The 60,948-nt window shown below is 44.4% G+C and overlaps 1 long non-coding RNA gene and 2 pseudogenes across 1 annotated transcript in view; 1 reads left to right on the forward strand and 2 right to left on the reverse strand.

Annotated features, from left to right (window-relative positions):
- LOC134478889 (uncharacterized) overlaps positions 1-10,934 on the reverse strand; it is a 15,321-nt gene extending 4,387 nt beyond the window's left edge. Inside the window, exons 1-2 of the long non-coding RNA XR_015646166.1 lie at positions 10,838-10,934; positions 8,801-8,923 (exon numbers count right to left, since the gene is read on the reverse strand). This is a non-coding gene — a long non-coding RNA (uncharacterized LOC134478889). The remainder of the gene's footprint in view (positions 1-8,800; positions 8,924-10,837) is intronic.
- A 17,067-nt stretch (positions 10,935-28,001) lies between these two features.
- On the forward strand, positions 28,002-42,896 carry LOC134484870 (sperm motility kinase Y-like; annotated as a pseudogene).
- A 1,233-nt stretch (positions 42,897-44,129) lies between these two features.
- On the reverse strand, positions 44,130-60,067 carry LOC148007072 (afadin-like; annotated as a pseudogene).
- Between the last annotated feature and the right edge of the window lie 881 nt (positions 60,068-60,948).

The raw sequence follows: 60,948 nt of genomic DNA on the forward strand, positions 1-60,948 counted from the left end.
TCTCAAATCTGCCCTAATTCGCATAAATCGGTCAAAACTGTTGGCTTTGTAAATACTTCTATCTTGTCCCAATAGTCACATGCTGGTCATACCAACAACAAGATACTTGTCAAGGTGGGAATCAATCAACATGGGATCCTTGTTCCAACTGGGCATGCAGACCTTGAGCTCACCTTCAGTTTGTCACACACACACACACACACACACACACACACACACACACACACACGCACACACAGAGAGAGAGAGAGACAGACAGACAGACAGACACAGATTCATAAACACATGCACACACACACAGAGACACACACACCCATGAGAGAGTGAGAGATCGAAAGTGAGGTAGAGAGAGAGAGAGAGAGAGAGAGAGAGAGAGAGAGAGAGAGAGAGAGAGAAAGAAAGAGAGTTCTTATCATCTACTTTCTAATGCATATTGTGTGCTCTTGGAGCTGAGCACAGAGACATGCACATGTAAACCAGTCATGTACACCTAGGAACATTTTCTGATCAGTATTTTCTCTTCTTTATGCAGTTCTTAAATTATCTTTAAGAGAAAGTAGGGCATTGACCTACCATGAAATCTTGGACCTAAAGGTACATTTTAATACAAAGCTTATATATCACTTACAGATGACTCCAGTAGGAAATACATTAAGTTCAGAATCATTCAATCAGAAACCCTTAATGTATATACACCATTCTCACTGCCTTCACTTAACTTCATGTTTGGACCACTGTTCCTAGCTGGAGACTCCTGTTTATCTCCCAGAATAAAAGGGAGGCTCCATGCTCAATTGGAACAGCAGATTCAAGGTGGGACTGTTGGGTGACATTACAGTGAACACCAGGGACTGCCCCACAGAGGCAGGTAGTGGCCATTTCTTTCCTCCTGGCGAAGCAGTATCTACATTGTCCTGAGCAGAGAAGGATCCTCTCATTCTAGCAGATGTTCTGGATGATACAAGGAATGTGAATAGATTATGAGATCACTTTACCACATTTCTTTCTGAGGCAGAGACCCTTGAGACCCTTGGCTCAGTAGTAACTGTTCCAGATAGCAAGGTGAGGTCAGTGTGGGCCCTGTGTTGACCTATTAATAGTTATTTATGTTAATCACGAAATCTTTAAAACTTACAGCATGTGGGAGAAAAGTCTCCCAGGAGTCTCAGCTAAAACTAATCAGTTAGTTTTTAAGAACAAGAACAAGTAGGAAATTTAAATTCATGTGATTGCTACAAACAAAGCAAGACACTGTCACTAGATCACCTTTGTGTAAGGGCCCTGACAACATAAACAACTTAAGATGTGAAGTGCTCAGCTAGCATGCTTCGTGGCATGAACCCAAGACACAGTTTCTCTGTGTCTCATCACCTCTGAAGCATGGTCCACAAACAACGGCAACAAACCTTCTCTTCCTCAGACTTCAAAGTTACCTTTACTGTTAGTGATAGTTTCCACAGTTAACTAACCTCTACTGGATAGACAGGTTTGACTAACCTTCTCTGAGCTTCGCCCAACCATGTACAGATGGGACATCCCTCTGCACATGAGGCCTGTTCCTCTCAGGCCTGCTGTTCTCCTTCCCAGATTAGAAACTGGATACTTTCAAGCCTACATTCTTAAGTCATCTAACAGATGATGATGTAGAACACCCAGCTCCTCCTGTACCATGTCTGCCTAGATGCTGCCATGCTCCCACCTTGATGATAATGAACCAAACTGCTGAACTTGTAAGCCAAACCCAAAGCAGTGTTCTTCTTATAAGATTTGCAATGGTCATGGTGTCTGTTAATAGTAGGAAAACCCTAAGTAAGTCACTGTCTACCACAGATTACGAGGTTAATTGAGTGATGTCATCACCTGAGGAGACATGGCCTTATATTAAGGTTCTAATCTCCTAAGTAATTGCAGGCTCTCTTCTGGCCTAGGCATTGGCTATAATATTAATCTTCCCAGTGTCCTTTTCTCTGTAAACTATACATTTTGCATTTCTATTTGCCCCATTTGCTCTTTTTCATTGAAGTCCTATAACCTCAGTATAACAGAGGCCATACTGGGCTCTCTTCAAATTTTCATCGAAGAAATTTGTTTATTACTTTTTAATTTAGCCTCAGGTTGGTTTTTACGAAGTGGGCGGAAAGAAGCCACATTTTGTAAAACCATCATACAAATTATCCCAGACCAGTTACAAATATTATTGCCTTCTGAATCCCCTTGTCGTGGGCTTCCACATTCTGGATAGGTCTTGGCACTCCTGACTCCCAAGCTCCTGCCAGTATACCCCATTAAACTCTTCTTAGAGCACTGGGCCACTTCTAGATCAAAGTTCTGAATTCTTGCATATTTTCCAAAACAAATAATAAGGACAAACTGGCATGGTCAGGTATCACAGAGCAAGAGTCCGCTCTATTACATCCCCTTCTGCATTAGTTACCTTAGTATTTCTGTGACAGAAATGCCATGAGCACAGCAAACTATAAAACATGTAGGCGATTAGTGATCCTATTTCACAGACCACCTGTTACCATAGGTTAAGTTCCATGACTACAGGGCACAGTGGAAGGAGCAGGAAGCAGAGGACTCACATCTGGAATCACAAGTACAAAGCAGAGAGTGCACAGGGAGTGGTGCAGAGCACTAAAACCTCAAAGTCCAGCCCCACTGGCATTCTTTCTCCAGCAAGGGCACACCTCCTGAGTCTTCCCAAACAGAGTCACCAACTGGGAAAGGAGTACTCAAATGCCCGAGACAGTGGAGGATAGCTCATGCAAAATGTCATGATGATTCAGGAATTTGAATCAGTAACAGAGAGAACCTTCACTCTGGGTCAATGTGTGTTGCTGCAAAGCCAGCAAGCTGCTCTCCCTCCTCTTGAACATAAGATGTGGATTAAGTAAAAATGTAAACAAGCATCTCCATGGAAAATCAACAGCCCTGTTAATCTGGTCATACTTATAGGATAAGTTCAGAGGTGCTGGATACTGAAATCACAGAAGAAGCCAACACAAACTCAAACCGTTTAGTCTATAGGAATAAAAATACCACAGAAGCCAAAATGGGTAACGATATGGAGCAAACATTCACTCACTCAGCAGATAAAATTACACCTAGCCCTTACTCACAGACCTACTTCATAAACAGTGTACATTCTGCTGGTACCTACTCAACACAATCCTAAATGCTGCAATCAAACCAAATGGTTTCTTACTTTGTGGAGTATGACTTAAAAACACTGAAGTACTCTGAAGGAGGTTAATGGAAACTTCTCAGGGCCTGGGGAAGATGGCTAAGGGAGTACAGATTAACAAAGCAACACAACCCAATTTCCCCACCAGCAAGCAGAAACCGGCCTGATGTCAGTTGCCAATTCCTGAGGGTTTAAGAGAAGCCTACAGACTGGAAGGACTGAGGTAGGTGAGATTAAAGTACAGTTACACTTATTGCTCACTTGAGGAATGGGAAGGGTAGAAACTGGAAAGTGCTCTGTGTGTGTGTGTGTGTGTGTGTGTGTGTGTGTGTGTGTGTGTGTTCCATGCATGTGTTTCTGTGTGAGTGTGGTTGGGTTGTTGCTGTTGTGTGCTTAATTTGAGACAGAGTGTTACCACAAACTGAAGCTGTCCTAAAACTCACCCTGTACACAAGGGTGGTTTGACAGTAAAGAGACCTTCTCTCTCATGAAAGGGGGATTAATGATGTGTAGCACAAGCTATGTGTGAATGTAAATTTCAAAATCTGAAGATTTTATAAATCTCCTTTGGCTTGCTTTAACAATACTGGTGATTATAGCAATACATGGTACACTGAGGACAGAACGGAATATATAGTGTGAGCTTTTGAGATGGTTCAGAGGTAAAAGGAATAGCTGATGATCTGAGTTTATTTCCAGAGGCACTGTTAATAATCAAACACAAATGTAGCCGACTTTTATCCTGTGTAAAAATCATTCAGGGCATCCAGTCAGAGATTTAAGTATTTTTGGTGTTGTGATGCTACACAATCATAAGTCTGATTCCTGTGGAACAGACTAGTGGAGCAGACAGTAATCAACAGGACACGAGAAAACCTACAGAGCAGGAACTAGAGAGAAAGCTCAGGATTTCAGAGCACTGGCTGCCTTTGCAGAGGACCTTCACTTGTTTTCAACATTTCCAAGTCAGCTCACAGTCATGTGCAACTCAAGATCTAGAATATCTTACCCTCTTCAGGTTTTGTGGGCACTACATAATATACACAGTGCAGGTATACTCATGTACACCCTTGTTGGATGACCATAATCCAACCACAGCAGGGACAGAGCTTGCCACCCTCAAGCTTGCCAATTTGAAGGAGGAAGCCTTCTTGTTAAACGCACTGGAGAACAGCAGGCACAAGGACACCTGACTCACACATTCGACCCGAGGTCTTGAGATGGAAGCCACACATAACTCTGGCCTTCTCACTGAAGAGAGGTCATCCTTGGGTAAGGAGCTTTCATCTGATCCTGTTTTCCTCTTGGATCCCATTACAGAAAAGCATTTGTGTTTGTCCAAGTCTGCACAGGTTCCCAGCACCCTTCCTAGTCATGTCTGACAAATCCATATGGAAACCACTGTGTAACTGAAGTCCTAGTCTATAGCATCTCTCTCCTTCATGCTACCCTCCTTTTATACTGCAGATTTCATAGGAAATCATAATCTTTGTGTACTTACAAATCCCATGTTGTTTACATGTGGCTAATGTTTCGTCCTCAGCATGCTTGCCTTGAGACAGGGCTGGATGCAGGTATTCTGTAGACAAGGCAAGATGCAGCTCCTCTGGAAGCCATAGGACACCAGCGTCACAGCTGTAGTTCAGTGCATGCATGACATGCATTCACAAAGAAGACTGTAGCCCCAAGGTCAGGTACATCCACAGGGTACTAAGGAGAGGGACCTGACTGCTACTGTTGATGCTGCATTTCCTCTTTGTTCTGACTGTTTTAACTGGAATTGCCCCCACACGCAAAATTCCTAAGATATCTGACAGCCACACACAGATGCACATGCAGGTAAAACACAAATGCATGTGAAATAAAAATAAATAATTTTAAACTGGAGAGAGAGAGAGAGAGAGAGAGAGAGAGAGAGAGAGAGAGAGAGAGAGAGAGAGAGAGAGAAAATGGTGTTTATAAAAGAGAAACTTACCCTCAAAACCTATTTACTGTCCTGAAACTTCTTTCTCATGGGCAGAGGAACATAGACATGAAATTCTTTCTCTCTACACTTCTCAGTGTGTGCTGGGGTACTCTAGAATACCGGTTATTTGGTGAAATGTTGAGGGGTTTAGAAAGATGAACATCATGTTGCAAGTCAGTGGTCTTTAGTCCGTCGTGAGTTCCGTGATTTCAGCTGAGGATCTCTTGCAATGGGTTCTGTATCCAGAGTTATAATCATGAGCTGTGGAACTTCATTTGCTACATGGATACAGGGGCCCCAGTGTAGTCATCTGTTACTTCCCCAACCCATGAGCATGACCCAGGCCCAGTCACAAGTCAGAATTGGGTCCTCAGAGACGCCACTAGGAATGTATGTAGACAAAAGAAAGAAGTCTGGGGAGGGTAAGGAAGAAGAGTGTTAGGTTGAAGCCTGTTTCAAATTCAGAATAGCAGTGTATGTATTTTAGTTAACTGCTTTCATAATTCCCTCATCTGTGAAATCTTAAGACTTGTTAGATTAGATCTTATAGCCAGAGAGCTAACACCACTGAAGCCAAAACTTTATACAGATAGGCTATCAGGAGTGTCACCCATGTTTACTATCTCTGCTTCCAGAAGAGGTGCAGACAAATATTTCCTCACTCATGGTGAGTACAACACAAAGGAAACCAGTGCATGCTCCTTACACCCCTGAGGACTTCCCAGGGTAGGGGTTCCCAGCACACTGGGATCTGACAGTGAAAGTGTCTGTGATTTGACTAGGGCACTAGGTACTACTTACATCACTTTTCCAGTGATGGCACTGCAGAGATCAGACAGTAGTTAATCTTGAAAGCTCATCACATTCAACTTCTTCCTGTGCTCCTAACACACCTGATCCCCACACCCTAAGAACTGGCAGCCCCTTTAAGATGCTGCTGTACTTTCACACCCTGCCTCCCTGGACTCTGGACTCTTCCTCATGATTCTCTGCTCCCATCTGCCTTGCACCCAGCTTTTTACTCCTTTATTTTTATTTCTTGTTCCCACCTCCTGCATGTGTTCTGAGTGGGTCAGCTATGGGTAGGATCATGAAATATGTGGCTGTACACACACACACACACACACACACACACACACACACACACACACACAGACACACACACACACAGGTACCAATTTAAGACAAGGCAGACTGTTTATCTTCAGGGGATGCAATGCCTTCAAGAATTGGGACCCTGAAAAAAGAGCACTACACTTCAAAACAAAAATCCAAGGAAAATAAACAACTGGAGTGTCAGTGGAGGTTGTGTCAGAAGAGTGTCAGAAGAGCCTGTGAGAAGGTGAAGGGTACACTGAACACTCAGCCAAACAGGAAACGTCTGCATCTGAACTGTGCAGCATCCACCCTGCAGTGTGGCATGCTGTGGGGGTGTCTGAGAAACCATATCTCATCACCTGAGTTTGCATGTATTTAGACCAAGTCTTTGGGTGTAGGAGGTGACTACTATATCTATAGATTAATTAAAATTAATATGGATGAATTTATCATGCATAAACAGTACAACAAAGTTGTCCAGACCCAACTGATGGATGTATCATTAATATCCTTAAATACATCTGATCACGAGGATGAAAAATTTAGGATTAATCTCTGTTCCACTAGTGGATGACTCACCAAATGTGCACCACACTGGAGCGGACCAACCATCAAAGGAAAGCTACGGTTCTTTTAATCCTTTGCAACTGCAGTAGACTATGCAAAGCAAACACTCACATGTGTCTCATCAGTCAATCAGTCTACAGGACAGAGATTACCTATGCCAGTCTCAGGGACAGAACAGCATTTTCTGTTTCCAATTCAACTACCTTTTTTTCTTTAACCTGCAGCCAGGCTCTGTGGGAGAAGCTGAGATGGTGGGCAATGAAAGGTGGATGTTGGAAGGAAGCTAGAGCATGGTGGGATTTTATAAGCCAAAGAAGTGAAATTCGTATTTAATTCCCTTAGACAACTGGTCCAGGTGCAGTGTTCCTGATGGTGGCTTGGTGCTCCAGCTGTAGATTCAGGGAACTCAGAACATCATACTGAAAATAATCTCTCAGACTACAGAGTCAAATTCCTGCTGGTGCTCCAGTCACATCAGAGAAGAAATTAAGTCCCTCCTTCTATGGATCCTCTCATTTTTGTCATTCTCTCCTGCAGGAGATTCAGTCCTTCCTCTGAGGGGGCTACTCATACCTGCAAGTGATTTAGACCCTCTTGAAGGGAATTCTGTCTCCAGATTGGGATGCGGACCCTCCTGTTAGAGAATTAACTCTCTGAATCTTCTCACAGAGTATGTGTGACTACCTGGAGACAGCATTATCTCACTTCTAAACTCTGATTGGTAAAGAAAACCCACGGTATGAGTTTGAAAACCTGTGAGTTATATACTGAGTAATGAAAACCTATGAGTTCTATACTGTTGATTTCTAAATGTATTCAGTTAATTATGAATTATTCTGCAATATTTTGATGAAATTTACTTACTTCCTAGATTTCAAACAAAAATAGAAGCTATAGTTAAAAGTTTAGTGTGTGTTTGGCCAAATTATTTACAAAATATTTTTGATTTTTATAAAAGTTGGTGTACGACATAGAAATTTTCCCCTATTTTGTTTTGTTTACTGCTAGGATATAGAAATGCTTTATTTCTGCTGACAGAGCTTATATTCATTGGTCTTGTATAACTCACTGTTGAGTGCTCAACTTTAGCAGATTCCTTAGGGTCTCTGCCATTTATAACAGGATTCCATCTAAAAGTCGACTGCCTTGTTCTTCCTTTCTGAGGAGATGCCTTTTGTTCAGTTTTCCCCCGTAAATGACAGAGCTATACTGTGAGAACAATGATGGACAGCAGTGCCAGAAAGACCTGGGACACATTTACAAAGTCTGGTCCAATTAGAATGGGGCATGGTGAGATAGTTCTGTCAGATATGCTCTGACCCTATGAGTCTCTCTTCACTACCTTCACTTGGACAAGTTGTAACGCAATTAATATGGTGAAGGATGAAGTCCCTGGCACTTAGTAGGTGACACTTAAAGACAATGCCTTCCACGTGATCCATTCAAGGAAACCTGAAAGTTGGTCTCTCTTGTAATGACATTGGTGTCCTTATGAAAGGGACCCTAAAGTCACAGACACTTGAAGAGGCAGAGAGTCCACAGGGCACCAAGAGGAACCAGCTACCTACAAACGGAGGAGAACTGGAGCCAACTCTTGGACCCCAGTCCTCCAAACGGAAGCCAACAGAAACCTCTACTCAGTTCTGCCTGCAGCCCACAAACACTGGAGTGTGCATTCTTGGTGTGCTCCAGAGCCTGAAAGACTCTGCTCTAACCCCAGCTCTGTCGTGGGGTGGATGGAAGTCTTGTCTATCTTGGGGTGGATGGAAGTCTATCTCTCAAGGTGAGGTAAAGTGGTCCTGAGTTAGGTGCCAAGGTCCAGTCCCAGGGGGAAGCTTCCCGATAGCTAAGCTTGAGCTTAAGCAGGCAGAGCTGTGCTCTCCCTAAGGAATGTAGCACTAGTTGCCAGAATAGAGGTTTCTTCTTTCAATGTACACTTAGGCAAGTTTGCAAAGATCCAAAATGCTGGCTGTGGTTCTCACCAGATTCCTTGGAGTATGCCCAGAGAGTTCCTTGTCTGCTCCTGGGAATCCAAGCCTTGTCCTTGAAGGGGCTGCTCATGCACTCATCTGACTTCTTTGGTCAGGAAGCACACCTGCTAAAAACTGAATTTTAAGAGGCAGATAAGATCAGAGAAAGGAGTAAAAGAGCTCGAAGGGGCTCGAGACCCCATGTGAACAACAATGCCAAGCAACCAGAGCTTCCAGGGACTAAGCCACTTCCCAAAGACTATACATGGACTGACCCTGGGCTCCAACCTCATAGGTAGCAATGAATAGCCTAGTAAGAGCACCAGTGGAAAGGGAAGCCCTTGGTGCTGCCAAGACTGAACCCCCCAGTGAATGTGATTGTTGGGGGGAGGGCGGTAATGGTGGAGGATGGGGAGGGGAACACCCATAGAGAAGGGGAGTGGGAGGGGTTAGGGGGATGTTGGCTCAGAAACCGGTAAAGGGAATAACAATCGAAATGTAAATAAGAAATACTTAAGTTAATAAAAAAAAAAGACATAGAGACAGGAGGAACTGCATCCTGAACTTTTGTGTAGGAAGTTTGGCTTGGACTGATCAAGTATCAGAAGGACCATGAATTCCCTATGGCCAAATTAGCTAGGGCTAAGTTTATACCAAGAGGACTCCTTGAAATACCTGATCTGCAGTTTGCGCTCCCTTCTACAAGCAACTACTCAGTGAATATAAGTGACTACATCCAGGTTACTTAGTTGGCTGCTAAGTGTAAATCTCCTTTTACCTGTATTTAAACATACGGTTCACATAACCATTAAATGGAAAAGCCCCAGTGGTATTAGTTATAAAGGTGCTCACATAATAAGTTTTTGCCAAGAAATTTTCAGTAATTCATGTAAAAATCTATATGGAGAATGCAGTATAGTACAGTCAAATCACAGGCTTTATAATCCTATATTTAAAGTTTGATATGATTACAAATATTAAAGCAGGACTATTTTAAATAGTCTAATATATTTAATTTAGAATTAATCTGTTTTTCGATGCACCAATCAGCCATAATGTAGGTTAGCTTGTTTCCTAAGTCATGTGTTTTAAGAGGAGTATCAGTCTACCAGCTAAATTTGAAACACCTTTTACAAGATTGTATTATTTAGGTACCAGGAATATTAAAGAAGATGAAAAGAATAGGAAAGTTAAAATGATTTAGTAAGCATTAAGTTTTATGGATGCATAACAGCTTAAATCTTGATGATATATGTGTGAGAAAACTAGTAGGGGGAGCATAAGTAAAGGAATGATCCTATCAGTGCCTCTAAACCATAAAATGCATTCCTACAGTTATCTGAACTCCATTGACTACGGAAGTCAAGGTAAAACACACACACACACACACACACACACACACACACACACACACACAAACAAAAGAGGCAGATAAGATCATCTTTCTGATTATGTTCACAGCATAGACCTCTTTGTCTTTTTTTGTTTTTTAATTTTTTATTATATACATTTCTTTACTTACACTTCAAATGTCATTCCCCTTCCGGGTTTCCTGTTCATAAATCTTAGGTGGGGCTGCTGTAAGGTTCAGATTCTTTGCTTGGGAGCCATTACCACACATGATGTTTATATTTTTCTTCACTTTTATCAATCTATTTTTCTGCGGCGTGCTCTAAGAGGGCATCGACTAGGGTTACATAATTATTGGTATTAACAGCTGTACTCCCAAATCCTACTCAGTATGGAGTCTGCTGATGTTCAGCATAAGGAGGTGCCAAGTCAGGGAACCTTCATGTGCTGATGCAGCAAATGAGAGTCCACAGAGGCCCCAAGCGGGAGATGGAGGAAGGAGCCATAAGGACAGTTGGGAGAAAACGGGTCAACTTCGCTAAGATTCGGAAAGAAGCAGTTGGTCTCCATTCGGAGGGAACTCAAGCTAAGACTCACAAAATAGTGCTACTAAGCCAACCCAAATTCTCTTATTTTTTCTCACCTCCCTGAGAGAAGAAAGGAGTCATTTCAAACTCCATGGGCTCCCCTCATACTCACTGGAATTGGATAGTGAAACTGCCATAACCTCTGTTCTGAAAAATCCCCTCAGGAACTAATGAAGGGCGTGGCTAAGTCCGAGAGAGGAGGGGCGGGTATCGTTCATTGGCCACTCATGCGTGCGCATGAGCTCTATGCCCATACACTGAAGTTTTCCAGGCTACCTCTCAATATCCTTCGCATTTACAGTGCTTGTAAAATACAAATCAATTTACTGTGGCATTGAATACCCATCTCAGCTTTTTAAACCCTCAAACATGCTTCCCCTTTCTTAAAGTTCCTTTGCATTATTTATAGGACACTGCTGAGTGTCCTAGGCTACAGGTAACAGTACTCAAAGTCATTCCCTGTTCATCTGAACTTTACATCCTTTGACCAGCAACTTCCCAACTCCATCCTTACATTTCACCCAAACCCTGAGATTTGGACACTGTCCTGCTCCCCGTGCTAAAGCACAGTAGTCATGAGGGTGAGGGAACACAACATCCCACTGACCCTTCAGCCAGCTGGAACGAATCAGTGTATCTTGTGCCATGATAATAAAACATACCTTCCTTCCATCAGTACTGAGTTGCCACTTACATTTGAAACGTGAATGACCAGAAGACCTTTAAGGCAATGGGCTTATCAGTGAGTAGTTTGGGGAGTCCAGGCCTTAGGAAAACATTTCCCAACAGTAGTGTATGCTATTCAATGTGATCTTGCAACACTTATTCACATCTGACCTCACTGTCCAGGGATGGCCAAGTCTACTTCACTACAGGTCTCACAAACACACATGCAGTGTTTTCAGATGCTTGCAGGTTCTTGAGTGCATCTGTCTTCCCATGCACTAGGGACAGCAGGTACCTGCTCTTCTTTGGGAGGTATTTTTATGCTATCAAAGGCTGCCCATGTGCTGCAGACACAAGGAGAATGCACTTCCTGGGCAAGACAAGTGTGCAAATCCTTCATCAGCTCTCTGGGACACTCTATTCTCTTACAGAGGAAAAAACAAAGACACGCTTTCAAATAGGAAACTCGATAAACGTAAAAAATACTAATGGTTGTATTTCAACAATTGATTGTACAGCTCTTATTAAAAAGAATTTTTGGGTTTCAAATGCTTCCGTTTTATTTAAAATTGTGATTATTTCCCTGATGCACAGATTTCTATGGAACAGAAAGTTCTTCTGAAACCATATTAGAGATTCTGAAAAAGAAAATGTGTTGAAATCATAAAGTCACCTTTCACACAAAATAAGCAAACTGAGGCCTTTCTCCCATAGCTCAACTGAGGAATGAGGATGCAAAATTCAGGAATTAAAATTAAATAAATCTGTTAGGCTGAGAAAGAGATGCAGACTCAACTGACACAAGTTTTCTTATAGCACTTAAGTCACAGGGGGCACAGCAACACGCTTCTTCCTTTCCTGACAGTGTTTATAAATCTCTTTACTAAATTTACAACTTCTGAGATAGCTGTGTTTGACAGCCACCCATGAGCTCCCAATCGTCTCGGACGTCTTTGTTCCTGCTTGCAAGAATGCTGTGTAATGCTGTGAGAGCTCTACAGCCTTTGGAACCACTGAAGTATTAGTTAACTCTAACAGAACTGTCACCTTTGCTTTCCCCTAATGATTAGTGTTCTGGTGATTTGAATTGATAAAAATAAAATCCCTAGCATCAAATCTGAAACCTTTCTCTAGAATTTTGGAAATTAAATTATGAATTAGATATTCAATCTCAAACATTTACATTGGATCAGGAGGCTCACATTTTAGACGAATGATGTGTTGTGCGCCTTACATTAACAACTCCTTGCAGCCAACTCATGCAAATTAAAGAACGTACAGGCAACATTTCACCTGCCCTAAGAAACCTGTCTCCTGCATACAGGGTCCCCAATGACACAGGAATGCCCTATGCTGAGAGGCCTGTCTCCTGCAGACAAGAGCAATTCTCAAATTCATCTAGAATGACAAAAAACACAGGATAGGGAAAATATTCTCAACAAAAAAAGAAATTCTGGGAGAATCAGCATTCCAGAGACACAGTAGTGCTCTGAAATTTTCGGCGATCACTGTCTGGTAGGAAAATGGAGTTTTTAGAAAAAACAGAAAGATAATGTCTAGGCCTACTTCCCTTGGAATGACAATGGAAAAGGTAGGGTAGAGGAAACACCCTGTCATCTTTAAAGCCCTTCATTGTGCCTTCTGGGTCCAAGAGTGCCAATGCTAACAAGAACGGGTAACTTCACCTTTGTCAGATCACTAAGAACTAGGCAGGATTTTTCTTGGTAAAGTAAGACAAAATTTCTTGGATGTGGAACATCTCTCAATTGCAACCATTTCAGAAAAAGAAATTAAACATCACTTAGAAGGACATTTGTTCCTTCCTCTTCAGGCCCACCCCACAAACCGACTGCCAAGGTCAGACCGGCTTGAGTACAGGTGACCTCTCTCTTCTCACTTACTGTTCAGTTCATTCTCAAGCTCTGTTACTTTACGAGAAGCTTCCACTTTGTCAGACACATCATGACTTTTTGAGAAGTTGTGTGGACGCTCTTTAAAAATCAGGTTTTCATGGTTTCCAGAACTGCCAGATAAGTGTGCATCTTGGCTGGACAAGAGGAGAACACAAAAGATTATGCATTAAAATACAACTAACTAGCCTAACTAAATTTTCATCTAAATTTTCATGTTTCACTGAGAGCTGTTCATTTTTGCACATTATTTCAGTTATTTTATGTATTGTGGCTGAAACAAACTATACCTACTCTACGGTCTGAGCAGAACTTTAAAATCCAATCTTTGCTCATCAACTAAATGTCAGTTCAAAGAAAAGGCAGGATTTGTGGCATAACCCTATAAGCAACCTGGCCAAGAAAGTATGAGTACAACTTAAAATATATCAAAAGAGTAATAAACCAATAAAGAATTCCATGCAGAAAAGGGGCAAAATAAACTCTTGACTGTGACTTTCAAAAATAAATATGTGCACTACAGATGGCTCAGTGATCAACTGATGATTACATAAATGCTAGGAAGAACAGGCAGCCAGCTTAGCCATTGAGAGACTCTCTTTCATTGAGCAAGGGAGAGTAAATAGAGGATAATTTCCGTCAACCTCAGGGCAAGCCTCCACACGCACCTATGTACACAGATATATATGGTGGTCCAACATAGCCACACTTAAAAGGGAGAAAGAAAATAACAAAGCGAGGGTGCTCAATTTCATTAAGCTTCAGAATTTAAATATTTTGGCCATGTAAACCTGCTTAACTATGGGGGTAGTTTAAAAGTACACCATTTCCACAAACTTTTCCCCTTTATATTACTGAGAGCTAGAACAACCCTGATTAATGTAATTCAGTGTTACAAGGGCAGAGGACATATAACCTTAATGAATGTACACACACACACACACACACACACACACACACACACACACACATATATATATATATATATATATATATATATATATATATATATATATATATTTGGTCGTATATATTTGGTCATATACATTCATTACGTAAATATATAACCATATACAACAAACAGCCAATACCAAACAAAATGTAGAGAAACTTGAAGCAATCCCACTAAAATCAGGAAAAAGGCAAGCTTGCCCACTCTGCCCCTCTCTATACAATATATTACGAGAGTTTATAGACAGAGCAATAGGAGAACAAAAAGAGATCAAAGGGATACACATTGGGAAGGAGGAATTTAAGATATCACTATTGGTGGAGGAAATGGTAGTATAAACATGTGACCAGAAAAAATTGTACCAGAACTCCTCCAGCTGATAAACAACTTAAGCAAAGTGGCTGGATAGAAAATTCACTCTACCAAATCAGCTGTCTTCCCCTACTCAAAAAAATAATGGGCTGAGAAAAATTAGGGAAACAGTACCCTTCACATTAGTCACATATAATATAAAATACCTCAGCGTGATTCTAACCAAGCAAGTGAAAGATCTGTACAACAGGGACAAGTCTCCGATGAAAGAAATTGGAGAAGACCGTAGAAGATGGAACGATCTCCCATGCTCTTGGATCAGCAGGATAAACATAGTAAAATGGCCGTCTTACCAAAAGCAGTCTATAGATTCAATGCAATCCCCATCAAAATTCCAACTCACTTCCTCATAGAGTTAGAGCAATTCTCAAATTCATCTAGAATGACAAAAAACACAGGATAGGGCAAATATTCTCAACAATAAAAGAAATTCTGGGAGAATCAGCATTCCTGACTTCAACCTCTACTACAGAGTAATACTTTTAAAAAACAAACAGTTATTGGTACAGGGACAGGAAAGTAGATCAAAGTAATACAATGTACAACCCAGAAAATAACCCTACACACGGGTGGGAACTTAATCTGTGACAAAGAAGCCAAATCCATCCGGCATAAAAAAAACAGCATTTTCAACCAAAGGTATTGGTTGAACTGTCGGTGAGCATGAAAAGAGTGCAAAATTACCTATTCTCAACTCCTTGTACAATGGTCAAGTCCAAGTGGATCAAGAACCTCCATATAAACCAGACATGCTGAATATAATAGAAGAGACCGTGGGGAAGAGCCTCAAACACATTGGCATAGGGGGAAATTTCTGACTAGAATGCCAATGGCTTATGTTCTAAAATCACCATTCGACAAATGGGACCTCATAAAATTGAAAGTATCTGTAAGGCAAAGGTCTTAGTCATTAGGAGAAAATGGCAATCCAGAGATTGGGAAAAGATCTCTATTGATCCTTCATTTGATAGAGAGCTAGTATAAAAAATACACAAAAATTCAGAAGTTAGGCACCAAAAATCAAAAAACAATATTTTTCAAACGTTGTACAGAGCTAAACAAAGAATTCTCAAACAAGGAGACTTGAAAGGATGAGAAGCACTTAAAGAAGCGTTCAACATCCTTCCTCATCAGGGAAGTGTAAATCAAAATGACCCTCACAATCCACAGCACACCAATGACTAAGATAAAAACCACAGGTGACAGGAAATGCTGGCAAGGATGTGGAGAAAGAGCAACAGTCTTCTACGGCTGGTAGAACTGCAAGCTGGTAAAATCACTTTAGAAATCAATTCAGTGCTTCCTCAGAAAATTAAAAATAGTTCTACATGAACAACTAGCTATAACACTACTAGACATAAATCCCCAAAGATGTTCCAACATATAACAAGGCCCCATGCTCCCTTATGTTTATATAAGCCTTATTTATAATATCTAGACGTTGTAACCAATCCACATGTACCTCAATGGAAGCATGGATATAGAAATTGAGATGCATTTGCACATTAGAGTACTACCAAGTTAGTATAAACAATGACTTCACGAAATTACAGGGAAATGAATAGATCTAAAATATATAAACTTGAGAGAGGTAACCCAGACACAAGCTGTGTACAAACTTATAAGTTGTTATTACCCCCAAAAGCTCAATATGCCACAATAAACCTCACAAACCATATGGAGCTTAAGAAGAAGGAAGAACAAAGTGTGGATGTTCATTCCCACATAGTACAGGGAACAAAATAATCACAGGAGGTAGAGCAAGGCAGGGACCTGTGAGCAAGAGAGTAGTGGTAGATACATATGCAGGGTTGTGGGGAGGACAGGAAAGGGTGATAGAAAAGACATGAGAGAATTAGAGTTTCAGGAAATTGATTAAAAGTATGTAGCAGTGGGGAATGATGAACAGGGTGTAGCCACTACAAAGTCCCAGATGTTAGGGAAGTGAGAGTCCCCCAGGATGCAAACGGTTGACTTTATCTGACATATGCAACAAGGGGGACCTGCAATCTGTATAGACACCTCCACTAGATAGACACAGCCCCAAATAGGCAAAGGGGCCACACAATCATCCTAATTTTTTTTTCTTTTTCTTTTTTTTTCGGAGCTGGGGACTGAACTCAGGGCCTTGCACTTGCTAGGCAAGCGCTCTACCACTGAGCTAAATCCCAAACTCATTTCAATTTTTTACCTAGGTATGTTCAAGTCCAAAGTAAAGACAGCAATAAAAAATAGAACAGACACTGAAGGAAAGGCCATACCTTTCCTTCAGTGCTCCACCTAGGATTCCATCCCATGAGCACATACAAAACTGAGACACTATTACTGATGTCAAGATGCGCTTACTGACAGAAGCCTGCTATTGCTATTCCCTGAGAGGTTGTACCAGCACTTGACCCATACAGCTGTAGATACTTACAGCCAACAATCAGACTGTGCCTGGGAACCCCACTGGAAGAGCTAGGTGAAGGACTGAAGGACCTGAGGGAATTCAGCACCATAAGAAAAACATTATCAGTTTACTGGACACCCAGAGCTCCGAAGAACAAAGCAAAAACTAAAGAATACACATGGAGGGAACCATGGCTCCAGATACATGGCTTTCACTGACATCAATGGGAGAGGAGGCCCCTGGTCCTGAGGAGGTTTGGTGTGCCAGCATAGGGGGATGTTAGAGTGGTCAGGCGGGAGTAGGGGAGAGAGTGGAGGAGCTCCCTCATAGACGCCAAGCTGAGGGGCATGGGGAGGATAGAATGGCTGATTGCGGAGGGGCAACAAGGAAGGGGGATATCATTTGAAATTAAATGAATATATTGATTAACTATATGCATTGGAAGGGAAGAAGATATCACATTGGCATTTGTGATGATATCATAGTATGTACAAGAGCCCCCAAAAGTTCTATCACAGAACTCCTACATTTGATAAATACCTTCAGTAAAGTGGGTGGATACAACATTAACTAAAAAAAATCAGTACCATTCTTTTAAACAAACAATGAAGGGGCTGACAAATAAATTAGGGAAACATTGCTCTTTACAATAGCAACAAATAATATAAATGTATTAGTGTAACTCTAAGAAAGTGAAAGATCTGTTTTACCAAAAATTTTAAATCTATGAAAAAGGAAATTGAAAGATATCAGAAAGTGAATGCAATACCCATTAAAATACCAAAACAAGTCTTTACAGACCTTAACGTGAAATTCTCAACTTCAAGTGAAAGATTTAATAAACCCAGGATAGCTAAAACATTCCTGAACAATAACAGAATATCGGGAGGAATCACCATCTCTGATTTACTGCTGTCCTACAGAGCTATAGCAATAAAACTACAGTATTGGTATAGGAACAGGCAGGCTGATCAATAAAATGAAATCCAAGACCCTGAAAAAAACCCACACAAGTATGGATGCTTATTGTCAATAAAGTGGGCAAAATTATATGACAAAATATAAGAAAGCATCTTGAACAGGTGGTGCTGGTCTAATTGGATATAGGCATAGGGAAGAATGCAATGAGCCTTATTTATAAACCTGTGCAAAACACATGTCCAAGTGGATCAAAGACCTCAAAATAAAACCTTATACATCAAATCTGATACAAGAAAAAGTGAGAAATAGGCTTGAGCACATTGGTACAGGAGACAACTTCCTGAGCAGAACACCAATGGTGCTCAGATATTGAGATCAACAATTAATAAATGAAACTTGATGAAATTAAAAAGCTTCTGTAAGTAAAACAAAACACTTAATAGAAATGTCTGCATACAGGTTGGAAGAGGATCTTCACCAACCCTATAGTGCACAAAAGGCTAATATTCAAATTACATAAATAACAAGTGAAACTACAAGAGACCAAATATCCTAATCTTATAATGTGGTGCAGAGATAAATTCATCAGCAGAATTTTGAAGGGCCAAGAGCCACTTAAAGAACTGGTCACCATCCTTGGTCACCAGGTATATCCAAATCAAAAGCACCCTGGGATTCCAACTTATGTGCATCAGTATGGATAAAATAAAAATCTAAAGTGACTTCCAGCACATGCTGATGAGGATGTGGAATAGTGGGAACACTCCTCCATTGCTGTTTGGATTGAAAACTTGTACATCCATTTTCGAAATCATATTGGCAGTTTCTCAGAAAACTGGGAATCAGTTTTCATCTGGACTTAGCAAAACAACCATGGGTCATATAATCAAATGGTGACCCACCATCCCACAAGGACGCTTGATGAACTATGTTAACAGTGTTTTTATCTGTAATGTCCAAGAACTGAAAACAACCTGTATGTCCCCCTACTGAAGAATGGATACAGGAAATATTGTATATCTACACAATGGAATACTCATCAGCTATTAAGAATAAATACATCATGAATTTTGTAGGCAAATGGATGAACTTGAGAATGTTATCCCGAGTGAGGTAACCCAGAACCACAGAAAAACGTATGTCATTTATAAGTGGACATTAACCATAAAGTGCAGGATAACAGGTTGATAGGCATGAAGGAAGAAGGAAGGCCTAAGTGAGGAGGCGTGAATCTCATAAGAAGGAGAAACAAAATAGTCTAAGAAGGATGATGGAACAGGGTAAGAGAAAAGGCAGGAAAGGAGATGGAAATGCTGATCAGGTCTAGGGAGAGGGGTTTGGAAGAGGGCTAGGAGTGAGTTTACAAATTGTCTGGGCAGGAGTGTCCAGGGATCTCTGGTGACTTGCTGGATGCCTGGTAAGTGAGAGGATATGGGGAGTCTATGAGGGTGACTCTAGCTTAGATTCCTACCGGAGCAGAAGATGGAAATGGCCACCTCCTGAAGCAAGAAAGAACTTCTAGAAGAGGAAGAGGACATCAATGCACTCACAACACCTTCAACTCAAAATCTGTTTTGCCAATAAGTGTGCAGGGATAAGGATATAGCATATATTGAGGGAACAACCAAACAATGAATGCCCCAAAGTGAGATCCATCTCATGTGACAGAGACAACCTCTGACAGTACTTATGTTACTCTGATTTACTTGCAGACAGAAAAGTAGCACACCTGTCTCTGGAGAGGCTTCACTCAGCAGCTGAAAGCCACAGCCAGTCCTCAGATGGAGCTTGGGAAGTCTTGTGGAAGAGTGGGGGAGAGTGGTGAGCAGACTAGAGGGGTTAAAAACACTACAAGAAGTCCCCTATAGTCAGATACCTTGGACCATGGAGTATGCTAGAGCCTGGGCAACCAACCCCAGGGCCAGGTGTAGCTATCTGCAGTTGGTCTGCATGTGTCTCATCTGACAAGTAGATCCAGGACTGTCTCAGTCTCTCTTGCCTGCCATGGGAACCCTTCCCCATACCTGGGCAGCCTGATTGTAAATCTGTGGGACAGGGGGTGCCTCATACTGTTGGGAGTAGATGCCCCAGGGAGGGGTGGTACCTAGGGAGTCTGCCCTTCTACAAAGAGAAGGGAGAGCATTATGGTGAGAAGGATTTGTAAGGTGGCACTGGGAAAGGAGGAGGGAGAGTGGCTGGGATCCAGATGTAACCTAAATAAAGAATACAGTACTGGAATTAAGAAAGTTAGACTGGAAATTGGAAAGATTGCTCAGTGTTAAGAGAACTGATTGCTCTTCCAGAAGTCCTGAGTTCAAATGCTAGCAACCACATTGTGGCTCACAAATATCTCTGATGAGATTTGATGCCCTCTCTTGTATTTCTAAAGACAGCGACATTGTATATATGTATACAGACACACACACACACACACACACACACACACACACACACACACACACACACACATATATATATCAAAGGAATAAATAAATAAATAAACAAACAAACGTAGGAATTACCTGGTCTTAGATTCAGAGCAGGGAATAAAGTGTAATGAGATTATATTCAAACCCATGTCATGTACTCCCTGGATCTTTCAGATCTGCAGGAACCATCACAAGGAAGAACAAGAGAGGCTGGAAAAGGGTTCTGATCCCTGCAGCTCCTTAGTGTCCACTAGCACAGCACTTGCCCTTGGGAGATGATGTCATTCATTCTTCCCGATGTTGCATCAATCAAAATTACATGCTCTGTGGATGAACCTGTAAAAGAGGACAGTTGCTTTTGGGCCAATATGGAGGCTCCTTGCCTCTCAGCAAGCTCACTGCTGCCTTTTGAGGTCTCTGGAGGGTGAGCAAAATGAAGACACACAGAGTAGCCTCAGGTTGAGTCAGCCAGGCCCAGGGGGCTCAGTGGTATCACTCAGATTCCCAGGCCCTCCCTGAGATTGAACACTCTACACAGTGTAAGAGGATTAGGGGATAACCAGGAAATGCAGTTGCTCAGGTGTCTGGCTCTGTAGGAGGGAAATAAATCACAGTGGGAAGCTTCAGGACAGTCAGGTGACCTGAGCCCTCCACAGAGTCTAAGTCCAGACTCACAGACATTCATTCTATCCGCAAGTCTCCTAAACACAGGCATTGACTGATCTGCAGTACAGAGTATTGTACGATACAGTGTCCCTTAGAGATATGACAAACTTTCCAGTTAGTCCTCTTCTGTGTGACACTGAGACTGGGTCTGTAGCACAGTGGATGCTGATGGGGACAGGCCACAACTGGCATTCTATCCCAGCTCATGCAATAAACAAACAAACAAATAAACAAACAAACAATCCATCTCACTACTTGCAATCCTCATTGTCATCACAAGGGAGCGCCGCTGTGACCTTCTTCTTACACATAAAAGATGACTTGTCTCAGGGAAATGGATGGATGGATGGATGGATGGATGGATGGATGGATGGATGGATGGATGGTTGGATAGATCGGTGAATAGATAGATAGATAGATAGATAGATAGATAGATAGATAGATAGATAGATAGATAGATAGATAGATAGATAGATAGAAAGATGGGTGGGTGGGTGGGTGGGTGGGAGGGTGGGTGGATGGATGGATAGATGGATGGATGGATGGATGGATGGATGGATGGATCGATGGATGGATGGATGGATGGATGGTTGGGTGGGTGGGTGGGTGGGTGGGATTGTGGATGTATGGATGGATGGATGGTTGGATAGATGGGTGGATAGATAGATAGATAGATAGATAGATAGATAGATAGATAGATAGATAGATAGATGGGTGGGTGGGTGGGTGGGTGGGTGGGTGGGTGGGTGGGTGGGTGGATGGATGGATGGATGGATGGATGGATGGATGGATAGATGGGTGGGTGGGTGGGTGGATGGATGGATGGTTGGATAGATGGGTGAATAGATAGATAGATACATGGATAGATAGATAGATAGATAGATAGATGGATGGATGGGTGGGTGGGTGGGTGGGTGGGTGGGTGGATGGATAGATAGATAGATAGATAGATAGATAGATAGATAGATAGATAGATAAAGTAATTTGACTTAATCAGTTTCTTCCAGTCCTATTTTTCTGAGCAAAACACCATGGACATGGCTGGTGCAATTCCTTGTTGTTCATTTCTGCTTTCTTTGGCTGTTCATTCAAGGCAGCCCCCTTAGAATCTGCTCATCTCAATAAAGGCCCATCTGTGGAATGTACAGCTTCTCAGTTAGGAGCTAAGGGATTCTTGGAAGGAGCCCCCAAAGTCCCCTTTGGGGCAGTTTCCAGTGTTCTCTACTTCAGACAGCAGCTGCATGAAGCAAACACACACCTGTCTGAACATTCCAGCTTGGGTGCACATCACAGTGCACCTGCCCCAGGGTCCCTGTCAGTTGCACATGCCACAGGGCCACTACCATGAGGTCCCCTCCCTAGGGCTCCTGTCCCATTGCATCTCCCCCAGGGTCCCTGCTCCACTGCACCTGCAACAGGTTCACTGCACTGTTGCACCTGGCCCAGGGTTCCCACTAAGTTTTACTGTCCCAAAATCCCTGGCCAACTTCACCAGCCTCAGGGATCCAGTCCCATTGTTCCCAACCTGGAGCAGCTTTCTGAAAGTGCCAACTAACTGTCCCGAGGTGGCATATTTGAAAATTTAACTCAAAGATCTCGCCAGTCAGAACCCATTTTCTTTGCTGGCACCAAGTAGATATTAGCAGGGCTTCATCACCTTCCCTTTCTCAATCCCTTCTCACAGTTGGCCATGTGGAAGCAAAGAAACTGGCAGCAGAACATGGGATAGTCACCCAGGATATCAGCACTCCTAGAATTCTCATGAGATGGACTGCTCTGACATGTGATACAGGGGTGGTAGGTAGGCTTTGACATTGAAGAAGCCCAGGGTGCTGCCTCTGCTCACATGGGTGCCAGCACCTTAGCCTGACTCTAGATGTCTTATACTCTGAGAGGAGGAAGGAGATCTTCCTACATAGAGGCTGTCCTCTGAATCTGTGCTGGCCAAGGTCAAGCCAGAGTGTTTGAACATGCCATTTCCAGCCCCTGAGGGTTCTCTGCCTGCCTGGTGTTTTGCTGTGCTTTACGTCTGGCAAGGTGAAGATGTGGTCCATACTAGGAATATCTTTGAAGGCAGCTGCCCTGGGTTTCCATGCTAACATATAACTATGGACAGGCATGGACCTAAATACCAACAACAGTGCCAGGAATGTGAATTCCATAAATAAGAGCAAATGGGGCCTTGATGCCATCTTGGGCAGATCTGACAGGAGTCAGTACACACAATTCCCAGTAAATCAAACGTCCCGTGGGAAAATCTGCTCTCAAGGGCAGGTGATGCCTCATGAGAGTGAACTGTCAGGGTAGGACAAGACACTTGGGACTACTGTCCTGAACTCACCAGTCTCAGATGAATGGGCTTTGAAAAGTTTTCAGAACACAGAATAGGGGTGTGTAAGCAAGTGCAGGTAATCCTTGGGAAACACATAGCTCCTGAGGAGGTTCTGAGAGCTGTTGGATCCACTCCTGGAGAAGACAGTATTGTTTAAGGGAGTACAAAGCAAAAGCCTGCTGATGCTATTCACAGTATTGCAATGGAGCAGTAACAATTCCTTTAGGAGCAGGATATCCTAGCACTCTCAGATCAAGCAGACAGCCTACAGCCTCTTAGCCTCATAGTTCCAAGAGAATGCCGCTCATGTGTGAAGCTTCTAAAGTCTGGAAGCTGGGGAAGGGAAGATGGACATTGTCTCAGTTAGGGGTTTACTGCTGTAAAGAGACATAACACAAACAATGCAGCTCTTATGAGGACAACATTAATGAACACAGGATTGCAGGTTCAGAGACTCAGTCCAGTATCATCAAGCTGGGAGCATGGCAGCAATCAGGCAGGCATGGTGCCAGAGAGAGTGAGAGTTCGACATCTTTATCTGAAGGCTGCTTGGGGAAGATTGGCTTGCATGTGGATAGGAAAAAGTTCTTAAAGCCCATGACCACTGTGACACACCTACTTAACAAGACCATGCCTCCTAATAGTGCCACTCCCTGAGCTAAGCATATACAAACCCTCACAGACATCTTCAAGGAGGGTGGTACTGTTTTATCAGAGAGAAGTCTCAGCTCCCATTAATATGCTGAGGTCAACCCTAGATAGGGCATAGAGCAATCCACACATCATGGGATTCAACAAGGCGTATTATGAAAGAGCTTTTTCCCAGGAGCACACCTGTGTGTCAAGGCCTCCCTTCCGCTAGGCCTTTGGAATCTCCAGTGTCTCTTCCTTTGCAGAAGTGAAACATAATAAAAATTCACACTTCACAGTACAGTGAATAGCAGTAATCACGAAAGGTATAAATAGAACCAATTAGTACAAGAGTATGTGGATTGATGTTATATGAAATGTGTTTGGGTGCCGTGCAGTATCCTCTTCCATGTACCTACATACTGAGCAACTACCCTGTACAATTAAGCTCTAGACAGAACCATCTGGAATTCACTCACTGAGGGACTTATGCCCTGGAGTGGCCGTCAGGTAGGACTTGTGCAACCATGTCACGAAGCGAAGAGACAGAGATGCATGGATTAAATGGAGAGAAGCAGACTGGAATGGTGGAGAGGCTAACCTGCTAACAACCCCAAACCCCCAGCAGGATGACAATGGAGAGCAGCGAGCAGTTTCCCAGCCAGCCTCACTCTCTATAGACAGACTTCGTCCAGTCCTTCCATTTTCCCAAGGAAGAAAAGTTCAAACAGCAAGGACAGGGAAAGAAAAACTGCTCTACTCCCAGGAGCCAAGGACAAACCCCCTGGCACCTCCCTGTCTGAGCCCATAAGCAGCCACAGCCCAGTCCTGGGATCATCTCTAGAGGCACAGGACCCAGGCAGATGAGCCCTTGAATCACAAAGGGCTCCTCTACAGCATTCTATGGGTGTCAGTCCTGAGTCCCTGAGCCTGAGGTGCTCTGCACAGCTTTTAAGAGAAGCCTTCTCCTGATCTCTGTACAAAGATCTCTGTGTTGGATGTTTGAGGAGAGTGTCCACCCAGCATGGGTTGGGGCTCTGGCCCTCTAATCTGTTGGTCCATGTTAACTTCTCCACAGAGAAAGCGTATGAGCTTTGCTGATGCATCCAATAGGCGTTTTGGGGATTCAAACTCAAGTCTCTGCCTAGTCCTGCAGCTTTGTCTCAGGTGTTTGATGATAACCTAGAGCCTTTCTGAGGACTTATGAGAACAGTGTCCTCTTGGTGGGTCAGTTTAGAAACAGCTTTGTCTTTAAAAAAAGGAAACTATACCATCAGTTTGAGGCTGATCCTTCAGAATTCAAAGAAAACGTGATACCCTGAGTGTAGACATGAGGACTTTAAAGCAGGAGGCAGAGTAAACATTCAAAACAGAGAACTATGGACAGCTAAGCATCTTACAGGGTTTTATTTCTAACAGCCTAAAGTCTTTCCATAGCCCATAGAAGCCACAGTCTCAGAGTCCTTCCCAACCATGTCATGACAGGTCCTACTGTGACCTCATGAAGAGCGATTGTGAGGCGGCCCAGCAAACAGATATTAAGGTGTTGCCAAGCCTGGTTTTCTTTGAGTGCTTTGAGAGGAGGTGTGGAGTGGAGCCCTCTGCGACTTGGTTGTATCTACTGAGCTGTGTGTGGTTGTATCGGATTTTACTGTACTGTGTATATGTGTATGTATCAGTGTGTGTAAGAGAGTGTGTGTTGACAGATTTGCCTGTGTGTGAGTGTGTGTACACTTTTGCCTGTGTGTTTGTCAGTATATGTAAGAGTGGGTGAGTTTACAGGTTTGTGTGTGTGTGTGTATGTTTGTATGTGTGTACTTCTTCTTGTGCGTGAGTGTGTGTCCCTGTGTGTGTGTGCGTCTGATGTGTGTTTTTCCACATTTGCTTGTGTGTAAGTATGTGTGTTTTGTGTGAATCTGGGTGTTTGTAAGAGTTTGTGTGAGTATAAGTTCACTTCTGTGTATTTCTGTGTGAGGGCCTCTGTGTGTGCCTGTGGTGTGTGTGTGTGTGTGTGTGTGTGTGTGTGTGTTTGTGTTTGTGTGTGTGTGTGTGCCTGTGTGTGTCTGTGTGTGCACGTGCCCATCTCCTTTTGCCCCTTATATCTATATTACCTGCACCTCAGTGCAAGAGAGTGTAGAGGCCAGAAGTCACCCCGGCTGCTGTTCCTGAGGTAGGTTCTCAACCTTATTTTCAAGACAGGCTCTCTCACTGGCCTGCAGCTGCCCAAGTATCTGGGCTGGCTGACCAGTCGCTCCCAGGCATTTGGTATGCCAACCCCATAATATCAGTTTAAAGGGCTATGTAGATGACTGGCTGCCTATTTCTTGATTGATTGATTTTTGGATGACTTCAAGAGAAAGAATTAGGTCACATATTGGCAAAGGCACTGGCTGTTTCCTTATTATGGTTTTGATTTTCATTTATGCTTTCTTTCTTTCTTTCTTTCTTTCTTCCTTTCTCTCTTTTTTCATTCCTTCCTTCCTTCCTTCCTTCCTGCCTTTCTTTCTTTCTTTCTTTCTTTCTTTCTTTCTTTCTTTCTTTCTTTCTTTCTTTCTTTCTTATGGATTGATGGATTCATTTTGTTGGTGGATTTTATGTTCTCACATGGTATATTATTGCTTTGATTATATACATTTCTGCAGTCGGATGATTCACTCTATCTCCATTTTCTTTTTTTTTTTTTTTTATTTTTTCGGAGCTGGGACCGAACCCAGGGCCTTGTGCTCGCTAGGCAAGTGCTCTACCGCTGAGCTAAATCCCCAACCCTCTATCTCCATTTTCAATGTCCTGTGGTTTCATCCTTTTGCATTATTCCTGTTTCTCTATTTATTGAGTACAAGCAATCTTTGGCTTAGGCTTGATACAAATTTGCCCTTTGTGACACTTTGACTCTTCGGCCTTTGTTTTAGGTTTACTATTCACTGATATTTAAGTGCCTTATTCCTTGTGGTTGGTTAATTTTAATTTTCAGTATTTTGCTCTGGAGAGTTGTGGATTTTTGTGGATCACTAGATCCTGAAATTCAATGGAGTTTCCCCTTAAGTGTCGGCTTTTTATATTTCTTTGTTTTGTCTTATACTAATTCTTTCTCCTCTCATTTCTTTCATCTGTTTTTTTTTTCTTCAATGAACATCTATTCATAGTATTGGCCACCTTTGGCCGCCCAATCCTATTGTAGTATGACGATTTTTATTTTCATCATTGCATTTAGCATGTGTGCACTCTTGGCTTTCTCTTTTGGGGTTGGTTATTTGGGTGGTTTTACTTATGATTCCTCATATTTTCCCCTTAACTTTTTCATTATTTTGCTCTATTTTTCTTGTCTAGTTTTTACTTTGTCTTTGTTTGTTTTTTTTCTTTTTCTTTTGTTTGTTTCTTCTAGGTACCACAAGTGTAATTTTAGCTCCTATATTGCTCCATCTTTTTCAATATTTGATTCCATTTTTGTTATTTTTAGGTAGCATTAGTACTGATAAAATGCCTACAGAGACTGAGGAGGAGTTACCAACCCCTACACCCGAGCCCAGTATCTCTGAGGAGGGCAACTTCCATTCCCAATACCAAGTATTGGGGACAATTGGGCAAGGGGGCAACGCCAAAGTCCTCCTGGCCCACCACCGGCTCACAGGAACCCCGGTGGCTGTCAAAGTTCTGTGAAAGGACAAGCAGTGGTTCCAGCCAGCCATGATGGAAGCAAACATAATGAGAAAGATCAACCACCCCAACATAGTGTCTCTCATACAAGTTATTGAAAAGGAAACGAGAATATACCTCATAATGGAGCTGGTGGAAGGCCAAGAACTCTACCAGTACATCAGAGAGTCAGGGCACATAGAGGAGGATGAGGCCCGGCAAATACTTGAACAGATATTGTCAGCAGTGAGCTACTGCCATGGAAAGGGGATTGTTCACCGAGACCTCAAACTGGACAATATAATGATTGATTAAAAACAAAAAGGTCAAAGTCATCGACTTTGGGCTTAGCACCCAATTTCAACCTGGAAAAATGCTAAACCACCACTGCGGCACGTACTCTTTTGGTTCCCCTGAACTCCTCCTTGGCCATCGGTATGACGGGCCGAAGAATGATATGTGGATTATAGGAGTGGTCTTGTACTGTATGGTAGTGGGAAAGCTCCCATTTGATTCAGTGATCACCCAAGAACTGCAAAGACAAGTAGTGGCAGGGGTATATCCTGCTCCCTGTGGGGTTTCAAAAGAACAGGAGGACCTCCTTAGTAAATTACTGAAAGTAAATCCCAACTATAGACCAACAGCAAGAAAGGCGATGAAACACCCTTGGTTCAAAGAACACTGGAACGGATTGATAGGTCCCTATGAAGAACTGCTTCCCTTCACACCAGACCCAGCCATTTTGGATGCCATGAAAAGCATTGGATTCCAAGCCTCTGTAGTAAAACACTCTTTAAAACAAAGAAAATATAATGAGGAAATGGCAACTTATTTCTTTCTACAAAAGCAGGCTCCCCAGGGGGATGGCTGCACAGCCCAGGCACAGCAAGTGAGTCCCCTTGCAGCCCCATTCCCTAGCCTTGATCCTGATGCTGCTTTTAGATTAGAACAAAAGAGGAGTGAAAGCCTGCCAGTCCTTGGCACCTTGCGGGTGTCATCCTCCCACGGTCACGTATCTCACTATGGCCAGAATGCTCATCCAAAAGGAGGCAAAAGATCCACTGTGGCTGGTCGTCTCAGGCCACTACCGATGACACCTACACAGGACCACTATCACAAATGTGCCATGAGTGTCCCATGCATTCAAACAACAAGCATCTTCAGTGAGAAGAGTAGCAATAAGGAAATCAAAGAAGACAACCCACTCTCCCACAGAGCCCCTTAGAGGATAAGCCCATCCCCAGCAGGGTCCAACCCAGAGGTTTTAAGGGGTGGACCAGGAATATAGCAAATGCCCTGATAAAGCTGTGTTGCTGCATGCCAAGGAGAAAGAAACCTCGCCTGGGGCAGAACAGAATCTCCCCCCAGAAATGAGCCACAGGGAGAGTCCAGAGAACAAGCAGCAGGCATAGCCCAGGTACCTTTGTGCTTTGTCCTTTTCAGTTTGCTCTATGCTGGTCCTTCCTCTGTCTCTGGTTTCCATTTTCCCCACAATTCTTACCTTGTATCTTCTCTAAGTTCTTTATGAGGTTTCCCCAACACCAAGCCTTCTCCCTCTTCTTGATTTCTCCTCTTCCCAGCAGGGACCCAATAGGATTGATGAGTTCCCCACTCTACAGAGTTGTCTTGTTGACCCATCCCTTCAGATGGACTCCAGCTCCCCCTTAGGCCAATAGCTCCCACAGGGTGAGGACTAGAGGTTCATGGGCTCATGGACTCCTCCATGGGCTACTGATCTTTTCACATGTGGTCATCAATCACAAGTGCCTCAGAACAGAGTCTTATGTTTTCAAATGTAACATCCCATTCCATTAAGCCTCAAAATTAATTAACAAGGTTTGTCATTGAATAAGTATCAACAACCTAGTTTGTGGGTTATTGTTGATGGTCAGAATCCTGCATGCATGCATATTGTTTTGCATACTGGTTTTATTTTTGTTCCTAACACCTAGTGATCTATTGAATTTTATAGGTAATATTTCTAAATGGTTTCTTTCAAAGACCTCAACTGAGAAGTAGAAAAAAGAAGTTATAATATAGTAAAGCAAATCAAAGCCCCAAATTGTAAGCTAAGAATTCTACCTCACTGTCTTTTTTGCTTGGAATAAATTGTCTTGTCTATTTCACAGTGTCATCTGGAAATTCTTTCATGTCCTCAGTATAATAAACAGTAGGTGATTTCAGACACATGGCAATGGAAAAGACACCAGCAGAAACTACAGCAGCAATAGGAGTAGCAACAATAGCAGAAGCAGCATTAGCCACAGCAGCAGCAGGAGGAGGAGAAGGAGGAGGGTAGGAGGAGGAGGAGGAAGAGGAAGAGAGGAGGAGAAAGAAGAGGAGGAGGAGGAGGAGGAGGAGGAGGAGGAGAAGGAAGAGGAGGAGAAAGAGGAGGACGAAGAGCAGGGAGATGATTTTGCTTCCCTGTCCCCGTGAGAATTGCTGAATGACTACTTCTGGACACAGATATCATGCTGAGAACTGTATATCAAAATGATTTAACAGAATATTAATGTTCATAGAAGACATGTCAATATTCCTGAGGGCATGCAGCCCTGGAATAGAGAGACAGATGGCAGAGGCAAGCAGTGTGGAATGTTCTTAATGAGGAAGACCTTCTCAAAGCTGATGATGTAATAGGTATGAAGGAGCATTTCATGGGAGTCACGGTCCCATTCCCCTGTGTTAGGGCACACAGAGCTCCTAGCCTTGCATCCTGCGTGAGAGGGGACCTGGAATATTCCCTGATCCCCACAAGGTCCTGGATTGCTTGGTTCCCCCTCAATCATGGTCCTCCCTGTGCCCCATGGGGTCTGCAGCTTCTATGGGCTGAATTTATATCAGTGATTAACTAGAGCTGGACCACAACCACACCACAGGCAAGCCCTGGGCACTGAGGACATTAAGAGCAGCAGACAACATCTCGTCCACTGCTTCTGACTCTGCTCCACAAGCCAAGGCAGCTCCCACACAGCAGGCATCCAGCCTAACTCCCAGCAGGGAGAGTGTGAGAGTCTGTGGATGAGCCCACAGGGGCTACAGGATTCTGTGGGAAGACATCTGGTAGCTTCCGGAGCAGCTGCAGCAGCCAGGACACATGGAACTACATTGGAGGTGAGCTATAGCACCAGGTAGCGAAGAGCCTGATCTGAATCCCTGGGTGCAGGCTGGAATGGTCACTCAGGGCTAGCTTTTACAGTAAAGGCCAGCCAAGGGCATACAATGTGTCACTAACATTCTCAAAGTCTTGTCCAGGAGAAAAACCACTGGCCTTGACCACTAAAGTTGAGTCCAGACTCATGGTCTACAGGATAGCAGATTGAACTGAGTCTGAATTCCCATGAGTATGACCTCTGGCTGCTCCCTAGGCTCAGTATAGATGAGCATGAGAAGGCACCATTGCTGAGTTTGCAGGAGTAGCAGAGAGCTCGGAATACATGACCCACTCCTAACCCAGACTGGAGCCACTCTGGGGAGGAGATGGCATCATTTGAAGATGGGCTTATGCGGGACACTGTGCTCTGGTTTGTGGCACATACAGCTCCTGTCTTTCTTGCTGACAGTTCAGATCCTCAGCTGGCCTCATCACGGACAGTCCCATGAGGAGTGGGTGTTTGGTTCCTGCTTCACAGTTAGGGCAGGAACAAGCCCAGATGCAGTGAGTAAGGACAGTGCTTCTGTCTTGACCCAGCTTCCTTGTCCTCCCCCCTCCCCCAACTCATATCAGGAGCCACCCAGAGACCTTCATAGGAGTGTGGGTCATGTTAATCGGAATGCCCAGCTGGAGATCAAATTCTGGCTAAGGTCTCCATACAGCCCTGGTGGCTCCCACACCCTGCCTACCTAAGTTTTCCCAATTGGGTCCTCAGGGTCGTGGAGAATCTTCTACAGGCTGCCCTGAAGATACAGCCAGTTTCTTGGTAACTTTGGGTTTAGCAGAGGTTCTCTACTTCAGGCACAGGGCCTTCCAGTGAGAGGGTTTGCTGAGTGGCACACCAGGACCAGAAAGGTGTAGAGCCCTCCAGTGGTTGACATGAAGTACTGCAGGAGTTTATTTCCTGATTTCTTCACATCTACCTTTTTCTAAAGGCTTTTTGTCAGACACATAGGGACCTAAGAAACTTGAGTTTGCACCCCCATATGGAACCCAGGACACTAAACCAGCAGCCCTGTTAAACGTCGGCAGAGGACAGTCTGGGCTCTGTGTTTATAGAATGGCTCTAGACTGGTATGAAGACTGATTGACCAGCCAGTCAAGGAGAGTTAGGGACAGTTAGAGACTTGGAGGAGAGCATGAGCGGCAGACACAGCAGAGTCCAGGCCAACAGTGGAACCAGTTCATTTAATAGAGAAGCATATGCCCTCCCAAAAGGCTGTCAGCTTAAGGCACTGCACTGAAGACCTGACCCAATAACATGCCCAATTTACACATCACCTGCCTGTGGCTTGTGTAGGGTCCTCAGGGTAGATCCTAAAGTCCATCATGGCTGAAAGGCAGAAGTTTTCACATCATTGCAATGTGGAGGCTACTCTCTGCTGATGGGACCCACACAGTCTGTGAAAAATTTTGCTTAAGTGAAAGTTGGCCGTACTTGAACTCTCTGGTCTTCCAGGGTAGTGTGTGTTGACCACATGCAGAGCCATTCCTGAAAAACATAAGAGCCAAAATTCAACAATAGGGAGAGAATCCTATGCCAGATGGAATTCCTCAGGCCAGTGCGGATTCAGAGACATCCTATGCCATGGCATGGAGGCTCACAAGAACTTCTAGGATCAATGTGAGCCACACCAGAGGCCACAGTCCACCTTGGAGAACATTAAAGTATCTGGAATTATCAGGGACCCTAAGGTAGGTTTGTCAGGATATGGAGCTGATGCATGTTGGGATGCTTGGAGGATACAGCCTAAGGCAACATAGAGGAAAGTGTTTTATGAGTGCTAAGACAGAGCAACCACACAGTCTGAGAACAAGTTTGCTTAAGTGAAATTTGGCCGTCCTTGAACTCTCTGTTCTTCCAGGGTAGGATGGCCTATCGGGCCCAGGACAGAGCGACTATGCCAGCATTACAATGGTTTGTAATAGAGATGGAGAAGGTGTCAGGATGGGACTTGGGCAGTGGATGGAGCTCTATGACTGCAAAGCCTGCCTAGGCTCCAAGGACCCAGAGCTGGCTGCTGCAGGAAGTCCTAGATCACAACTCTGCAGTTCCTCTTCCCAGGTCTTGCTTTTAACTACTGTACCCAAGACAAAGCCTCCCTTGCAGGCTTACCAGAGCAAGAAAATGAAATGGCCACCTCCTGTAACAAGAAAGACTTCTAGAAGAGGAAGGAGACATCAATACATTCACAAAACCTTCAACTCGAAATTTGTCTTGCCAATAAGTGTGCAGGGATAAAGGTAAAGCAGATATTGAGGGACCAACCAGTCAATGACTGACACAAAGTGAGATCTGTCTCATGTGACAGACACAACCTCTGATGCTATTTATGATATTCTTTCTGATTTACTTGCAGACAGAAAAGTAGCACACCTGTCTCCAGAGGCTTCACTCAGCAGCTGAAAGCCACAACCAATCCTCAGATGGAGCTCGGGAAGTCTTGTGGAAGAGTGGGGGGAGAGTGACAAGGAAACTGGTTGGGTTAAAACACTACAAGAAGTCCCCTACCGTCAGATACCTTGGACCATGGAGTATGCTAGAGCCTGTGCAACCAACCCCAGAGCCGGGTTAGCTATCTGCCGTTGGTCTCCATGTGGGTCATCTGACAAGTAGATCCAGGACTGTCTCAGTCTGTGTTGCCTGCCATTGGATCTGTTCCCCATACCCGGACTGCCTGATTGTAAATCTGTGGGGCAGAATGTGCTCGGGCCACCTGGGACTAGATGTCCCGGGGTGGTGTGGTACCCAGGGACTCTCCCCTTGTCCAAAGAGAAGGGAGAGCATTATGGTAGAAAGGATTTGTAAGGTGGGACTGGGAAGGGAAGAGGGAGAGTGACTGGGATCAGGATGTAACCTGAATAAAGAAGACATTATTGGAAGTAAAAAAGTTAGCCCGGAAAATGGAAAGATTGGTAAGTGGCTAAGAGCACTGAATGCTCTTCCAGAGGTCCTGAGTTCAAATCCCAGCAAACACATGGAGGCTCACAAATGTCTCTAATGACATCTGATGCCTTCTCTGGTCTTTCTCAATACAGCTACCCTGTACGTATGTATAACAAATGAATGAATGAATAAATAAATAAATAAATTTTACCTAGTCTTAGTTATCAGGCAATGAATAAAATGTCGAGAAAATGTTCAAACCCATGTCATGGATTGACTGTATCTTTTAGATCTGCAGGAAACATCTCAAGGAAGAACAAGAGAGGCTGGAGAAGAATGGGGAAGGGTTTGATCCCTGAAGTTCCTCAGTGTCCACTAGCACAGCACTCGTCTTTGGGAGGTGACATTTTTCACTCTTCCAGACTGTTGCACCAATCAGAATTACAGGCTCTGTGGATTAAACTGTAAAAGAGGACAGTTGCTCTTGGGCCAATATGGATGTTCCTGACCTCTCAGCAAGCTCACTGCTGACTTTTGAGGTCTCTGGAGGGTGAGCAAAATGAAGACACACAGAGTAGCCTCAGGTTGAGTCAGCCAGGCCCAGAGGGCTCAGTGGTGTCTCTCAGATTCCCAGGCCCTCCCTGAGATTGAACACTCTACACAGTGTAAGAGGATTAGGGGATAACCAGGAAATGAAGTTGCTCAGGTGGCAAACTCCGTAGGAGGGAAATAAATCACAGTGGGAAGCTTCAGGACAGTCAGGTGAACTGAGACCTCCACAGAGTCTAAGTCTAGACTCACAGGCATTCATCTGTCCACAAGTCTCCTAAACACAGGCCTTGACTGACCTGCAGTCCTGAGTATGTTATCATACAGTGTCCCTTAGAGAGAGGACATACTTTCCAGTCAGGCCTCTTCTGTGTCACACTGAGACTGGGTTTGTGGTACAGCCGATGCAGATGGGGACTGGCCACAAGTGGCAGTATATCCCAGATCATGCAACAAATAAATAAATAAATAAATAAATAAATAAATAAATAAATAAATACCCACTTATCTCACTGCCTGCAATCCTCATTGTCACCACAAGGGAGCGCTGCTTTGACCTTCTTCTCAGAAATAAAAGCTGACTTCCCTCAGAGAAATGGATGGATGGATGGATGGATGTATGGATGGATGGATGGATGGATGGATGGATGGATGGATGGATAGACAGAGAAGTGATTTGACTTAATCAGTTTCTTCCAGGCCTACTTTTCTGAGTTAAACACCTTGGACATGGCTGCTGCAATTGCTTGTTCTTCATTTCTGCTTTCTTTGGCTGTTCATTGAAGGGAGCCCCCTAAGAATCTGCTCATCTCAATAAAGGCCCATATGTGGAATGTACAGCTTCTCAGTTAGGAGCTGAGGGATTCTTGGAAGGACTTCCCAACATCCCCTCTGGGGCAGTTGCCAGTGTTCTCTACTTCAGACAGCAGCTGCATGAAGCAAACACACACCTGTCTGAACATTCCAGCTTGGGGGCACGTCACAGTGCACCTGCCCCAGGGTCCCTGCCAGTTGCACATGCCACAGGGCCACTACTACAAGATCCCTTCCCCAGGATTCATGCCCCCTTGCATCTCCCCCAGGATCCCTGCTCTGTTGTAACTGAACCAGGGTCCCTGCCCTGTTGTTCCTGGCTCAGGGTTCCTACTCAGTTTTACCTGCCCAAACGACCCTGGCCCACTGCACCAGCCTCAGGGATCCTGTCCCATTGTACCCGCCATGCTGCACCTTCCTGAGAGTACCTACTAACTGTCCCGAGGTGGCATTTTTCAAAATCTAATTCAAAGATCTTGCCAGTCAGAACCCATTGTCTTTGGTAACACTAAGTAGATATTTGCAGGGCTTCCTCACCTACACTTAATCAATCCCTTCTCTCAGTTGTCCATGTGGAAGCAAAGATACTAGCAGCAGAACATGGAATATTCATCCAGGATATCAGCACCCCTAGAATGCTCATGAGATGGGCTGCTGTGACTGTGACACAGGGGTGGCAGGGAGGCTTTGACACTGAACAAGCCCAGAGTGCTGCCCCTGCTCACATGTGTGCCAGTACCTTAGCCTAACTCTAGATGTCCTAAACTCTGAGAGGAGGAAGGGTATCTTCCTACATAGAAGCTGTTCTCTGAATCTGTGCTGAGGTCAAGGTCAATTCAGAGTGTTTGAACATGCCAGTTCCAGCCCCTGAGGGTTCTCTGCCTGCCTGGTGTTTTGTTGTGCTTTGTGTCTGGCACAGTGAAGATGTGGTCCAAACTAGGAATATCTTTGTAGACAACTGCCCTGTGTTCCCATGTTAAATTCAATTAGTGACTGACAGGGATCTAAATACCAACAAGACAGTGCCAGGACCAAGAGTTCCAAAATGAAGAGTAAATGGGGCCTTGATGACATCTTGTGCAGATCTGACAAGAGTCAGCACACACAATTCTCCTGCACATCCAATGCTTCTTGGGAAAATCCTGTGTCAAGGGCAGGTGATGCCTCATGAGAATGAACTGTCAGGGTAGGACAAGACACTTGGGACTACTGTTCTGAACTCACCAGTCTCAGGTGAATGGACTTTGAAAAGTTTTCAGAACACAGGATAGGGGTGTGTAAGCAAGTGCAGGTAATCCTTGGGAAACACATAGTTACTGAGGAGGTTCTGAGAGCTGTTGGATCCACTCCTGGATAAGGCAGCATTGTGTTCAGGGGGGTAACAAAGCAGGAGCCTGCTGATGCTATTCACACTATTGCATGGGAACAGTAACAATGCCCTTAGGTGCAGGATGTCCTAGCACTCTCAGATCAAGCAGACAGCCTAGAGCCTATTAGGCCCATATCCCAAGAGAATGCTGCTCATGTGTGAAGCTTCTATAGCCAGGAAGCTGAAGCAGGGAACATCGACATTGTCTCAGTTAGGGGTTTACTGTTGAGAAGAGACACACCATGACCAATGCAGTTCTTATGAGGACAACATTAATGAACACAGGATTGTAGGTTCAGAGACTCAATCCAGTATCATCAAGCTGGGAGCATGGCAGCATCCAGGCAGTCATGGTGCCAGAGTAAGTGAGAGGTCTACATGTTCATGTGAAGGCTGCTTGGGGAATATTGGCTTGCATGTGGATAGGAAAAGGGTTTTAAAGCCCATGCCCACAGTGACACACATACTTTAACAAGACCACGCCTCCTAATATTGCCACTCCCTGAACTAAGCATATACAAACCATCATAGACATCTTGCAGGAGGGTGGTACTGTTCTATCAGAGAGAAGCCTCTGCTCCAGTTAATATATTGAGGACAACCCTGGATAGGGCACAGAGCCCTCCATACATCCTGGGACTCAGGGAGGCATCCTATGAAAGAGCTTTTTCCTAGAAGGACACATGGGTGTTAAGGCCTTCCTTCGAGCCATGCCGTAGGGAGTCTCCAATGCTAAACTCTGTCTTTTTGCAGAAGTGAAACAATAAAAATTCACCCTTCACAGTACAGTGAATAGCAAAAATGGTGAAAGGTGTAAATAGAACCAATTAGTACCTGAGCATGAGGATTGGTTTTATATGAAATGTGGGTAGGTGCAGTGCAGTATCCTCCTCCATGTCCATACATGTTCAGTAACTACCCTGTTCGATGCTGCTTTCCACAGAACCATCTGGAATCCATTCACTGAGGGACTCCATCCCTGGACTGGAAGCTACCGGTGGGACTTATGTATCGAGGTCTCCCAGCCCAGGGACAGGGATGCATAGATAAAGTGGAGAGAAGCAGACTGGAATGGTGCAGAGGTTATCCTGCCAACAACCCCAAGCCACCAGCAGCATGACAATGTAGAAGAGCAAGCAGTTTCCCAGCCATCCTCACTCCCCATAGACAGACTTCTTCCAGCCCCTCCTTATGCCAAGGGAAAGAAAAGCAAAAAAAGCAGGAGCAGGGAAAGAAAAATTGCTCTACTCCCAGGAGCCAAGGACCAGTCCCGCCCACCCTCCTATCTGAGCCCATAACCAGCTACAGCCCAGTCCTGGGCTCATCTCTAGAGGCACATGGACCCAGGCAGATGAGCCCTTGAATACAATCGGCTCCTCTACAGCATTCTATGTGTGTCAGTCCTGAGTCTGTGATCTGAGGTGCTCTGCACAGCTATTCAGAGAAGTCTTCTCTTGATCTCTGTCAAAGATCTCTCTGTTGGATATCAGAGGAGAGTGTCCACCCAGTATCACTCTTGGGACTGTGGCCCTCTAATGTGTTAGCCCATGTGAACCTGCCCACAGAGCCCCACCTGTCCTTGTGCAACTCCTCCTTGATCGCCTTTTATAGGAAGATATTTAGAGTCCCTTGCAGGAGGCAGGGAAAATGGCACACAGCTGAGGGTGGTAGACAAAGCTGGGAACACATCAAATATTGAGTTGGTGTGAGGCTCCCTAAGCCATGCTTGGGCAGGTCTGTGCCAGCGATCCCATAAGACACTTTGATTCTCACCATGTACACAGCAGGAACCAATTGCCAGGCCTACCCTCTGCCCAGAGCAAAGGGAGATTGGAACTTGGATTCCAACCCTAGCCCATTCCTGCAATACCTGACCTTGTAATCCTTGCTCCCTTTGGGGCTCAATAGTCCCCCTCAAATGTAGACAGCAATGTCTAGATGGTGTTCACAGCTTTTCTTGCCTGAAACTGTGCTGTGTTTGATACTACAAACCAGGAAGTAGGGACTTGAACTTGAGATCACTGACTCAGGCTAGGGAGGACTCCAGAGCACCTGAGCTCAGCTGCAAAGGCAGAAGCTGAACCAGAGTGAGCAGAGGTGGCACATTTTGCTGTTTCTTTCCTTTTCTGCAATCAGGCCTTTCAATGAACACTACAGATGAGGATCTTTCCTCCCAAGCTTAGTGTCTGCAGTTATGAGGGTCCTCTCCAGGGGATTCAAAACCCCAGAAGAGTCTTCAGAAGGAAAGGGCTACACACTGCACTGCCCCCAGCACTCTGAAAAACAGAGACCCTTTCTGGGCTTGGGCCAGTCAGTGTTCAATAGTTAGCTCTGGCTGCACTGGCTGCTCACAAATAACACAGCTGCCTGGGTCCTGTGGCCTGGCTGTCACAGACTGTGATTGAGAATTTATTTCAACGGTGTCAGCATAGCCACTCTGTTCCTTCTGGTCTCAGGTTGCACAGAGCTCCTTGTCCTCATACACGCCTGTTGCATCATTGGACCTTAATATTTAAAGTGAGCCCTACACTCAGGATGGACTTGGTTTTCTATACATCATGCCAACCTCTGTGTGAGAAGAATTGTCTGCATGTTTATGCATACCCCCTTATGTGCCTAGGTGTCCATGCATACCACTACCCCATGTACTGTCAGGGGCCATCCTCTGGACAGGTCCTCACGCCTGCATGTCAGACCACCTGTCTTCAAGCCCCAACCCCTCCCCACTCCACAGATGCTGAGCTTATGGGCTTTGCTGATGCATCCAACATTGATGGGGGTTTGGGGGATTGAAACTCAAGTCCTCACCCTTGGGAGGCAAGTGCTCTGCCTATCCCTGCAGCTTTGTCTCAGGTGTTTGATGATAACCTAGAGCCTTTCTGAGGGCTTATGAGAACAGTGTCCTCTTGATGGGTCAGTTTAGAAACACAGCTTTGTCGTTTTTTATTTTTATAACACTGTACCATCAGTTTGAGGCTAATAATTCAGAATTCAAAGAAAAAGTGACACAGCGAGCATAGACATGAGGACTTTAAAGCAGGAGGCACAGCAAAAATTCAAAACAGAGAACTAAGGAGAGTAAACATCTTACAGGCTTTGATTTCTAAAAGCCTAAAATCTCTCCATAGCCCACAGAAGCCAGAGCCTTGAAGCCCTTCCCAACCATGTCATGACAGGTCCTATTGTGACCTCATGAGGAGCGACTGTGAGGAGGTCCAGCCAACAGACGTTAAGCTGTTGCCAGGCCTGGACCTCTTTGAGTGCTTTGAGAGGAGGTGTGGAGTGGAGCCCTCTGCGACTTGGTTGTATCTAGTGAGCTGTGTGTGGTTGTATCGGATTTTACTGTACTGTGCATATGTGTATGTATCAGTGTGTGTAAGAGAGTGTGTGTTGACAGATTTGCTTGTGTGTGAGTGTGTGTACACTTTTGCCTGTGTGTTTGTCAGTATATGTAGGAGTGTGTGAGTTTACAGGTTTGTGTGTATGTGTTTGTATGTGTGTACCTCTTCTTGTGTGTGTGTGTCCCTGTGTGTGTGTGTGTGTGTGTGTGTGTCTGTGATGTGCGTTTTTCCAGGTTTGCTTGTGTGTAAGTATGTGTGTGCCTGTTCCTATGTGATTGTGTTTTGTGTGAATCTGGGTGTAAGAGTTTGTCTGTGTGAGTGTAAGTACACTTTTGTGTATTTCTGTGTGTGCCTGTGTGTGCTTCTGTGTGTGCCTGTGTGTGTGCCTGTGTGTGTGTGTGTGTGTGTGTGTGTGTGTGTGTGTGTGTGCACGTACCCATCCCGTTTTACCTGCACCTCAATGCAAGAGAGTGTAGAGGCCAGAAGTCAGCCCGGGCTCCTGTTCCTGAGGTAGGTCCTCAACCTCATTTTCAAGACAGGCTCCCTCTCTGGCCTACAGCTGCCCAAGTACCTGTGTTGGCTGACCAGTGGCTCCCAGCAATTTGACATGCCAACCCCATAATATCAGATTAAAGGCCTACGTAGACGGCTGGCTGCTTATTTATGGATTGATTCTTTTTTCTATGTGTTTAAGAGATAGAATTAGGCCATATATTCGCAAGACCACTGGCTTTTTTCCTTATTGTGGTTTTTTTGTTTGTTTGTTTGTTTGTTTATTTATTTATTATGGATTGCTGGATTCATTTTGGTGGTGGTTTTTATGTTCTCACATGGTATATTATTGCTTTGTTTATTTACGTTTCTGCACTCAGATGAGTCACTCTATCTCCATTTTCAATATCCTGCGGTTTCATCCTTTTACATTATTCCTATTTCTCTATTTATTGAGTACAAGCAATCATTGGCTTAGACTTGATACAAATTTGCCCTTTGTGACACTTTGACTCTTCGGCCTTTGTTTAAGGTTTTTGTTCACTGATATTTAACGGCCTTATTCCTTGTGTTTGTTTAATTTTAATTTTCACTATTTTGCTCTGGAGAGTTGTGGATTTTTGTGGATCACTAGGTCCTGAAATTCAATGGAGTTTCCCCTTAAGTGTTGGTTTTTTTATATTTCTTTCTTTTGTCTTATACTAATTCTTTCTCCTCTCGTTTCTTTCATCTGACCTTTTTCTTCAAACTACATCCATTCACAGTATTGATCAGCTTTGGCCGCCCAAATCCTATTGTAGTATGACGATTTTTATTTTCATCATTGCATTTAGTATGTGTGTGCTCTTGGCTTTCTCTTTTGGGGTTGGTTATTTGGGTGGCTTTTACTTATGATTTTTCATATTTTCCCCTTAACTTTTTCATAATTTTGCTCTATTTTTCTAGTCTAGTTTTTACTTTGTCTTTGTTTTTTTTCTTTTTTTCTTTTTCTTTTGTTTGTGTCTTGTAGGTACCACAAGTATAATTTTAGCTCCTATATTGCTCCATCTTTTTCATTATTTGATTCCATTTTTGTTATTTTTAGGTAGCATTAGTACTGATAAAATGCCTACAGAGACTGAGGAGGAATTACCACCTCCTATCCCCGATCCCAGTATCTCTGAGGAGGGAACCTTTCATTCCCAATATAAAGTACTGAAGACTATTGGAAAAGGAAGCCATGCCAAGGTCCTCCTGGCCCACCGCCGGCTCACAGGAACCTGAGTGGCAGTCAAAGTTCTCCGAAAGAACAAGCAGTGGTTCCGGCCAGCCATGACAGAAGCAAACATAATGAGAAAGATCAACCACCCCAACATTGTTTCTCTCTTACAAGTCATTGAAAACAAAACTAGAATATACCTCATAATGGAGCTGGTGGAAGGCCAACAACTCTACCAGTACATCAGAGAGTCAGGGCACATAAAGGCGGATGAGGCCCGGCAAATATTTGAACAGATATTGTCAGCAGTGAGCTACTGCCATGGAAAGGGGATTGTTCACCGAGACCTGAAACTGGACAATATAATGATTTTTAAAAACAAAAAGGTCAAAGTCATCGACTTTGGGCTTAGCACCGAAACACAACCTGGACAAATGCTAAACCAGCACTGTGGTGCGTACTCTTTTGGTTCCCCGGAACTCTTCCTTGGACTTCTGTATGACGGGATGAAGAATGACATGTGGACAATAGGAGTGGTCTTGTACTATATGGTAGTGGGAAAGCTCCCATTTGATTCAGTGATCATCCAAGAATTACAAAAACAAGTTGTTGCAGGGGTGTATCCTGCCCCCTGTGGGGTTTCAGAAGAACTGGAGAACCTCCTTAGTCAATTACTAACAGTAAATCCAATGTATAGACCAACAGCCAGTGAGGTGATTAAACACGCCTGGTTCAAAGAATACGGGAAGGGGTTCACAGGTCGTTATGAAGAACTGCTTGCCCTCAGGACAGACCCTGAAATTTTGGCCGCAATGAAATGCGAGGGATTTCAAGCCTCTGTAATAAAATACTCTCTAATGAAAAGAAAATATAATGAGGAAATGGCAACTTATTGCTTTCTACAACAGCAGGCTCTCCAGGGGGATGGCTGCACAGCCCAGGCACAGCAAGTGAGTCCCGTTGCAGCCCCATTCCCTAGCCTTGATCCTGCTGCTGCATTTAGATTAGAACAAAAGAGGAGTGGATGCCTGCCAGTCCTTGGCACCTTGCGGGTGTCATCCTCCCACGGTCACGTATCTCACTATGGCCAGAATGCTCATCCAAAAGGAGGCAAAAGATCCACTGTGGCTGGTCGTCTCAGGCCACTACCGATGACACCTACACAGGACCACTATCACAAATGTGCCGTGAGTGTCCCATGCATTCAAACAACAAGCATCTTCAGTGAGAAGAGTAGCAATAAGGAAATCAAAGAAGACAACCCACTCTACCACAGAGCCCCATTAGAGGATAAGCCCATCCAAAGCAGGGTCCGGCACAGAGGTTTTAAGGGGTGGACCAGGAATATAGCAAATGCCCTGATAAAGCTGTGTTGCTGCTTGCCAAGGAGAAAGAAACCTCGCCTGGGGCAGAACAGAATCTCCCCCAAGAAATGAGCCACAGGGAGAGTCCAGAGAACAAGCAGCAGGCATAGCCCAGGTACCTTTGTGCTTTGTCCTTTTCAGTTTGCTCTATGCTGGTCCTTCCTCTGTCTCTGGTTTCCATTTTCCCCACAATTCTTACCTTGTATCTTCTCTAAGTTCTTTATGAAGTTTCTCCAACACCAAGCCTTCTCCCTCTTCTTGATTTCTCCTCTTCCCAACAGGGACCCAATATGAGTTCCCCACTCTACAGAGTTGTCTTGTTGACCCATCCCTTCAGATGGACTCCAGCTCCCCTTAGGCCAATAGCTCCCACAGGGTGAGGACTAGAGGTTCATGGGCTCATGGACTCCTCCATGGGTTACTGGTCCTAGCACATGTGGTCATCAATCACAAGTGCCTCAGAACAGAGTCTTATGTTTTCAAATGTAACATCCCATTCCATTAAGCCTCAAAACTAATTAACAAGATTTGTCATTGAATAAGTATCAACAACCTAGTTTGCTGGTTATTGTTGACGGTCAGAATCATGCATAGTTTTTTGCATACTGATTTTTTCATTCCTAAGACCTAGTGAGATATATATATATATATATATATATATATATATATATATATGTGTGTGTGTGTGTGTGTGTGTGTGTGTGTGTGTGTGTGTGTAACATTTCTAAATGATTTCTTTCAAAAATCTTAACAGAAGTAGAAGAGAAGAGGTAATAAAATAATAAGGCAATCAAATCTCCAAATGATAATCTAAGTATTCTACCTCATAAGATTTTTGCTTAGAATACATTCTTTTTTTCTTTCACAGTGCCATCTTGAAATTGTCATGTCCTGAGTATAAACAGGAGGTGATTTCAGACACATGGCCAAGGAAAAGACACCAGCAGATGCTACAGCACCAACAGGAGTAACAGCAATAGCACCAGCAGCATTAGCAGTAGCAGAAGGAGGAGGAGGAGGAGAAAAATCTGGAGGAGGAAGAGGAGGAGGAGGAGGAGGAAGAGGAGGAGGAGGAGGAGGAGGAGGAGGAGGAGGAGGAGGAGAAAAATCTGAAGGAGGACGAGGAGGAATAACAGGAGGAGGAGAAAGAGGATCATGATGATGATGATGATGATGATGATGATGATGATGATGATGATGATGATGATGATGATGATTTTGCCTCCCTGTTGTGGGAGAATTGCTGAATGACTTCTTATGGAGACAGATACCATGCTGAACAATGTTTATGAAGTGAATTATCAGAATAATATTAACCATTCATAGAACACATGTCAATACTCCTGAGGGGCATCACCCCTGGAAGATAGAGTTAGATGGCAGTGCAAGCTGTGTGGAATGCTCTTAATGAGGACAACCTTCTCAAAGCGGATGATGTAATAGGTCTGAAGGAGAGTTTTGTGGGAGTCAGGGTCCCTTCTACCTCTGTCAGGGCGCACAGAGCTCCTGGCCTTGCATCCTGCCAGGAAGGCGACCGGGATTATTGGCTTCCCTGATCCCCACAGGGTCCTGGATTGCTTGGTTCCCCCTCAGTCATGGTCCACCCTGTGCCTCATGGGGTCCGCAGCTTCTATGGGCTGAATTTAATCAGTGATTCACTGGAGCTGGATCTGAATCCAAACCACAGGGAAGCCCTGGGCACTGAGGACAATAAGAGCAGCAGACAACATCTCCTCCTGACTTGCTCCACAAGCCAAGGCAGCTCCCACACAGCAGGCATCCAGCCTAACTCCCAGCAGGGAGAGTGTGAGATGTCTGTGGATGAGCCCACAGGGACGACAGGATTCTGTGGGAAGACATCTGGTAGCTTCTGGTGCAGCTGCAGCTGCCAGGAAACATGGAACTGAAGTGGAGGTGAGCTATAGGACCAGGTAGCAAAGAGCCTGATCTGGCCAATGCTGATCTGAATCCCTGGGTGCAGGCAGGAACGGTCAGTCAGGGCTACACTGAAGGCCAGTCAAGGGCATGCAAGGTGTCACTAACACTGTGTGTGACTACATTCTCGAAGTCTTGTCCAGAAAAAAACAAGTGGTCTTGAGCACTGAGGTTCAGTCCCGACTCATGGGGTACAGGATAGCAGATTGACCTGAGTATGAAATTGCATGAGTATGCCCTCTGGCTGCTCCCTGGGCTCAGGATAGATGGGCCCTGAGAAGGCACCATTCATGGGTCTGCAGTAGTAGGGGAGAGCTTGGCATTCATGAGGCACTCCTAACCCTTACTTGAGCCACTCTGGGGAGGAGATGGCATCATTTGTGAGATGGGCTTATGTGGGACACTATGCTTTGATGTATGGCACAGACAGCTCCCGTCCTCCTTGCTGACAGTTCAGATCCTCAGCTGGCCTCATCTCAGACAGTCCCATGAGGAGTGGTGTTTGGTTCCTGCTTCACAGTTAGGGCAGGAAAACACCTAGGATATGATGGGCCACTGCAGTGAGTACAGGCCATGCGACTGTCTTGTCCTTGCTTACTTGATTTTTCCCCTCTTCCCCTTTTTCCTCCTCTTCCTCCTCCTCTTCTTCCTCTTCTTCCTCCTCCTCTTCCTCCTCCTCTTCCTTCTCCTCTTCTTCCTCCACCTAATTTCAGGAACCACCCAGAGACCTTCACAGGAGTGTAGTTCATGCTAATCAGAATGCAGGGCTGGAGATCAAATTCTGGGTAAGGTCTCCATCCAGCCCTGGTTGCTCCCCCACACACCCTGCCTACCTGAGATTTCCAAATTGTGTTCTCAGGGTCGTGGAGAATCCTCTACAGTTAGCCCTGCCGATACAGCCAGTTTCTTGGGAACATTGGGTTTAGCAGGAGTCCTCTCCATCAGGCTCAGAACCTTAGAGTGAGTGAGAGGGCTTGCTGAGTGGCACACTAGGACCAGAAAGGTGTAGAGCCCTCCAGTGTTAGTCATGAAGTACTGCAGGAGTTTATTTCCTGATTTCTTTACTTCTACCTTGTTCTAAAGCCTTTTAAGGGACCCCTAGGGACGTAAGAAACTTGATTTGGGACCCCCATAGCGCACCAGAGAGACTAAAGCAGCAGCCCTGTGAAACTTCTGCAGAGGACAGTGTGGGCTCTGTGTTTATACAGTGACTCTGGACTGGCATGAAGGCTGACTGACCAGCCACTCACAGAGAGATAGGGACAGTTAGAGACTTGGAGGAGAGAGCATGAGCGGCAGACAGAGCAGAGTCCAGGCCTACAGAGGAGCCAGCTCATTTAATAGAGAAGCATATGCCCTCCCAAAAGGCTGTCAGCTTAAGACACTGCACTGAAGACCTTACCCAGTAACATGCCTCATTTATGTGTCACCTACCTGTGACTTTTGTAGGCTCCTCAGGGCAGATCCTAAAGTCCATCATGACTGAAAAGCAGAAGTTTGCACATCATTGCAATGTGGAGGCTACTCTCAGCTGATGGGACCCACGCAGTCTGTGGACAAGTTTGCTTAAGTGAAAGTTGGCCGTCCTTGAACTCTCGGGTCTTCCAGGGTAGTGTGTGTTGACCACATGCAGAGCCATTCCTAAAGACATAAGTGCCAAAATTCAACAATAGGGAGAGAATCCTGTACTGGATGGAATCACTCAGCTCAGTGTGGACACAAAGACATCCTATGCCATGGCATGGAGGCTCCTAAGAACTTCTAGGATGAATGTGAGGCACACAAGAGTCCACAGTGCAGCCTGGGAGAACATTAAAGTATCTGGAATTATCAGGGACCCTAAGGTATGTTGGGCAGGATATGGAGCTGATGCATGCTGGGATGCTTGGAAGAGACAGCCTGAGGTAAAATAGAGGGCAGTGTGTCATGAAATCTAAGACAGAGCAACCAACAGTATGGCTTATCTGGCCCAGGACAGATCAACTCTGCCAGAATTAGATGGTCTATGTAGAGCTTCAGTCCTGGGATTGTAGGAGCATAGAAAGCACCAAAAGTCAGGGTGCGGACTACCTCCATGTTTTCGTATCTCCCTGTAGGTTGAAGAGGCAGAGAACGACCGCAGAGGTGACCAGTATGTCCTCAGCCTGGACAACAAGTGTCTGCTCAATCATACAGACAGCCCACGACTCTCTCACCCAGCGAAACCTGAGACTGCACACTGGTGGACCAGCTGGTTCCTCAAGAGGTTAGCTCTCTCAATGGCATGAAGTTCAGGCGCTACCTCTTCCTATACTGGCCTGGTGAAGACAGAACCCTGGAGGACATTGTGGTCTGGGCAAGAGGTATACAGCAGCCCTTTCTGTGCCAGCCAGCCTTGAAGGTTGCTTGAGATCATTCCAGCATGACCAGTCTCCATCCTTTTCCAAGCAAGTCAGTTCTTGGACCTCAACACTTCTGCCCACCACATCAGTCTCCTTTCCCTGCCCACTTGTAGGAGTCGGGGACCAGCTCTGACATGATCCTAGGGCTTGGATAGGGTCTATTTTTCCTGTTTCTGGCTGTAAGCTACTAGGATTCTCAGGAGAATAAGTGTATGAGAGAAACAAGTGTCTTGTTAGACCTGAAGCAGCTTGTGCTCTGGTCTTATCTGCTAGAGAAGGTGTCGTGAAGGGACATGGGCAGTAGAGGGAGGTCTATGACTGCCAAGCCTGCCTAGGCTCCAAGAACCCAGAACTGGGTACTGCAGGATTTTCTAGATCAGAACTCTGCAGTTCCTCTTCTCATGTCTTGCTTTTAACTACTGTAAACAACACAAAGGCCTCCCTTGCAGTATGTCTCAGTTCCATATGAGACCCTGCAAACCAGACATCTTTGTACGAAATGGAAAAGAACCCTTACTGCACATCTCAGGTTGTGGAGGCTGGTCCATCTTGTATGACAGTGTTGCTGAGGCACTGGTATGGGGCTGTTTGTGTCTCCTCTCCTCACCTTAGCCAAGGAGGTCCAGGGCCATCAAGCAGGTACAGTCCATGGGCTCTGAAAAGGTTCATGGTATATTATCGACTCATGGAGCCCTCAAGATCTCTACTGCCCAGGGTCCAAGGAAGTATTTGATGTCCCTTTACTTGGATAAGAAGAGACTTGAATGTCCTCCTCACAGCTCCTTGGTAGTTGAGCCCAATAGTGGATGTATTGTTGTGAGTCATATCTGCACCTCCTCCTAACATCTGTTAGAGTAGATGAAGTCTGTCTGTCTGGGAGGGGCAGTACCTCCTCATCTAGGCCTTCTTGTGTGCATCTTTTCCTCGGCCAGAACATGTGGAGTTGGGACAACCATTCAGGATGTCAGCTGATGCAATGCCTCACACAGAGGTACTGGCAGAACTGAGGGTTCTATTCCCTGGACATTGTGACACGAAACAGACTGGGAACAGTGGGAAGAGGAGGGTCTACAAGGCTAGCTCAGGCAAGAACACCTAAAGATCATATTTCATCTTTCGTACAAAATCTGGTGAACTAGCCCTGTACAAGGCGCATATTACTTTCCATTAGAAAACCTTTGGGAACAAAAACCCTAGTGTAAAGTGGGGTCTGTGCCAACTGTGGGTGCCTGGCATCGCTCAGGTCTAGTGTCAGGATAGACCCATCCACAGACATACACAGGCACACACACACACACACACACACATCATTTCATGCAAGTACACACACACACACACACACACACACACATACACACACAACCACCTGCTATCTTGGGATGTGTCCCAGCTGCCTCAACTTAGCTTCTTCCCACCACATATGTCCCTAAATTGTGTGAACCAGGGGTGGTCACTCTCCTTGCTGGGTTCCCTATTCCTCAAGTTCAGGTGAGGTCACTCTGCTCCTCCTGATCCTTTCCTGGTCTAGAGCTTGTCACCTGCCCCTGTGGTTCACAAGTGGTCCCAAGGAAGAAAGTAATCCATGTCTACATGTTTACGTGGTTGCCCATACTGCTGATTCCTGGCAGGAGTCAAGTGTGGATGGGTACTTGACAGCGTCTTGGTCCTTAGTTTGTCAGTGTCTCCATCACCACAGCATTCCTGTGAGACCAAAGCACTCCAGACACAGCTTGGGATATGCTGAGTGGCATGGCAGAGTATGCCCCTGAAGAGCAGGCAGGCCCAGCATGGCCACAGAACAGCCTTGGATGTGCCTGTCTGCCTTTCCCAACAGAGCATGACCTGTTGTAACAGGTGCTTGTCATTATCTTGGGGAACAGAGCAGTGAGAACTCTGCTGGGGCTTCTGGTATTCAGGGTGCAGGCAGGGGCCTTGTGCTCACTTGTCCCTCACTAGTCCCCTTGGCCCAGGGATTGTGGTTTTCAGGACTCCCAGAAGCAGCAGAGGACAGCACAAGTCATCCTTAGTGTGTGCAGCAAATACAGGTGCATGGAGGTCAGGACCTGTGTCCTGTGTCCTCAGAGATAAGAATGAGCCAAGAGCATTGGCTGACCCTGAGAAGCCACTTGGGTCTCATAAAGATTCTATTTATGTCCTTCCTCTGGGCCTGTGGAGACATTGTGGGGAACTATGCCAAGTTACTTTGGATGCCAGGCTGTGCAGAACTGCAGACTGGTCACAATCCATAGGGAATGGACAGGACAATTACAGGCCATGCTCTGCCATGCTTCTGAGAAAAAGTGTGCAATGGGGTCAAGGTGTGGTCATAAGGAGGAGCCCATGCAGATCCCAGAGTCTCCTTCCAATATTCATCTGTGGGATGGGTAAAGAAAGCCAGCACAAAATCACAGTAACTTTATATGATTGTCTTTTAAAAGAAACATCAAAGATAACAGGTGTAAATCATGAAAATGGCATCTATGTGTGCGTAGACAGCTGTTTGCATGGAGAGTGTGTACCCACACTCCAAGCACAGACTACAGGCATGGGGAGTGTCTGTCTACACTTGGAGCAGAGCATACATGCTATCAAACACACAATAAAGGCCATCATGCACAAGCCCTGGGTCTATAAGCCACTGAAAGCCTCTCACTCCTCAGTGGGGTCTGATGTCCAATACCTTAGAGACATCTGCAGACTGTGCTGTCAGAACATGAAGAGCCATGAGAGTCTCCCCCGGGAACTCTGTAGTCTTGCTGGAAATGCAAGAGGAAAGCCCAGCCTCTAGGCCAACGTGTAGCATAGTTCATACAAGTATCACTGACACACAAACATGTTGAAGACAACATGGCAGGGCCTGGCAGAGATGTAACTTGGCCAAAGGTGGAGTGGCTGGGACAAATGAACAATCATGGCTGTGGTAGCTCCCTAAAGCCTGGATTTCTGCCCCCTCTATTATGGGGTCTCTGAGGAAGGCAAACTGATGGACTCCCAGACCATCCTGTTGATTAGCTTGCTGTTCAGATGTGGGATGTGGTCACAGTGCTCTGACAAGGCCACAAGAGCATCCATGGGAGTGAAAACTAGACTAGGTGTGTCCTACTGTGCCCAGGGATGTGCACTCTGTCTGATGGTGTGGAGGCCCAGGGTGAAATGGGGTCAAGGTATGGCATAAAGAGGAGCCCACGCAGCATAGCATGTGAGTCCTTGAACTCACTGCATTTAAGTCCTGGGGTGAGTCTCATGTGGTCAAACTCTGCATGACTCAGGTGGCTGACATCCACATAGAAGCAGGGGCAGGGGGTTGGGAGAGCATGGGAAGGGGATAACGTTTGAAATGTGCATACATAAATTGTCCAAGAAAAATAAAACTCATAAAAACTTCACTCTGTGCTCTGGGTTTACCTGAGCCATAACGATCTGAAACTGAAACCAAAGCCAACTCATTCATTCTCTCTCCCTCATTCTTTCTAAGGTGAAGAGCTTCAAAGGATGCATCTATAATTCTTATATTTAATAACTGCTCTTGGTATAATAGGGTGATCATATATATATATATATATATATATTTTTGACTAGCATAAAAATGCAAACACAAGCAAGCAATCAGAACAAAACAGAGCCCAGGGTCTCACCATATATTTGAGTTTGGTCTGGAATTCACTACACAGGCGAGGGGACCGGAAACTAACAGTAATCTGCCTCTTTCTGCATTCTTAGAGCTGGCATTAAATGCACATGCCACCACAAATAGCTTTATATGAACATTTTCACAAGCTTTTACATATACTGTGTCTAGAAAAACATTTCATTTACTTAGTATCTAGGGGGGAAACAGACCTTATTTATTTTCTCAACACCTGAATTGTAATTTGTAAATAACAAAGTAACCTTTTTTAGAGGAATTTTTAAAAAGTACTACAACATTGGAGAGCTGGCATTAGTGAATGCCCTGAGACAATGGAGATCCTGCAGGAGTTGGTTTGCTTGGACAGTGAAGGTGCTACAAAAGTGGAAGTCTTGCATCAGTGGAGGGGCTTGGCAAAAATGGAGGTACTGCCACACTACTGGTCCAGCAACAGTGAATATCATGAGACAGTGCATTTGCAGTGACAGTGAAGCTCCAGCCACTGTGGAATTTGTGTGCCAGTAGAGGTCCTGCAAATTCTAGCTGCTGAGAGGGTCTATGTCCTGCAACCTTGTTGGTCCTGCAACAGTTGAGGTACTGCAACAGTGTAAGTCCAGCTAGAGTGGATAACCTGTTATAGTAGAGGTCCTTTAAATTGGCCTTGGTGAGACAGTGGACGTCCTGTGATAGTGGAGGTCCTATGACACTGGAGGGGCTGGAACACTGGAGGTCATGCCAAAATTGCAGTTCTTGTAATGGTTGCGGTGTTGTGACAGTGGAAATCTAGCGACAGTGGACATTCTGTAGGACAGTAGAGGTCCTACAATATAAAAGTCCTTGGACAGTGGAGGTACTGACGCACTGGAGGTCCTGTGAGAACGGAGGTTCTTATAACAGCTGTGACACTGGAAGTACAGCAAATGTAAATGTCCTCTGATAGGAGAGCTCCAACAAACTGAAGTTGCTGAGAGACAGGAGGTCCTCCAACAGCAGTGGTCCTAAGACAGTAGAGATCCTGTAACAGTGGAGAGGCTGAGACCCTGGAGGTCCTTTGACAGTGGAATACTTTGTAACAATAGACGTGCTATGACAAGGGGATTGTACAATAGTAGAGGTCCTTGTTATAGTTGAGGTACTCCAACAGTGGAAGTTTAGGGACAGTGACTTCCAGTGCCCGTAAAGGTCTTGCAACTTGGAGGGTCTGAGACAGAGGAGTTGCCTGACCACAGACGCCCTACCACAATATTGGTCCTTTGACTGTGGAGGTCTTGGGATAGTTCAGGTGCTGGGACAGTGGAAGTTCTGCTACAGGGGTTATCAAAGTGCATGCAAAGAAGAAGCAATGGTGCCAGCCAAACATGACCATTGCAAATATAATGAAGTTTTTCATCCACCCCAACATCATCTTGCTTCTCCAATTGAGTCTGAGACAATTCTAATAACTTATCGTGAAACTGGTTGAAATTTTAAAGCTTTACAAATACATCTGAAAGTCTTTCCACCGAGAGGAGGAAGGAGCCAAGGAAATATTTAGGCAAATATTAGCAGGCTTTATCTATGGCTATGGGCACTGTATAAGTTCACAGTGACCTGAAACCAGATTATATTTTGTTAGAGAAGAACGGAAAAGTCAAAAGCATCGACTTTGGCCTTCAACTCAAGACAAACCTGGGCAAAGGCAGAACTGGCAGCATGGTGCTTACCCTATTGGTGCACCAGATCTCTTCCTAGGACAACATTATGATGGTGCAAAAAAATACCAACATATGGATCTTAGGAGTAGGCTTATATTTCACTGTTGTATTTGACTCTGTTGTCATACAACAGTTCTGAAGACAGGTTGTAGCAGGTGTGTACCCTGCTCACTGTGGGGTGTCAGAAGAGGCAGCTTAGCCTCTAAATAAAAGTAAATCCAAACTATGGGCTGACAGTCACAGAGGTGATGATGTACCCCTGGTCAATGAAAACTGGAAGAAGTTCACAAATCCTTATGAAGAAGTGATCCCTCCCATGCCAGATACTCCAAAAGAGGAAGAAACGTAATATATTGAGTTTTGAGGTAAAATATTATAGATTCATTGAATCAAAAAGGTATAACCAGAACATGGCATCCTATTGCTTAATGTAACAGCAAGTAATACACAGGAATTGCTGCACAAAACAGGCTCAGCAGCTTTGTCCAGTTACGGTCCCATTCTCTACCCTTGCTGATTTCCCTCTAGGACTAAATAGGAATAGAAGTGAACACAACACAGACACATTGTTCTCCTCATCTTCCAATGGCCTAGTGTCTCCCTATGATCATAAGGCTAGTCAAAGAGGAAGCAAAGAGCCATTAGGCATGCCCTTTTTCTTTTCAGGACATTCCCGACAACACCCACAGCGAACAAAGCATACATACACACCAGAAGTGTCCTGTGTCTTCACTCACCAATCAGCCACACTTAGAAGAGCTGTAGCAACGAGAAAACAGAGGACAACCTACTTTCCTGCTGTCTCTCAGCAGAGAGCAGGCCATTCCCCAGCTGGGGATTTCCCAGAGGCATTAAAGGATGAACCAATTCCAATGGGGAAATTCACTGATGAAGTTGTGTTGCTGCTTTCCTTCAAGAATGAAACCTTACAAGGGGGTGGAGGAAGAGTTTTCTCCCAGAAATGAGGCCAAGGGAGATTGTCCAGAGAACACGCAGATGGCAAAACCCACGTGCCTTTGTACTTTGTCCTTCCCAGTTTGCTCTGTGCTCATTCTTCCTCTGGCTCTGTTTTCCAGTTCCCCATAATTCTTACCTTCTTATATCCTCTAAGTATTTTATGATTCTTCCCCCAACCCAAGCCTTCTCCCTCTTCTGGATTTCTTCTCTTCCCAGCAAGGACTCAATATGACTGCTGTGTAGCCCACTCTAGAGCGTGGTGCAGCTGAATGCATCCATTCACCTGAAGTTTATCACACTCTAAAAACACCAGCTTCCACAAAGTGAGGTGGAGAGTGGTATGAGCTCATGAAGTCTTCCATAGGTTACTGGTCCTAGCACACACGGCATTTATCACAAGAGCTATAGAACAAATTCTTAGGCTTTCAAAAGTAGCATCACATTTCATTCAGCCTCAAATCTAATAACCAGCAATGACTTTGAAAAATTGAAATTACATTTGCTGCAACAGTGCAGATCCTGTGAAGAGGTAGGTCCTGCAACAGTGGAGGCACTGAAATAGTGCCGGTTCTGTGACAGTGAAGGTCCTTTGAAAGTGGAGCCATTGATCGTGGAGGTCAATCTACCTACAGGGGAGCTGCTGCACAATTGAAGGTTCTGCTACAGTGGAGGTCCTGCAAAATTGGAATTGATGATACAGGTGTATTCTTGTCACTGTAGAGATCCTTTGGCAGTGAAGTTGCAGAATCATGGGAGATCTTGCTTCAGTTGATGTCCTGAAACACTTTAGTTGCTACGGGTGGTGCTACGACAGCGGAAATCCTGGGATAGTGGAGGTTATAGGACAGTGGGTGTCCTGAGACAGTTGTAGTGCTCCTACAGTGGAATTCCTGTGACAGTGGAGGTCCCGCAATAGTAGTGTTGCTTGGACAGTCCAGTTCTTGGACAAAGGAGGTCCTGTGACACTTGAGATGCTGAGACACTTGAGCTCCTGAACAGTAGAAGTGCTGTGATAATTGAAGTGCTGAGAAACTTGTGGTCCTGTAACAGTGGAATTGACACACAGACAGTGGACTTCCTGAGGTAGTGGTGGTGCTTAAACAGTGGATGTCCTGTGACAGAGGAGGTCCTGCAATAGAGGTGAACAATATATGCTGGCTGATGACCCAGAGCTTCCAGAAAATAGACCACCAACCAATATATATCAGAGGATGGCATTATTTGAAACCAATGGGATGGAAGGCCCTTGGTCCTGTGGAGATGTGATGCTCAAACGTAGGAGGAGGCTGGAGTGGTGGGTTTCGAAAAGTTGGGTGAGTGTAGGAGCAGCATCATAGTGGCAAAATGGAGGGAGGAGGGAGAAGATGTAGGAGTGGGCATTTGTGGATTGGCACCTAGGACGGGGGATATCATTTGAGATGTTAAAAACAGTGGAAATGATAAGGTTTACATTGTCTGACCCAAACCTAAGGGATACTACATAAGGAACACAAAAACCCACAGGTGCTCACCAACAATCAGATAAAATTTGGCCTTATAATCCTATATTTAAAGTTTGATATGATTACAAATATTAAAATGGGACTATTTTACATATTCTAATATATTTAATTTAGAATTAATCTGTTTTTCAATGCACCAATCAGCCATAATATAGTTTAGATTGTTTCCTAAGTCATGTGTTTTAAGAGGCGTATCAGTCTACCAGCTAAATTTGAAACACCTTTTACAGGATTGTATTATTTAGGTACCAGGAATATTAAAGAAGATGAAAAGAATAGGAAAGTTAAAATGATTTAGTAAGCATTAAGTTTTATGGATGCATAACAGCTTAAATCTTGATGAGATATGTGTGAGAAAACTAGTAGGGGGAGCATAAGTAAAGGAATGGTCCTATCAGTGCCTCTAAACCATAAAATGCATTCCTACAGTTATCTGAACTTCATTGACTATGGAAATGAAGGTGACCCCCCCCAAAAAAAGAGGCAGATCAGATCGTTTTCTTTCTGATTATGTTCACAGCATAGTCTTCTTTATTTGTTTATTTGACTGTTTTTGTTTTTTAATTTTTTATTAGATACATTTTTTTACTTACACTTCAAATGTCATTCCCCTTCCCGGTTTCCTGTTCATAAATCTTAGGTGGGGCTGCTGTAAGGTTCAGATTCTTTGCTTGGGAGCCATTACCACACATGATGTTTATATTTTTGTTCACTTTTATCAATCTATTTTTCTGCGGTGTGCTCTAAGAGGGCAACGAGTAGGGTTACATAATTATTGGTATTAACAGCTGTACTCCCAAATCCTACTCAGTATGGAGTCTGTCGATGTTCAGCATAAGGAGGTCCAAGTCAGGGGACCTTGATGTGCTGATGCAGCAAATGAGAGTCCACAGAGGCCCCAAGCGGGAGATGGAGGAAGGAGCCATAAGGACAGTTGGGAGAAAACGGGTCAACTTAGGGAAGAAAGAAAGAAAGAACGAAAAATCAAGAAAGGCAGAGAGAGAGAGAGAGAGAGAGAGAGAGAGAGAGAGAGAGAGAGAGAGAACGGAAGGAAGAATGAAAGAAAGAGAGAGATAGAAAGGAGAAGAAAAGAAAGGAGGAAGCAAGCAAGCTGGTCAGCTGTAGAGAAATGGGACTGTAATACCAGACAATCAAGACACACAGTAGGAAGGGGGATCAGAAGTTCAAGGCTAGCCTGGTTTACAGCACGAGTTCAAGGTCACCATGGACAACTTAGTCACACCCTTTTTCTAAAGGTGAGGAGGGCTAAGGCTACTAATTCAGTGGTAGAGCACTCGTGGGGAAAGCAGACTGCTGTCCATTGATACCTCTCCTTCCTTGCTCTGAAATACACAATGGTATTAGAAGAGTCAAAGGTTCTTAGCCTAGTATCCACTATTCTATTTGCTACATCGTTAAGGGTGCAGTTTTTGGTTTTGGTCAGGGATCAAATCTATGAAATAAAACTTAAGCAATACTCTTATTGCTGTCAGAGTGGTAGGTGGATGATAAATGCTTGCCCACCTGCATCAGTACAAAGCTGGTTCCTTGGACTCCCTGCAAATACATCACTGCTAACTGTATGCCTTGTGTAGGCTTTTCCAGCACTGTACATAGCTAGAAAACCTTCCCTGCTATGGACCCTTGAGTGGGCATCCTGCCTCTCTCAGTCTCAGAATGGAGCAAAGATCCCCTGGTTACCTCTAGGCTCACAGGTCAGGGACCTCTTCCATCCCATTGTGAACAAGACTGGCACGGCTACACACACCTTGGAAAAAGAACATATTGGCAACCCTTAACGAAAAAGATGGTTCTTACTTTCCATTATGGCATTCTATAAAATAAGGGTATTTCCTGGTATTATTACACATGTCATTGATTGTGTGTGTGTATGTTTTTGGAGGTTGGAGGGGGATAATTCATTTCTCTAAGCTCCTTCCTCAATGCTGGGTGATAAACATTGACTCTCATATAGACTTTTAATAATTATACAGTTATTTATATATTCTTAAGATTTGTTTATTTCCAACTTTTTTAGCTCTCTCCCTTTCTGTGTGTGTGTGTGTGTGTGTGTGTGTGTGTGTGTGTGTGTGTGTGTGTGTGTGTGTCTGTGTATGTAATTAGATATGATACTCAGGGATAGTAATCCTACCCTAAAGCTAGCTTATAACTTTTTATGTTTTAAACAGCTTTATTATGATATCTTTGATATATAAAGCTGATATGTGCTAGAGGTGAGCATCTTGATGTTCTTAAAGACCTGTTCTTTCTCAGATACAGAACGCGAGCTGGCTAAAATCCTTGCTGCTCCTGCAGATTAACCTTGTCATGCACTGAAGCGATGGAGCACAGCCTAAGCACACTCCCTGAGCTGCTTCCTAGGTTGGTAGCACTAGCTCCATCCCAGGCACAGCTGGAGTGGGCAGCTGTAAGCTTGAGGACCTGTAATCAGGACACTGGACCCCAGGAGCACCTCACCTGCAGGTCATCCTTTGTACCTTTGAATGTCACTCCTGGGTTCTCACTGCCTGGCACTTAACCACAGACATCACTGTAGAACTGTCTAAGGCCAGAAGGGCAAAAACATTGTTGTTATAAATCTGTACTATGTAAACATCAAATGTTGAGCTTCTTGAACAGTATTCTGAAATGAACCTGGGAGAAACAAAAGAACTATGGCCTGAAGTCTCTTCTGAAACACCCACTCCAGCATAAGCTTCCACAGGCAGTCACTCTCCTCTGCACTACCATCCCCCTTGTTTTGCAGCTCATGGATCTCCTTGCTTAGCATATCCACAAGGTGCATTTGCTGTTGCTTCTCCAGCTTCTTCCTGACATCTCGTTTCCATGGGTCAGGAGACAGACTCCCCAGAGGACAACTCCTCTTTACTGATAGTTATGAACTGCAGATCCCTGTGCTCAATAGTGGGGGGCTGCTGCGGGGACTACAACACCACAATGACTGTTTCTTGGGGCCTCTGCAGTGTGGAAGGTTTTCCTGGTTTGGCCGGTGTCCTCAAAGAAGAGAAGGAAGCAGGTTCAGGGAATGAGAGTGCATCTGTCGCCCTTTCCTCTCCTGCTCCCCATGCTTCCTCTCTGCTTCCTCCTCCAGGCAGGCCTTCTATATCTCAGACCACCACTGCTGCTCCTCACTCTTTTTTGCTAGCCAGCAGCCACCTAAGCAGACTGGGATCCTGCCTCATTTGCAGAAGGAGGGGGGAGTGGCTAATCCACTGAAATGCCACCAAAATCTGGTGTAATGGACATGTGGTGGAGGAGGTGGTGGAGGGAGGTCTGTTCATATGGGATGGGAGACAGTGACAGTGGTGGGCAGCACCTCTGCTGGGGTTTCCCAATGGCCAGGACCACTCTTAGTCAGAGTGGAAGCAGGGGTAACTGACTTGGAGGAAGGGTTCAGGTGCTCCTGGCTGGATGTCATAGATTCCACGGAGGAGCTCTGGATCCACATATCACTGTTACACTAGAGACCCTTGCCAGCCTCTACTCAATGGAGTTCAAGTAGGTAAAACTCTTCCTGAAGTTCTTCCTTGGAAGGGGTAAGAGGCTGATAAAACAAAAGAGGAAGCTCTACTACTTCAGGGACTCACCAGAGATATTAGCAAAATTTCATGCATGTTTCTTCCTCACAGAGGAGGTGCCAAAAACTGGGGAATGGGTGAATAACCAGACCTGACACTGCTTTATGGCTCACCCGCCAAGTAGCCATCTGTTCCTGTGTCTATGAAGGAACAAAAAGATTTTTCTATACACTGATGCATGCTGTTTGTGGCATTGTCACTCCTGCAATTTAGCTCCTAACTTCAGGTCTAGGTAGAGGGGTCTGTTCTTGTGAAATGTAAAGAAGTAAACAATCAGATGCTTGAAACTGCATAAAAGGCATACTTTTTCCTCGGGGATCTGTTTTACAATCTTTTAAAAAGCATTCATGGGGGTTGACACCCGGAAAGGAGATTGGCCATTTCAGGAAAGGGTGATGGAGGGAAGATTCGTATGGTGGGTTACTGGGAACACAGAAAGGGCTAATATTGGATTATAAAGGAAATAAATGGTTTTCTAAAAAGCATGTATTTTAAATGCCGTGCTAAAAACTATAATTTTGACCTTATGACTTCAATAAAAAAAAATTTCACATTTTCTTATTTACTCACTTACACTAATTCTCATTTTCCCAGATTCATTAATTTAGTATTAATTTACTTGGGTAGCATAATAAAAATAAAACTTTAGTGAACAAAATTCAGGAATGATAGTTAATGTAATTTGTTGGGAACTTTCTCAAACAAGTCAGATATTTCACAAGTAAGAAAGTGTTCCAGCTCATCTCAGACCTCAGTGCAGAGGTCTCCAGTGGAGACAGATGTTAGCTGCTGTTGTAGTGGTATATGCACACTTCTCTCCAGGAGTGGAGGCTGATCTATTAGAAATAGTGTTAAAAAACCAAGTGTCACATTAAATGACAAGTAAAATAAACATAACAACATTCCTTTAAATGCAGCAGCCATGTCATACCCATCATACACTGAGGGCAGGATGTTTAGCACTGAGTCAGAGACAAAGATGTACCAGAAGTCGGCTTCACACACCCCTACAAGTCTCCTGACACCACAGACCAGGATAAGGACTTTCTCCAGGACCAGATGAGATCTGTGCTAGAGACATGAGAGTAAATACGTGAAGCCTTTTGGAGGTTGAAGCCTTTTGGAGGTTGGGGTCCCTATTCAGGATACTCCATCCTCACTACTTTGTTAGCCACTCTTTTAAGTGTAAAAATGATCTCCACTACCTTGGAGACCTGACACTTTTTTGAAGACACATTTACAGTGCATTTTGATGTATAAGGTCAAGGGTTTTTCAAGTAAAATCCTAATTTTGGACTAATTCGAGAACTCTATGAAAATAACAATGATCAAAGTACAATGTGCCTCGCTGGCTTCTGGGTCACAAGGTGACTTAGAGAATGCCTCCTCTTGTCACATTGGGGCTGAAAAGGTGATCTGCTCTGTTTTTAATCAGCCTGTCTTTACCAGGCAGTTTCATTGGATCACTGTGCTCTGTCCAAGGCTTTTGAGGACTCTCTGGGGAGCCGTTTTGAGCTGAATTATTATAGAGCTCAAAACCTTTACTCTTCCACCTATCAATGATGGACAATGCCATCGTCTGCTACACATGTGGCTGGAGCCATGGATTCCTCCATGTGTACTCACTAGTTGATAGTTTGCTACCTGGTAGTTCTAGTGGGTTGTGGTTGGTTGATATTGTTTTTCTTCTTGTGGGGTTGCAAACCCCTTCAGCACCTTCAGTCCTTTCTCTAACTCCTCCATTGGGGTCCCCATATTCAGTGCAATGGTTAGCTGCAAGCATCTTCATTGCAGAGCACTTACATGCGAATGGGTGGGTGGGAGCAGGAGCATCCACATAGAAGCAGGGGCAGGGGGTTGGGAGAGCATGGGAAGGGGATAACGTTTGAAATGTGAATACATAAAATATCCAAGAAAAATAAAACTCATAAAAACTTCACTCTGTGCTCTGGGTTTACCTGAGCCATAACTATCTGAAACTGAAACCAAAGCCAATTCATTCATTCTCTCTCCCTCGTTCTTTCTAAGATGAAGAGCTTCAAAGATGCATCCATAATTCTTATATTTAATAACTGCTCTTGGTATAATAGGGTGATCTTATATATACATTCTTGACTAGCCTAAAAATGCAAAAACGAGCAAGCAATCGGAACATAACAGAGCCCAGGGTCTCACTATATATTTGAGGCTGGTCTGGAGTTCACTACACAGACAGGGGCACCGGAAACTAACAGAAATCTGCCTCTTTCTGCATTCTTAGAGCTGGCATTAAATGCACATGCCACTACAAATAGCTTTATATGAACATTTTCACAAGCTTTTACATATATTGTGTCTAGAAAAACATTTGATTTACTTAGTATCTAGGGGGGAAACTGACCTTATTTATTTTCTCAACACCTGAATTGTAATTTGTAAATAACAAAGTAACCTTTTTTGAGTAATTTTTAAAAAGCA

The sequence above is a fragment of the Rattus norvegicus genome, chromosome 1 (assembly GCF_021556685.1).
Source record: "Rattus norvegicus strain SHRSP/BbbUtx chromosome 1, alternate assembly SHRSP_T2T, whole genome shotgun sequence".
In the NCBI taxonomy this organism is placed as follows: Eukaryota; Metazoa; Chordata; class Mammalia; order Rodentia; family Muridae; genus Rattus; species Rattus norvegicus.